The sequence below is a fragment of the Salmo salar genome, chromosome ssa01, assembly GCF_905237065.1.
Source record: "Salmo salar chromosome ssa01, Ssal_v3.1, whole genome shotgun sequence".
NCBI classification, from domain to species: domain Eukaryota; kingdom Metazoa; phylum Chordata; class Actinopteri; order Salmoniformes; family Salmonidae; genus Salmo; species Salmo salar.
The window spans coordinates 100,214,413-100,286,501 of NC_059442.1; the positions used below are offsets into that span (position 1 = coordinate 100,214,413).

General features: G+C 43.5%; 1 protein-coding gene across 1 annotated transcript; it reads left to right on the plus strand.

The window, feature by feature from the left end:
- The first annotated feature begins 6,147 nt into the window (after positions 1-6,147).
- Positions 6,148-58,964, plus strand: LOC106611138 (protein phosphatase 1 regulatory subunit 21). Its single transcript, XM_045724875.1, has 21 exons — positions 6,148-6,619; positions 7,582-7,650; positions 9,890-10,036; positions 10,324-10,428; positions 10,654-10,818; positions 10,917-10,975; positions 11,934-12,028; positions 13,805-13,857; positions 14,005-14,154; positions 14,606-14,796; positions 14,892-15,028; positions 22,136-22,228; positions 23,585-23,712; positions 37,003-37,155; positions 37,412-37,504; positions 37,682-37,954; positions 41,594-41,629; positions 41,927-42,043; positions 43,397-43,495; positions 43,868-43,996; positions 56,881-58,964. The coding sequence occupies exons 1-21, from the start codon at positions 6,566-6,568 to the stop codon at positions 56,911-56,913; spliced, it is 2,379 nt and encodes a 792-aa protein (XP_045580831.1). The 5' UTR covers positions 6,148-6,565; the 3' UTR covers positions 56,914-58,964.
- The last annotated feature ends 13,125 nt before the right edge of the window (positions 58,965-72,089 follow it).

Consider the following 72,089-nt stretch of genomic DNA (forward strand, 5'->3'; position numbering starts at 1 on the left):
GTGTTGTGCGGGATTATTTTAGCGTCAGGTTGTGTTTTTGTAGTTGGATGTGCTGGCGATTTACTACTGTAATATTGTATGCATGCTGTGCACCTGTTTTGGGCACTTGGCATTTTTTCCACGCCGTTTGTGTTGGCGTCGATCGTGTTGTGTTTTTATTTAAATAAACACAAAGTTCCGTACCTCTGCTCTATGCGCCTGACTCCTACCACCACTCCTAGCAACCGTCTGACAATGATCAGTTGTGTGATGTTTTGGTATAAATCCAATTTAGCTTTTACTCAAGACATTGTGCTTATTAAGGAAGTTTAGAACTCTTACATTGTTAATACTACAGAAAACCTTCCCCAGGTTACTGTTCACACAAATGTCTCTGTAATTGTTAGGGTCAAATTTGTCTCCGTTCTTAAAGATTGGGGTTATGAGTCCTTGATTCCAGATGTCAGGGAAATAACCTACACTCAGGATCAAATTAAACTGTTTTAATACAGCCAATTGAAATTTTGCACTAGTGAGTTTAAGCATCTCATTTAGGATACCATCAGGTCCGCATGCTTTTTAAATTTGAGAGCCTGAAGTTTCTTATAGAGCTCCTGGTCAGTAATTGGGGAGTCCAATGGATTTTGATTGTCCTTTATAGCTTTTTCTAATCCATTCAACTTCTCATGAATTTGGCGTTGTTCTGTGTTTGTGTCAATTTGAACGGTGTTGTAGAGTGTTTTAAAATGGGTTGTCCATATGTCACCATTTTGTATTGCTAATTCCTCTTGTTTAGATTTTTTTTGTTTTTTTTCCAATTTTGCCAGAAGTTGTTTGTGTTTATGGACTCCTCAATTAGTGTCAGCTGCTTGCTGTTGTACTGTGCTTTTTTGGTTCTGAGTGTACGTTTATAGAATTTTAAAGTCTCACAGTAATGAAAGCGTAATTCACCATTATTTGGGTCTCTGTGCTTTTGGTTGGATAGTGTTCTAAGTTTTTTCCTTCGAATTTTACAATCTGCATCAAACCAGTTGTCATCTGTTTTTTTTTTAATCAATTTCAATTGTGCTTCTTTTGCCGTTTGCCTGAATATATAGTTGATGTTTTGTACTGCTAGATTGATGCCTTCTTTACTGTGAGTGAATGTGGTATCCAGAAAGTTATCTAAGAGTGTTTGGATATTTTGGTTCCAGGTTGCTTTCTGGTATTCTTCTGTGCTGTTTTGGGCCCATCTGTATGAATTTCTGATGTTGTACAGCTTACTGGGCTGTGAATGTGTGGTTGTTTCCATGTCTGTTCTTTTGAGGAACTACGTAATTTGGCTGTGATCAGACAGAGGTGTTAGTGACTTGACAGTGAATGAGCTGAGAGAGAAAGGGTCAATGTCTGTGATCATATAGTCTACTGTACTGTGAGTACATTTCCCTGGGCCTGGAAATGGCACGTCTCTTCCTCAAGGGTGGGGAAGATCTCCTCTGAGTAATATGGGGATTCTGAGGGGGGGATATATATTGCGCAAAGGAACACATATTTTTCTGTCAGTACAAGTTCTTTTTTCAGTTTTAACCAAATGTGATATTTGCCCATTTTGAGGGGATATATTAGATGTTGTACTTCGGATTTGTACCAAATGATCAGTCCTCCAGAGTCTCTGCCTCTATTGACAGAGCTGTGTTTCTGTGATGGCACAGTTACCTCTCTGTAGCCTGTGGGACAGTGAGTGACAATGGCAGCCTTACACCATGTCTCCTGCAGAATGATGACATCAACATCTTTAAGATTTTTGTTGAACTCCAGTGCTAAACTCTTCAGTCCAAAGGTTGATGAGTTTAGTCCCTGAATGTTCCACATGCTAACTGATAGGGATTTCATGTTGCAAAAAGAAAGAATAGCAGTCAGAAACACAGTAACTATTAACTAATAAGTTGTTAAGAGTGAGATAAACAGGATAACAGCTAAAAAAAATTCTGTTATATATATAAAAATATTCCTATTCATTGAACAAGTAAATTCTAGTACAGTGTGTGTGTGTGTGTGTGTGTGTGTGTGTGTGTGTGTGTGTGTGTGTGTGTGTGTGTGTGTGTGTGTGTGTGTGTGTGTGTGTGTGTGTGTGTGTTGTGTGTGTGTGTGTGTGTGTGTGTGTATGCGTCCGTGTGTGTTTAGTGCAGTTTAGTGCAGATGTATTGGAGGAGCTGTTTAATCTCACTTAATCCTACAGGGTTCTCCTGTCCTCTGACAACCTCTGCGTGCGTAGCTGCGCTGGTCCTGCTGTTGTCATGCTGCCCTGTGGAGTGGAGGAGGGCCAGTTCTGGGCCATGGGGCTTCCTATTTGGTCTGGTAGAGGTGGTGATCTGGTGCGGGGTAGTAGGCTGGGCCCGGTCCGGTCTGGATAAGCCAATGGAAGTGGTGATGCTCTGGTGGTGGGTGGGGCCTGTGGGGTGCACTGGGTCTGGTGTGGCGTTGAAGGGGCCTGGGGCTCCTTGGTGGTGCAGTGATCTGGTAGGGGTCTCTGGGTGGTCCTCTGTCCAGTGCGGCATGGGGTGTTTGTCTACCAAGTGCCACGTCCTTTAGAGACTTGGCAAACATCCCTACTGTCTGCTTCCTCAGGTGGGAGTGGTCGTGCAGATGCTCTGGGGTGATTGTTGGGTGGTGAGCAACGTGTACGTTCGGGAGTAGGCCACGCCCTCTGGTGATGTCAGCATTGACTTTCTGAATGGTACGGGGACGAAAGTCTTTGTGGGGCAGCAGAGTGGAGATGGTGATGTGGGAGTTGGGGAACCGCTCAGAGGCCCTCTCTGCTACTCTGTTGACCAGGCTGCCTACTCTCTCCTGCTCCTCTCGCAGGTTGTTGGTGCCGGTGTGAATGATGATGTGGCCTGGTGTGCCAAAGTCAGGCTGGGACAGGATGTGGAGTGCATCCTGTGTTTTTGGGCACCATATTTTGCACACCTTGTGTTTGGGGAAGAGTTTATCTTCTTGGATGAATTTCCCATTTGAGTCAATGAGGATGGCCACCTCAGTGGGTTTTACCAGATTAGTGCGTTTACGGTCTGGGGCTGGAGTACACAGGGCCTGTGTACATGGAGGGGTGTGTGGGGGTGTGTCAGGGGGGCCAGAGCGCTTCTCTCTGTAGTAGGTGTCTCCATGTGAGCCTCCTTGTTGACTGGGGGTGTGGGTAAAATGTTGTCGTATGGGGGGGGATTGTGGGTAAAGGTGGGTCAGTGGGGTTGTTAGGGGTGGTGAGGGGCTGCAGCTTCTCTCTGGGAGTCTCTACAGTCTGTTCTCTGTGCTGTAGCACCCTCTTGATGACAGACAACTCCTTACCTCCTCAAGAGCTGTGGTAAGGCTCTCTCTCAGCTCCTGGACAGTTCTTCAGCTGGGTCCTGCCCTGGTTGATCTGGTCCTGTAGAAGCTCTGTGTCTGGGCTGGTGGTGGTGTAGCTGGGGGGCTGCTCCTTCAGCTCAGTAACCCATACCTCTAACACAGCCAGCCTGTCTCTCAACAGGCTGATGGTAGTGTGGTCTTGGCTCTGGTGGTTGTAGGCAGGCAGGGGGGAGGATAGCCCTGCTGTTGGAGTGCCTGAGGTGAGGGGAGAGGTCGGGGTGCTGTCCTTTTCTTTTTTTGCTTTCTGCTATCTTCGTTAGGGTGGGGAAGTCCTGCACAAAAGAGCTGAGTGCAGCCTCACTGCCCTGGACCATGATAGTGCCATTCTGGTACATGTTTACCGTCAGAAACCTGTTTTCCTGGTCCTTATCGCTGTCCTCAAAAATGTGGATTTGCCTTCCCTTGCAGATGCCTTTCTTTGTGGTATAGCTGAAATGCCTGGTTACAGCTGTATGCCAGGCAGTAGTGTGGTCTGTGTAAAATAACAGGTTTGTAACAATCCTGTTTTGTGAGCAGTCGGCAAACAAAGTTTCTGGGTTCTCCCTCAGAATTCTGTGTTTAAAATTGATTCTTCCCTTCTCTGATTTGATTTCTGCTGGGTATTCAAAAAAAGCAGGGAAAGTCTCTCAGCATCTGCTGCTGCTGTTGCTGCTAGCGCTGCCTCAGTGGCCATGTTGCTATGGTTACCACCAGTAAACAGTTAGAGCTAGACAGTAAACTAGCTGACATATTTGAATTTGAATTCTCTCTCTGTCCATTCACTCTCTCTTTCTCTCGCTCTGTCCCCCCTCTCTCTCTCTCAGTCCATTCTGTCTCTCTCTCTCTCTGTCCATTCTGTCTCTCTCTCTCTCTGTCCATTCTCTCTCTCTCTCTGACCATTCTCTCTCTCTCACTTTCTGTCCATTCACTCTCTCTGTCCATTTTCTCTCTCTGCCCATTCTCTCTCTCTCTCTCTCTCTCTGCCCATTCTCTCTCTCCCTTTGTCCATGTTCTCTGTCTCTGCATATTCTCTCTCTCTCTCTCTCTCTTTATCACCCTTTTTGAATACATCAACATCAACATGGAAGACAGCAATAAAAGCACCTTTCATTGTTTATGATCTAAGTTTGTGTGTGTGTGCGTGTTTCTATGTGAGTGTGTGTGTTAATGTGTATGTGAGTGTGTGTGCTTGCGCACACCCCCAGGTGATGAAGGTAGTCAACAACGCATTCAACACATTCACCAACACATTCACCCCTCAACACGGAGCCCCTCAAGGGTGTGTGGTTAGTCCCCTCCTGTACTCCCTGTTCACCCACTACTGGGTGGCTGTGCACGACTCAAACACTATCATTAAGTTTGTCGATGACACGATGGTGGTAGGCCTGATTACCGACGACGATGGGGCAGATTATAGGGAGGCGGTCAGAGTCAACAACAGCCTCTTCCTCAACATTAGCAAGACAAAAGAGCTCATCGTGGACTACAGGAAACGGAGGACCGAGCATGCCCCATTCATATCAACGGGGCTGTAGTGGAGTGGGTTGAGAGCTTCAAGATCCTCAGTGTCCACATCCCCTATCAGGGTCCACAGACATCGTCACAGTTGTGAAGCAGGCATGACAATGCCTCTTCCCGCTCAGGAAGATGAAAAGATTTGGCATGGGCCCTCAGATCCTCAAAAAGTTCTACAGATGCAACATTAAGAGCATCTTGACTGGCTGTATCACCGCTTGGTATGGCAACTGCTTGGCATCCGACCACAAGGCACTTCAGAGGGTAATCTGTTCAATCCAGTACATCACTGGGGCCGAGCTCCCTGCCATCCAGCACCTCTATACCAGGCGTCAGAGAAAGGCCCTAAAAACTGTCAAAGACTCAAGCCATCCAAGTCATAAACTGTTCTCTCTGCTACCGCACAGAGGTCCCTGAACAGCTTCTACCAGTAAGCCATAAAACTGCTAAATAGTTTGTTAAATTATTAAATAGTGTGTGTGTGTGAGAGACACAGAGAGAGAGAGAGAGAGAGAGAGAGAGAGCGAGAGAGAGAAATCCCTTTGAATTGAATTGGGAGGGAGAGAGATATATAGAGAGAGAGAGGGTGTGCGTGTCTGCTGCAAGCATGGGCCTCTCCTCATCTCCCCACTGACTGACTCAATTCAGTTCACTAGAAATCAGATTTAAACTGATTTAGGCTCCCATCCCCCTCTTCTATACTGCACAGCTCCTAGCAACCATGCCAAGCCAACAGTTACCAAGCAACCAGACAGAGCTGGAGCCACTGGCTCTACAGTGGTGTGTGTGTGTGTGTGTGTGAGAGAGAGAGAGAGAGAGAGAGAGAGAGAGAGAGAGAGAAGAGAGAGAGAGAGAGTGTGTGAGTGTTTGTGTCTGTGTGTGTGTGTGTGTGTGTGTGTGTGTGTGTGTGTGTGTGTGTGTGTGTGTGTGTGTGTGTGTGTGTGTGTGTGTGTGTGTGTGTGTGTGTGTGTGTGTGTGTGTTTGTGTGTGTGTGCGAGAGAGCGGGCGATAGAGGATAATTAAAATCTATCAATAAATGGGATTAGATTTTTTTTAAAACACTGCAGGGATTTCAAGGGACAAAGCCTGTCTCCAAAAGAGAAAGCATGGGACAACAGAACTTTCCACCTGCACACATAAAAATATACCTAGTTTTAAAAACGTGATTAATTTAACAAATCACACAGTGGTATGAAAGGTCATCGCTGACGTCAAAAGGGTCTTGTAGGTGTAGCTATCCTTCCAACCGCTAGAGGTGGTTGTTACCCAATGAATTTCCCCAAAAATGTTTGAACTTTGAACTTGGGAGGAGTCGCTAGTCACGGCGGTGTTTTACAGGTTTGCTGATGGGCGAAGAATTTGGACTGCATTTCAGGGAGGGCGAAGGCTGTCAGTCGTCATGGCCACTTCGAGAGCCTATTTTAGTGAGAGAGCCAATGCTAGTTCGTGAATGAACCTGCAAGAGGGGCTTTTCTGAGTTGTTTTGCTCGCGAGGTGACTAACGTTAGCTAGCTTAATAACATCCGGCTTTACATCTCAATAAGATGATTAACGTTAGGTAGCTAGCCACCCTTACCTACACTATACTGTTTTTCAGTCATCAACTATCATTTAACGTTAGACAAATATCGTTATTCATCTAGCTACTATACGTACTGTATTGGTTTTCTCTCTAGCGTTAGCTAGCGCTGTCTATTTTTCCAAAGCAATGGCTGCAGACCTGCAAGCAAAATACACCAAATTGGCCCAGGAGTATTCTAAGGTAAGTGGCTTCTTGTTGATCTATCTTTAGCCAAAGTTCTTGGCTATTTAATCTGATTGCTGAATCATTCCTGCTAACTAACGTTACCTAACATTGGTTTGGTTCAATATGTAACGTTAATGGATTGCAAGGAATGTAGCTAACGTTTGGTAGCTCTACTTATTGACAGACAGGAAATGAAGCCTGAACAGAAGCCACCCTATACGATTGGTTCTCAATCTTTTTCGGTTAGGGTACCACCAACTGCCCAGAAGTAACGTTACCCCCTTGTGCATTTTACCAGTGAGTCTTTTCTAGTATCCCCTGTGGATAGGCCAAGTACCCAAAGGGATCCTAGTACCCCTGGTTGTGAACCACTACTCTAAACAACACAATGTTATGCTTGGCTATGTTACACGGCCTGAGTAAAACATGGCCAGCCATGTAATTGAAACCCCCTGTCATGTTCCCTAACCATAGAAAATGGATTGGTAGCCATGTCAATAGTACCCATCCTAAAACCCTTTGTAGACATTATTACAATAAATGTCTTTTAACTAGTGACTAGATTTGGTTAATATAAAAACCATCCTCGTGACCACACTTTGTCAGCTGACAGGCAGTGGAGGGAATGCATGGTGTTTCCTGTCTGGCTGTTGTAAAATGACATACCCCCCTTCCTGTGGCCCATATCCGGTTATTTGGAAGAAGCGCTGACATTGTATGTTCCCATATATGTGGTGTGTAGTTGCCCAATAAGTAGCAACATTTATTCACCCAACCTTAGGAAATGTATGTGGAGTTCTATTGTTAAATAATCAAATATGGATGAAATCTCACATAAAATCCATAAAATAGCTATGTTGCTTTGCTTAGAAGCTGAAGGGCTGTGCTGTCAAATTGGCCATGTTGGTCTTTAGAGCTTTTGTACATTTGTGTGTTGCAGTAGACCTACATGTGTGTCTGTACTCATGTCTCCATAGCTCCGGGCCCAGAACCAAGTCTTGAAGAAGGGCGTGGTAGACGAGCAGGCTAGCTCCACCTCTCTGAAGGTACACAACCATTCAGAGCCCACTGGAATAGTTTTGCTCATCTCTCCCTTTCCCCTCAGAAATCCTGGTTGAAGGATTTCTGAGGGGGAAATAAGGTGGAATGGGACCCTCCAACCAGGATTTGATTAACAACAAAAAAACAGGGAATTTTGATGACTTGAAAGTCCTTGTATGCATTCAGTAGGGCTGTGGCACTCATGTTGTCAGCCAGTTATTGTCATGCAAATGTATGCCGGTCTCACGCAAATTAGCATTGCCAGACCTCCATCATACAAGCTGCTGATGCGCCTTTTTGAACATCTACATTTTAAAAAGTATAATAAATCCATTTAATATAAATCCATTATTTTAGTCAGATCTAAAGAAATATTATGATAGGAAGAAAATATATTTTCAAAGAACCAAATGAGTTGGCCTACTGTATGTTCTCTGGCTATGTGCCATGTCATAGGCTGTAGGCTTGTTCATGTTGTAGAAAAGATATGTTTAAAAGTCTCATGCCATTATTTTATATTATAGGATTTTATTGTAAGAATAATATATACTGAACAAAAATATAAACGCAACATGTAAAGTGTTGGTCCCATTTTTCATAGGCAAATTTGGTGCATAAATTGGTTTATATCCCTGTTAGTGAGCATTTCTCCTTTGCCAAAATAATCCATCCACCTGACAGGTGTGGCATATCAAGAAGCTTTTTAAACAACATGATCATTACATTGGTGCATCTGTGCTGGGCACAATAAAAGCACATTCTAAAATGTGCAGTGTTATCACACAACACAATGACACAGATGACTCAAGTTTTGAATGAGTGTGCAATTGGCATGCTGACTGCAGCAATTTCCAACAGAGCTGTTGCCAGAGAATTGAATGGGTAGGCTACTTCGGTTTTATAGGGGAGCAGCTGAGAAATACATGTAGTAGCAGCTGGGATCCTCTTTTTAGTGGCAACCATCAACACTCTGCTTTCACACAGGACTGCATATAGAAATGTCTGGGCTGTTAAGGATACTTCACACAGGACTGCATATAGAAATGTCTGGGCTGATAAGGACACTTATTTCACTCTATGCATCCACCACTGTTTGAGGAGCATGCAGGCTCTCGCTGTGCGACAGGTGATATTCCGCCCAAACTCTGTATGCCATGGGCTCTTCAACCATGTTCCTGTATTTACCCAATGCTTGATTTGGGAAACCAAGTGAAATCTGTTTGGGATCATCGATAGTAACATGTTTTCACAATGAAACATATTTAAACTGTTGACAACCCCTATCTCTGCATGCTTGAGAAAGGAATGAAGGAGAACCACACACAGTGGGGAGATATTCTTTGTCCAAAGGTAATGTCTCAGCCTATTAATTATGAAAATATAGAAATGCCCTATTACTAGGCTATTCAAAAGGTAACCAGTCCATCCAGTATGAATAATAATGCAGTCCACACTCAAAGGTGATTACTAGAGTAAGTTTAATTTGAGTAGGGGCTAGACCAATCATGTACCAAAGACACCTTAAATCTAAAAATAAATAAAAATGTTCTGCTGTGTGTAATATGCGGTAGGCATATGCTTTGAATTAAATGCTTTGAATTAATCATCACCTTTAAAATTGCTGTCCATTGTGTTGTTTGGCTCTGAAACATTTACAACGAGCATGGAATTTATTTTGGGTAACAGACATATAGAACAAAATGTACAATGTGGACCCAGAGGATATGACTTGAAAGTATTAACTCAAATGCTTGTTTCCAAAGTGGTCCTTGATGGTAAAAACAACTTTCACTATGTTTTCCACTCAGTTTCAATCTGTGGAACTTCTTTCTTCAAATTGATCACAGTGAAGTTAACATGTAGCCTAACGGTGTGTTTTAAAAGCATAATACTGTTTTGATGATGTTTTTGAGGAGATTTTACTTGTTCTCAACTGACCTACCTGGTTAAATAAAGGTGGGGGAAAAAATGTGTCAGTGGTTAGAGGAACGATAGAGCCCTGAGTACCAGGTCATTAACGACCTGATGGTAGTTAGCAAGTTGGGTACTACTAATGCATGATACTACTATTGCATAGAGGAGATTACCGCGACTCAACGGTCACGTGGAATATGACTGCGGTCATGACGCATGATTGCCAGTGTGGCGATAATACGGTCACTGCAACAGCCCTAGCGTTCAGTCAATGTCATTGTATGTGTTGAGCCCTCACTGAGCGTCTGCTTCTCCACCCATATACTACAGGAGCAGGTGAAGCAGCGAGAGCAGAGCCTGAGGAAGGTGGAGCAGGAGATGGATAGTCTAACCTTCAGGAACCAGCAGTTGGCTAAGAGGGTAGAGCTGCTGCAGGAGGAACTGGCTGCCAGCGAAGCCAAGGGCAAGAAGAGCAAGGTAGAGACAGACACTGGTCCTCTTGCTCCATTGTTAAGGCATGGTGTTTGCAGCGGCAGGATAGTGGGTTTGATTCCTGGGATCATCCATACGTAAAACGTATGCACACATGACTGTAAGTTGCTTTGGATAAAGGCGCCTGCTAAAATGGCATATATTAGACAAGGAATAGGGTACACCCCACAATCAGACATGTCATTTGGGATGCAAAGTTTATTTGTCGATCAGTGATTCTCATCAGTTCGACTGCAATGTAGTGAATCTCAAAGGCACTTTCTCTCCACCAGAACAAAGGGGACTCCCCCTCCCAGCAGGGCTTGCAGCAGACCCAGAGTGTGTTTGATGAAGACCTGCAGAAGAAGATCCAGGAGAACGAGAGGCTTCACATCCAGGTCTGTCTCTTGAGACATGGGAGTGTATGCTTGTATGGACAAGTGTATACCAAGAGACTACTGGTTTGAATATGTGTACATCATTATGTATTTGACGAGTTGATTTTGTGTTCTGTTCATGTCTATGGATGATGTTTTTATGATTCTTCTTATGATTCTTCTAAGGTAATGCCCAAATAAATATTTTATCCTTGGATGGTCAATGAAGTTATTTTCTGTTCTAAGTTCTATGAGGCTGATGAGCAGCACAGGCAGCAGGAGTCTCAGCTAAAGGTCCGGTTGGAGGAGCTGGAGAGAGACCATGAACAGCACCAGGCCACAGTGGACGGACTCACCTCCAAATACATGGACACTATCGAGAGGCTGCAGAGTGCCAAGGCCAGACTAGAGGTGAAATGGAGGGAGAATAATTGAAGGAGGATGAGAAGGGCTAAACTCATGAATTTGTTATTGATGTACATCATGATGCCATTTGCTGTGTCCTACAGGTGAAATCTCAGACTCTGGAGAGGGAAACTAATGAGTGCAGAGTTCAGACAGAGGAATGGTAAAACCCTTATATTTCTATAGTAGAGGACTTAAAATGAAGCAATAATGAGGGTTAGAATAATGCATATGTGGGTTGTTGTGAATGGGGTCGCATTTAGTATGGTCACTGAGCGGTCGTTGACTATTTCTCCTTCCCTCTCCTCTCCCCCTCCTCTCCCCTCCCTCCATCCTCTTCTCTCTCAATTCAATGTCAATTTAAGGGCTTTATTGGCATGGAAACATATCTTAACATTGCCAAAGCAAGTGAAGTAGATAATATACAAAAGTTAAAGAAACAATAAAAATTAACAGTAAACATTACAATCACAGAAGTTCCAAAAGAATAAAGACGTTACAAATGTCATGTGTATATATACAGTGTTGTAATGATGTGCAAATAGTAAAAAAGGGAAAATAAATAAACAAATATGGGTTGTATTTACAATGCTGTTTGTTCTTCACTGATTGCCCTTTTCTTGTGGCAACGGGTCACAAATATTGCTGCTGTGATGGCACACTGTGGTATTTCACCCAGTAGATATGGGAGTATATCAAAATTGGGATTGTTTTCAAATTCTTTGTGGATCTGTGTAATCTGAGGGAAATATGTGTCTCTAATATGGTCATACATTTGGCAGGAGGTTAGGAAGTGCAGCTCAGTTTCCACCTCATTTTGTGGGCAGTGTGCACATTTGTGGGCAGTGTGCACATCTTCTCTTGAGAGCCAGGTCTGCCTACGGTGGCCTTTCAATAGCAAGACTATGCTCACTGAGTCTGTACATAGTCAAAGCTTTCCTTAAGGTTGGGTCAGTCACAGTGGTCAGGTATTCTGCCACTGTACTCTCTGTTTAGGGCCAAATAGCATTCCAGTTTGCTCAGTTTTTTTTTGTTATTTCTTTTCAATGTGTCAAGTAATTATCTTTCTGTTTTCTCATAATTTGGTTGGGTCTAATTGTGTTGCTGTCCTCTCTCTCTAGTCAACAGCAGTTGAGGAAGTGTCAGTCAGAGCTCAACATACAGGTGAAACAGAGCAGTTGTCTCATCCAGGAGAAAGTGCCCTTCAATGACACCAGTGAGTACTAGGTCACTATGCAACATTTCACTGACTCCTGATCATGTTCATTAGGAACCAAGTGGAAGACAACAGGCTGAAACAGTGAGGGACTACCTGGATGGGTCCAATAAGAACTGCTCATTTGTTGTTTTCTGTTGCGGTGTGTGCTCTAATGAACACAACCTTGTTGAAACATCACTGATTGTGAATTATTTGAGAGCACATGTACGTGTATATACTACTAATGTTAGTGAATTACATATCTTGTTGAATAATGCCATATTACACTTAAAGACATGCTCCGAAATGTTGGCGACTAAGTATTTTTTTTTAAACCTCCCGCTTTGAGCTGGATTTGTCAATGTGTAGTTCATACATGCGTAATCTATACTGAACAAAAAATATAGACGCAACAATTTCAACAGTTTGCTGCGTTAGAGTTCACATAAGGAACTCAGTCCTTTGAAATAAATTAGTTAGGCCCTAATCTATGGCATTCACATGACTGGGTGGGGGCTCAGCCATGGGTGGGCCTGGTAGGACATAGGCCCATCCACTTGGGAGCCAGGCCTACCCACTGGGGAGTATGGCACAGCCAATTAGAATGGGTTTTTCCCCACAAAAGGGTTTTATTACAGACAGAAATACTCCTCAGTTTCATCAGCTGTCTGGGTGGATGGTCTCAGATGATCCCGCTGGTGAAGAAGCCGGATGTGGAGGTTTTGGGCTGGCGTGGTTACACGTGTTCTGCAGTTGTGAGGCCGGTTGGACGTAGTGCCAAATTCTCTAAAACGACCGTGGAGCTGGCTTATGGTAGAGAATTGAACATTAAATTCTCTGGCAACAGCTCTGATGGACATTCCTGCTGTCAGCATGCCAATTGCACGCTTCCTCAAGACATCTGGTGTTTATATGACAAAACTGCACATTTTACAGTGTTGTCCCCAGCACAAGGTGCGCCTGTGTAACAATCATGCTGTTTAATCAGCTTCTTGATATGCTACACCTGTCAGGTGGATGGATTATCTTGGCAAAGGTGAAATGCTCTCAAACAGAGAATTTGAGAGAAATAAGCTTTCTGTGCGTATGGACAATTTCTGGAATCTTTTATTTAAGCTCATGAAACATGGGACCAACACTTTACATGTTGCGTTTATATTTTTGTTCAGTATCTGAGCAGAATTACTGTCTAACCTCAGTTAACCTTTAAATCCCTAGTTTGAAAGCGACTGTTAACTGGAAGATGTGCAGCGTCATTTTCACTACATTTTCCCCACGTGGACTAGCCCCCTAGCAATTCGATTTCTAGCCGATGAGCTTCAGCCCCTCGCCATTTTGAGTGACAACTAGCAAGATGCACACACAGCAGAGAGAGAGCAATGACGTGGTGCAAATCTGTTCATGTGACGAAGTACACCATTTTCTGGGACCATTTTTGGCTCGTGAGCGCTACTTCCAGAACTAAAAAGTATCCAAAAGTACTGGAGAATCTCTTTAACATCTATCTCACTGATGCTGTAGGAAGAGGCACACTGAAGCACTGCCTAATGCGTCATGCTATGACACAGAGGCTATGTTCAAGTCCAACGCTAGAGCCCTGTTCTCCTCTCTGCTCAGTGTCCTGGTTAGATGGAAGATGGCTTACTTAGTCCTTATAAAAATGCTATATGAAGTACAGTGCTATGACATGCCATCATTCGGTGCATTAAACTGCTGTAAGTCAGAAAGTAAATCATTTCAACTTTTTTGTCACCCTGAAATCTCTCCTTTAAATTTCCCTCCCTTTTTCTCCAGAATTCAGTGACTTCAACAGCCTCAATGTTCCACCACACAACAGAAGACACCAGGTGAGAGGAAGCCCTATAGTAATATCCAGTATTATTCAATTCTGTCCTTGCATTTTATAGAACAGTTGGTGCTCGAACCTCCATTGTCAGCGTGAATATGTGGTCCAGAGTTTTGGTAGTAATCTCTCTCTATGTCCTCTCCTCCAGTTGAAGGCCCGAGACGTGGCTGGTCAGGCCCTAGGCTTCGTCCAGGAACTAGTGGCGGCTCTGTTAAACTTCCACTCCTACACAGAGCAGAGGGTGCACATCTACCCCCTGGATTCCTCTATCGAACCCATCTCACCACTCAACCAGAAGGTGAGGACACACACAATATCTCCGCCCCGACATCCTTTAAAGGGACCAACAGCAGTTAGTACATACATTTTTGGATATACCTATTGGTTCTTGCTTAGTTCAACTGTCGTACCCCATCAGAACCCAGAGTATAAGCTTGTTTACTCAAATGTTTGTAAACAAACACTACATAGCCTCAGAACATGATTAAAACTATAACGTTGATATCATGGATGACCAGTCCTTGCATCTGTAGCTCTGTCTATGAATTTGAGTTGTTACCTTTCTCCAGACCCTCCCTCAGCTTTTTACCCAATTAGGGGCGGGGAGAAAGCTTTGTTTATACTGCTGATTTGCTGCTTTAAACATATTACATGTTAAAATGTTTAGTCCTTTAGCAGATGTTCTTATCCAAAATGACTTACAATATGTGCTTTTGTCTGAAGTAGGTAAGATGTTCTCTTCTCCCCAGTTCTCCCAGTATCTACATGAGAATGCAGCCTATGTGCGCCCCCTGGAGGAAGGACTAGTGCAACTACACCAGAGCATCACAGAGGACACAGTAACAGTACTGGAGACTGTGGGGAAACTGAAGGACTTTGCTGATCATTTCACATCCTACACCCACTATCTGCAGAAGATTCTACCATACCAGCTCAAAAGGTCAGTACTCATTACATTGTGTGTGTGTGTGTGTATTTACATCTAACGGAGTGGGTGGGTATTTTCCTCCTCATCCTCCTCTATTCTCCCCCCAGTCTGGAGGAAGAGTGCAGGGCTTCTTTGTGTACCTCCTCTCTCATCTCTAAGAACCAGGAGCTGCAGAGTGGCATGAAGAGAATCACGTCAGTGTTCGACAAACTACACAGCTACATCATCCTACTGACCTTACCTAGTGAGTTGTATCATTCTACTGGCCTTACATAGTGAATTATACCATCCCATTGGCCTTACCTAGGGAGTTACAGTGTCTTCAGAAAGGATTCACACCCCTTGATTTATTCCACATTTTGTTGTGTTACAGGCTGAATTTAAAATGGATTACATTTAGATTTCTTGTCACTGGCCTACACACACTACCCCGTAATGTCAAAGTGGAATTATGTTTTTAAACAGTTTTATAAATTAATTAAAAATGAAAAGCTGAAATGTGAGTCAATAAGTATTCAAGCTAGAGTTCGACCGATTATGATTTTTCAACAACGATACCGATTTCGACTATTGGAAGACCCCCCCAAAAAATGTAACCATTTTTTAAATATATATTTGTAATAATGACAATTACAACAATGCTGAATGAACTTATTTTACCTTAATATAATACATCAATAAAATCAATTTAGTCTCATAAATAATGAAACATGTTCAATTTGATTTAAATAATGCAAAACAAAGTGTTGGAGAAGAAAGTAAAAGTGCAATATGTGCCATGTAAAAAAAGCTCATGTTTAAGTTCCTTGCTCAGAACATATGAAAGCTGCTGGTTCTTTTTAACATGAGTCTTCAATATTCCCAGGTAAGAAGTTTTAGGTTGTAGTTAATATAGGACTATTTCTCTCTATACGATTTGTATTTCATATACCTTTGACTATTGGATGTTCTTATAGGTACTTTAGTATTGCCAGCCTAATCTCGGGAGTTGATTGGCTTGAAGTAATAAACAGCTCAATGTTTGAAGCACAGCGAAGAGCTGCTGGCAAATGCACGAAAGTGCTGTTTGAATGAATGCTTACGAGCCTGCTGCTGCCTACCACCGCTCAGTCAGACTGCTCTATCAAATCATAGACTTAATTATAATATAATAACACACAGAAATACAAGCCTCAGGTCATTAATATGGTCAAATTCGGAAACTATCATTTCGAAAACAAAACATTTATTATTTCAGTGAAATACGGAACCGTTCTGTATTTTATCTAACGGGTGGCATCCCTAAGTCTAAATATTGCTGTTACGTTGCACAACCTTCAATGTTATGTCATAATTATGTACACTTCTGGCAAATTTAATTACCGTCTTTGTTAGGAAGAAATGGTCTTCACACAGTTCGCAACGAGCCAGGCGGCCCAAACTGCTGCATATACCCTGACTCTGTTTGCAAGAGAAGTGACACAATTTCCCTAGTTAAAATAAATTCATGTTAGCAGGCAATATTAACTAAATATGAAGGTTTAAAAATATATACTTGTGTATTGATTTTATAGAAAGGCATTGATGTTTATGGTTAGGTACACATTGGTGCAACGACAGCGATTTTTTTCGCGAATGCGCTTGTTAAATCACCCGTTTGGCGAAGTAGGCTATGATTCAATGACAAATTAACAGGCACCGCATCGATTATATGCAACGCAGGACAAGCTAGATAAACTAGATATATCATCAACCATGTGTAGTTAACTAGTGATTATGTTAAGATTGATAGTTTTTTATAAGATACGTTTAATGCTAGCTAGCACCTTACCTTGGCTCCATGCTGCACTCGCATAACAGGTAGTCAGCCTGCCACGCAGTCTCCTCGTGGAGTGCAATGTAATCAGCCATAATCAGTGTCCAAAAATGCCGATTACTGATTGTTATGAAAACTTCAAATCGGCCCAAATGAATTGGTCGACCTCTAATTCAAGCCCTTTGTTATGGCAAGTCTAAATAAGTTACGGAGTAAACGTTTACTTAACAAATCACTTAATATGTTGCATGGACTCCCTCTGTGTGCAATAGTAATTCAAAAAATCATGTTAAAAACTATTATCTCATCTCTGTATCCCACACATACAATTATTTGTAAGGTCCCTCAGTCGAGCAGTGAATTTGTAACACAGATTCAACCACAAAGACTAGGTAGGTTCTCCAATGCCTCGCAAAGAAGGGCACCTATTGGTAGATGGGTTAAAAAAAATAAAGAGCAGACATTGAATATCCCTTTGATAATGATGAAGTTATTAATTACACTTTAGATGGAGTATCAGTACACCCAGTCACTACAAGGATACAGGCATCCTTCATAACTCAGCTCACAACACCATTATCCCAGAAGCCCTAGACCCACTCCAATTTGCATACCGCACCAACAGATCCACAGATGATGCAATCTCTTGCACTACACTCCACACTGCCCTTTCACACCTGGACAAAAGGAACACCTACGTGAGAATGCTTTTCATTGACTACAGCTCAGCGTTCAACACCATAGTGCCCTCAAAGCTCATCAATAAGCTAAGGACCCTGGGACTAAACACCTCCCTCTCCAACTGGATACAGGACTTCCTGACGGGCCACCCCCAGGTGGTAAAGGGAGGTAACAACACAGCCGCCACGCTGATCCTCAACACGGGCCCCTCAGTGGTGCGTTCTCAGTCATCTTCCTGTACTCCCTGTTCACTCATGACTGCAAGGCCAGGCACGACTCCAACACCATCATTAAGTTTCTGATGACACAACAGTGGTAGGCCTGCTCACTGACAACGATGAGACAGCCTATAGGGAGGTCAGAGAACTGGTCATGTGGTGCCTGGACAACAACCTCTCCCTCAACGTGATCAAGACAAAGGAGATGATCGTGGACTACAGGAAAAGAAGGACCGATCATGCCCCCATTCTCATCGACGGGGCTGTAGTGGAGCAGGTTAAGAGCTTCAAGTTCCTTGGTGTCCACATCACCAACAAACTAACATGATCCAAGCACACCAAGACAGTCGTGAAGAGGGCACGACAAAACCTATTCCCCCTCAGGAGACTGAAAAGAATTGGCTTGGGTCCGGAGATCCTCAAAAGGTTCTACAGCTGCAACATCGAGAGCATCCTGACTGGTTGCATCACTGCCTGGAATGGCAACTGCTCGGCTTCCGACCGCAAGGCACTACAGAGGGTAGTGAGTACGGCTCAGTACATCACCGGGGCCAAGCTTCCAGCCATGCAGGACCTCTATACCAGGGGGTGTCACAGGAAGACCCTAAAAATGGTCAGCATCCAGCCACCCTAATCATAGACTGTTCTCTCTGCTTCCGCATGGCAAGCGGTAAACAGCTTCTACCCCCAAGCCATAAGACTCCTGAACATCTAATCAAATGGCAACCAGGTCTATTTGCATAGCCCCCCCCCCCCACCCTCTTCTACGCTGCTGCTTCTCTCTGTTATTACCTATGCATAGTCACTTTAATAACTCTACGTACATATTACCTCAGTTACTTCGACTCCGGTGCCCCCTGCACATTGACTCTGTACCGGTACCCCCATGTATATAGCCCCGCTATTGTTATGTACTGCTGCTCTTTAATTATTTGTTATTCTTATTGCTTACTTTTTTTGTATTTTCTTAACTGCATTGTTGGTTAAGGGCTTGTAAGTAAGCGTTTCACTAAAGGTCTACACCTGTTGTATTTGGCGCACATGACATAACACTTGATTTGATTAAATTAATTGTTTTCCTCAGTCTACAAACAATGCCCCATAATGACAAAGTGAAAACAGGTTTTCAGACATTTTTGCAAATGTATTAATAAAAGCTGAAATACCTTGTTTACGAAAGTATTCAGACCCTTTGCTATGAGACTTGAAATTGAGCTCAGGTGCATCATGTTTCCATTGATCATCCTTGAAATGTTTCTATAACTTGATTGTAGTCTACCTGTGGTAAATTCAATTGATTGGACATGATTTAGAAAGGCACACACCTGTCTATAGAAGGTCCCACAGTTGACAGTGCATATTGTTGGGTTCGGTTCCTTGTTCCTTGTCAATCATTGGCTTATTGGTGAAATCAGCAGTCAGACAATATCTTTAAGTAAATAAATCAAACCTTTTATTAATGCAATTGCAGACAGAAGTTGACAACGGTAACACAGCACCTATGTTTCAAAGTAAGTTTTGCAAAATAAAACAGGTCAAAGTTGCTTTAATATGCTTGCAGTCAACCCCTAGTTATGTAACTGCCTATGTCAACACCTTCTACTCATGAGACCAAGCCGATGCATATACAGTTATACAAACTTGCAGGAGAAAACAGTCCAAGCCCTGACTTGTCTCATCTATTAACTCCCCTGTATCTATGTATCTCTTAGCCTTGAGGTGCTTTCTCACAGACACCCTGTTTTGACTGCAATGGCTCACACATCTGCTCAGACCGTTTCTTATAAGAGGCAGAGACTAGAAAATTAACTGTGGAACAGTATTAAACCTTATAATGCATATATTGCTAATCTGTGGTCCAGGACCCTGTAAATGTAGTGGGGGAGGGTCTTATAGCACTTCCCTTTCTATTAATACAACATAAGCATAATCATTTATTACAATATAGCAATCATTTGGTGCAGCCCCTATCATGACCCAAAGGTGACCCCCATCAATATCAGAGCAAAAACCAAGCCATGGGGTTGAAGGAATTGTCCATAGTGCTCCGAGACGACAGGATTGTGTTGAAGATACAAACATTTCTGCATCATTGAAGGACCCCAAGAACACAGTGGCTTCCATCATTCATAAATGGAAGAAGTTTGGAACCACCAAGACTCTTCCTAGAGCTGGCTGCCCGGCTAAACTGAGCAATCGGGGGAGAAGGACCTGTCACTCTGACAGAGCTCTAGAGTTCCTCTGTGGAAATGGGAGTACCTTCCATAAGGACAACCATCTCTGCAGTACTCCACCAATCAGGCCTTAATGGTAGTGGCCAGACGGAAGCCACTCCTGAGTAAAAGGTACATGACAACCTGCTTGGAGTTTGCCAAAAGACACCTAAACTCTCTCAGACCATGAGAAACAAGATTCTCTGGTTTGATGAAACCAATATTGAACTCTTTGGCCTGAATGCCAAGCGTCACGGCTGCAGGAAACCTGGCACCATCCCTACGGTGAAGCATGGTGGCAGCATCATGCTGTGTAATGTTTTTCAGCAGCAGGGACTGGGAGACTAGTCAGGATCAAGGGAAAGATTAACAGAGCAAAGTACAGAGATCCTTGATGAAAACCTGCTCCAGAGGGCTCAGGACCCCAGACTGGGTGAAGGTCCACCTTTCAACAGAACAACGACGCTAAGCACACAGCCAAGACAACACAGCAGTGGCTTCGGGACAAGTCTCTGAATGTCCTTGAGTGGCCCAGTCTGCCCGGACTTGAACCCGATCGAACATCTCTGGAGTGACCTGAAAATAGCTGGCCGCAACGCTCCCCATCCAACCTGACATCTTGAGAGGTTCTGCAGAGAAGAATGTGAGAAACACCCCAAATACAGGTGTGCCAAGCTTGTAGTGTCATTCTCAAGAAGACTCGAGGCTGTAATCGCTGCCAAAGGTGCTTCAACAAAGTACTGAGTAAGGGGTCTGAATGTAAATGTGATTATATATTTACAGTTGAAGTCGGAAGTTTACATACACTTAGGTTGGAGTCATTAACTTGTTTTTCAACCACTCCACAAATTTCTTGTTAACAAACTATAGTTTTGGCAAGTCGATTAGGACATCTACTTTGTGCATGACACAAGTAATTTTTCCAACAATTGTTTACAGACAGATTGTCACTTATAATTCACTGTATCCCACTGTATCCAGTGGGTCAGAAGTTTACATACACTAAGTTGACTGTGCCTTTTAAACAGCTTGGAAATTTCCCAAAAATGATGTAATGGCTTTAGAAGCTTCTGATAGGCTAATTGACATTTGAGTCAATTGGAGGTGTACCTGTGGCTGTATTTCAAGACCTACCTTCAAGCTCAGTGCCTCTTTGCTTGACATCATGGGGAAATCAAAATAAATCAGCCAAGACCTCAGGAAAAAGCCTAAAAATGGCTTAAGGACAGCAAAGTCAAGGTATTGGAGTGGCCATCACAAAGCCCTGACCTCAATCCTATAGAACATTTGTGGGCAGATCTGAAAAAACGTGTGCGAGCAAGGAGGCCTACAAACCTGACTCGGTTACATCAGCTCTGTCAGGAGGAATGGGCCAAAATTCAGCCAACTTATTGTGGGAAGCTTGTGGAAGGCTACCCAAAACGTTTGACCCAAGTTAAACAATTTAAAGGCAATGCTACCAAATACTAATTGAGTGTATGTAAACTTCTGACTCACTGGGAATGTGATGAAAGAAATAAAAGCTGAAATAAATCATTCTCTCTACTATTATTCTGACATTTCACATTCTGAAAATAAAGTGGTGATCCTAACTGACCTAAGACGGGGAATATTTACTAGGATTAAATGTCAGGAATTGTGAAACTGAGTTTAAATGTATTTGGCTAAGGTGTATGTAAACTTCCGACTTCAAATGTGAGTATTTGCAAAAATGTTTAAACCTGTTTTTGCTTTGCCATTATGGGGTGTTGTGTGTAGATTGATGAGGGGAAAAAACAATGTAATCCATTTTAGAATAAGGCTGTAACGCAACAAGGTGGACAAAGTGAATTTCCGAATGCACTGTATATCATCTTACTGGCCTTAAGAAGTGAGTAGGGTTGAACTGGAGGAAAATAATTTGCTGTGTCTTGTATACGATCTTGAATAATGTATTTGTAATGTATAGCCTTGATAACTAACCTGTTTGACAAACTGAGTAGCTACTGTCTGTAGGACGAGAAGGGGAAGATCCTTTCCTATTGAGTGATGGGGGACTAAAGGAGAGAGAGGATTCAGAAGGGTTGGGGTAAGGCAGCAGACTCATTTCAGTTTCCCTCTGACAAAGTAATGGTCTAGAGGAAGCTGGGCTGAGTTGGGGTAATTTCCTCTAGACCCTACTGGGTCTGATATTACAGTTTCAGGTTGGAAGTTGGGTATAGACGGTAGTTATTTTTATTTTATTTAACTAGGCAAGTCAGTTAAGAATTTGCTCTTATTTACAATGACGGCCAAACCCGGACGACGCTGGGTCAATTGTGCGCTGCCTTATGATACTCCCAATCACGGTCAGATGTACTACGTCCTGGATTCGAACCAGGTACTATAGTGACGCCTCTTGCACTGAGATGCAGTGGCTTAGACCGTTGCGCTACTCAGGAGTAATGTTTCAAATTGTTTTCCAGGTGTTCGACACGACGCCATGCCCCAGAGCAGTTCCTCTGCTGTCTTCACACAGCTGGCTGCCTGTCTACACAGTCTTCACGATGCCGTCAAAGGTGAATTATAACTTTTTTTTTACTATAAAATATGACTTCTAATTGGTGTTTTTGTAGACTAATGTTCAAGCCACTCCTTCCAAATCAAAGTTTATTGGTTGCGTACACAGTTAAGCAGATGTTATAATGGGTGCACCGAGATAGATAGCTATCTATCTTCAGAAATGTTCGATTGAGTTCAAGTCCGGTGTCTGGCTGGGTCCCTCAAGGACATTCAGAGACGTTTCCCAAAACCACTCCTACATTGTCTTGGCAGTGTGCTTAGGCTCGTTGTCCTGTTGGAAGGTGAACCTTCACCCCAGTCTGAGGTCCTGAGCCCTCTGGAGCACATTTTTGTCAAGGATCTCTCTGTACTTTGCTCTGTTCATCTTTGCCTCTATCCTGACTAGTCTCCCAGTCTCTGCTGATGCTGCTACTACCATGCTTCACCGTAGGGATGGTGCCAGGTTTTCTGCAGCCGTAACGCTTGGCATTCAGGGCAAATAGTTCAATCTTGGTTTCATCAAACCAGAGAATCTTATTTCTCATGGTCAGAGTCTTTAGGTGCCTTTTGGCAAACTCCAAGTGGGCCATCATGTGCCTTTTACTGATGAGTGGCTTCAATCTGGCCACTCTACCATAAAGGCCAGTTTGGTGGAGTGCTGCAGAGATGGTTGTCCTTCTGGAAGGTTCCCCCATCTCCGCAGAGGAACTCTGGGTTCTTGGTCATCTCCTTGACCAAGGCCCTTCTCCCCCGATTGCTCAGTTTGGCCAGACAGCCAGCTCCAGGAAGAGTCTTGGTAGTTCCAAACTTCTTCCATTTAAAAATGGGAGACAGTCAGTTCTTGGGGTCCTTCAATGCTGCAGAAATGTCTTGGTACCCTTCCCCAGATCTGTGCCTTGACACAATCCTGTCTCGGAGCTCAATTCCTTCGACCTCATGCCTTGGTTTTTGCACTGACATGCACTGTCAACTGTGGGACATTACGTAGACAGGTGTGTGCCTTTCCAAATCATGTCCAATCAATTGACTTTACCACAGGTGGACTCCAATCAAGTTATAGAAACATCTCAAGGATGATCAATAAAAACAGGATGCATCTGAGCTCAATTTCGAGTCTTATAGCAAAGGGTCTGAATACTTATGTATATAAGGTATTCTGTTTTATTAATTTTAATACATTTGCAAACATTAATAATAACCTGTTTTCGCATTGTCATTATGTGGTATTGTGTGTAGATTGCTGAGAATTGTATATTTATTTATTTTTAAATCCATTTTAGAATAAGGCTGTAACTCAAGGGGTCTGAATACTTTCCGAAGGCGCTGTGTGTTTAAGCTAAGTCTCTGGCTCTCTCTCTCTCTCCTCTATATAGAGATGTCTAAGCACTACAGCCAGAAGGCCGGTCTGGAACAGCAGTTGCCTACAGTCACTCAGAAGCTCTGCACCACTAATGAGTGTCTGCTGGCTTCCCTGGGCATGCTCACCAACAGCACCGACAAGGTAGGACCATGTACCACTATTCAGTTAGACCAGCGAGATGCTGGGTGTGCCCACCAACAGCACTGGCAAGTTAATACTTAGCAGATAGACAATGTTATCCAAACCAACTAACAGCACTGACAATAAGTGTCTGCTGGCATCACTGATCATCACTAGTTATCATAACCATGAAGTCATAAACCCTCCCTATTTCTAAAATGTGATTTTAAACCTAACCATAACCACACTGCTAACCTTATGCCTAACCTTAAAGCAATACTTCAGGATTTTGGCAATGAAGCCCTTTATCTTCTCCAGAGTCAGATGAACTCATGGATACCATTTCCATATCTCTGCGTGCATGATTTTGCCTGTGCTTAGCTCCGTTCTATTTATTTTTTTATCTTGAAAAACTCCCCAGTCCTTAACAATTACAAGCTTACCCATAACATGGTGCAGCCACCACTATGCTTGAAAATGTGGATTATGGTACTTGGTAATGTGTTATTGGATTTGCCCCAAACATACAACACTTGGTATTTAGGACAAAAAGTGAATTGCTTTGCCACATTTTAGGCAGTATTATTTTAGTGCCTTTGCAAACAAGATACTACTTCTGGAATATTTATATTATGTACAGGCTTCCTTTTTCACCAGCTCTATTAGGTTAGTATTGTGGTATAACTACAATGTGGATCCATCCTCAGTTTTCTCCTATCACAGCCATTGAACTCTGTTACTGTTTTAAAGTCATCATTGCCCTCATGGTGAAATCCCTGAGCGGTTTCCTTCCTCTCTGGCAACTGAGTTAGGAAGGACGCCTGTATCTTTGCAGTGACTGGGTGTATTGATACACCATCCAAAGTGTTATTATTAACTGTATGTACAGTGCTTTCGGAAAGTATTCTGACCCCTTGACTTTTTCCACATTTTGTTGTGTTGCAGCCTGAATTAAAAATGGATACAATTTAGATTTGTTTTACTGACCTACACACTACACCCCATAATGCCAAAGTGGAATTATGTTTTTAAACGTTACAAATAAATAAAAAATAAAAAGCTGGAATGTCTTGAGTCAATGAGTATTCAGACCCTTTGCTGTGAATCTTGAAATTGAGCTAAGCTGCATCCTGTTTCCATTGATCATCCTTGAGATGTTTCCACAACTTGATTGTAGTCCACCTGTGGTAAATTCAATTGATTGGACATGATTTGGAAAGGCACACACCTGTCTATATAAGGTCCCACAGTTGACAGTGCATGTCAGAGCAAAAACCAAGCCATGAGGTTGAAGGAATTGTCTGTTGAGCTCCGGGGCAGGATTGTGTCAAGGCACAGATCTGGGAAGGGTTCCAAAAAATGTCTGCAGCATTGAAGGTCCCCAAGAACACAGTGGCCTCCATCATTCTTAAATGGATTACGTTTGGAACCACCAAGACTCTTCCTAGAGCTGTCCTCCAGGCCAAACTGAGCAATTGGGGGAGAAGGGCCTTGGTTAGGGAGGTGACCAAGAACCCAATGGTCACTGACAGCTCTGGAATTCCTCTGTGGAGATGGCGGAACCTTTCAAAAGGACAACCATCTCTGCAGCACTCCACCAATCAGGCATTTATGGTAGTGGTCAAATGGAAGCCACTCCTCAGTAAAAGGCCCATGATAGCCCGTTTGGAGTTTGACAAAAAGCACCTAAAGGACTTTCAAACCATGAGAAACAAGATTCTCTGGTCTGAGGAAACCAAGACTGAACTCTTTGTCCTGAATGCCAAGCGTCAGGTCTGGAGGAAACCTGGCACCATCCCTACGGTGAAGTATGGTGGTGGCAGCATCATTCTGTGGGAATGTTTTTCAGCGGCAGGGAATGGGAGACTAGTCAGGATCAAGGGAAAGATGTACCGAGCAAATAACGGAGATCCTTGATGAAAACCTGCTCCAGAGGGCTCAGGACCCCAGACTGGGGAGAAGGTTAAAGAACATGGTAAAGAACAGCTAGCCGCTCGAGAGCACCCTTATCTGCCGATTTGTATAAATTACACCTCCGTAATCGAGCATGGGTAGGAGTGTCCCATCTGAATCAGGGTTAGTTTGGCAGCTGGGATGAAAGAGGAGCGATTTGCGATAGAGGAAACCAAGTCAAGATTTAACTTTAGCCTGCAGCTTTGATATGTGCTGAGAGGACAGCGCACCGTCTAGCCATTCTCTCAAGTACTTGTATGAGGTGACTACCTCAAGCTCTAAACCCTCAGAGGTAGTAATAACACCTGTGGGAGAGGGGTATTTTTCTTACCAAACCACGACCTTCATTTTGGAGGTGTTCAGAACAAGGTTAAGGGCAGAGAAAGCTTGTTGGACACTAAGAAAGCTTTGTTGTAGAGCATTTAACACAAAATCCGGGGAGGGGCCAACTGAGTATAAGACTCATCTGCTTATAAATGGATGAGAGAACTTCCTACTGCCTGAGCTATGTTGTTGATGTCAATTGAGAAGAGCATGGGGCCTAGGATCGAGTCTTGGGGTACCCCCATGGTGACAGGCAGTGGCTGAGACAGCAGATGTGACTTTATACATTGCACTCTTTGAGAGAGGCAGAGGCAGTTTTCAAACCAGCCCAAAGACACTTCAGAGACACCAATACTCCTTAGCTGGCCCACAAGAATGGAATGGTCAACTGTATCAAAAGCTTTGGCCAAGTCAATAAAAATAGCAGCACAACATTGCTTAGAATCAAGGGCAATGGTGACATAATTGAGTAGCTTTGAGGTTGCAAAGGATCAGCTTGATCTCCCCGTTTTTAAATAAAGGATGCACCGTGGCTGCCTTACAAGCAATGGGAACCTCCCCAGAGAAGAGACATGTTACAAAGGTCAGAGATGGGGGGGCTGCAACCTTAAAGAAGAAAGGATCTAAACCCCCTGACACAGATGTCAATGTTTTTTTTGGGTTCAAGTTTAAAGGAGCTCCTTTAGCACCTCAGACTCAGTGACTGCCTGCAGGGAGAGACTTTGTAGTGGTAAAAGAGGGAGGAGCATCGGGGCTAGTCGCATTAGATGAGGAAATGTTAGATGGGCAAGGAGGCATGGCTGAGTCAAAGTAATCCTGACTTAATGAAGTGGTGATGAAAGAGCACAGTCATGTGCTCCTTGTCAGTAATAACCACATCAACATTAAGGGACATGGGCAGCTGTGAGAAGGTTTTTTTTTGTCCAGGTCTTTAACTGTTTTCCAGAACTTCTTGGGGTTAGACCCACAGAGAGCGAACTTCTCCTTAAAGTAACTAACTTTGGCCTTTCGGATAGCCTGAGTGCACTAATTTCTCATTTGGCTGAACAAGAGTGAGTCAGCCAGAGTATGCATGTTTTTACTTATTTTCTTTATGGGGGCATGTTTGTTAACAATACCACTGAAAGTATGTATGTATGTGTATGTATGTATAAGCGTCTTCGACAGAGCGGATGAAGCTGATTCTATTCCAATTTACAGAGGCCAGTTTATGAAGGGCTTGCTCATTTAAAGTTTTTTAGCAAGCGTCTGACATATCAGCACCGGTCGTTTCACTGAGCAGCCATTACGAACGCAGGCTGGTTAACAGTGATCACCAAGGTCATTACAGAAAACACCATACTAATACCCATCAGAATTATTTAAGGATAACATCAAGGAGAGTAGCCTTTTCTGGGTGTTTGTAGTCATATTGCATCGTTTCCAAGATGGCGTAGTAGTCGGACGTCTGTTTTGTCCAGTGTATATATCGTTTTCTTCGTATACATTTTTCATCTCAATTTCCATCTACGGACTGAACATACTCTCTTGCAACCCACCTCAGCCAATGTGGTACTGATCTGCTGTTTTATATACTTTAGAACCGGAACCCCCATCAGAAGCTAACTAGCTAGTAGTCAGTTAGCCACTGCTAGCGGTCATCACGTTAACTCGGACATCAGCCAGCCTCAGCCCGGTCAATTCCTGCCAGTCTGCACAGCGAGATATCAACCCAGAGTATATCGGACTGCTTTTTCTCTAACACATCTCCGCATTCCTACCGCAAGCACTGAACCTTTTACACCAGATCATCACAGCTAGCTAGCTACTATCTGAGTGGCTACTCCTGGCTAACGTCTCTGTCCCGAAGCAAGCACCAGTTAGCCTGGAGCTAGCCTCAAGCTAGGCCCATCTCCCAGCTAGCCAAAGAGGTCCACCGGCCCAATTCTTGGGCTGCAATACCTCTTTTGCCAATTGGCCTGGACCCTTTGCTGTTGACCAGGAGCCCCGCCAATCCATCACAACTGGTCTGCCGCCGTAAATGTCCGAGAGGATTGCAACAGGCTGTTCCGTTGCGACGTCCCCCTGAGGCCCACCTGCTAGCCCCGGCCTGCTAGCTGTCTGAATCGCCGTGTCTCCAGCTCGCCTAGCTACTCACTAGACCCTATGATCACTCGGCTACACATGCCTCTCCCTAATGTCAATATGCCTCGTCTATTGCTGTTTTGGTTAGTGATTGTCTTATTTCACTGTAGAGCCTCCAGCCCTGCTCAATATGCCTTAGCTAGCCCTTTTGTTCCACCCCCCCATACATGCAGTGACCTCAACTGGCTTAAATGGCACCTCTATAAACAAAACCTCTCATCGTCACTCAATGCCTAGGTTTACCTCCACTGTACTCACATCCTACCATACCCATGTCTGTACATTATGCCTTGGATCTATTCTTCCGCGCCCAGAAATCTGCTCCTTTTAGTCTCTGTCCCGAACACACTCGACGACCAGTTCTTATAGCCTTTAGTCGTACCCTTATCCTACTCCTCCTCTGTTCCTCTGGTGATGTCGAGGTTAACCCAGGCCCTGTAGCCCCCAGAATCACTCCCATTTCCCAGGCACTCTCATTTGTTTACTTCTGTAACCGGAAAAGCCTTGGTTTCGTGCTTGTTAACATTAGAAGCCTCCTCCCTAAGTTTGTTTTATTCACTGCTTTAGCACACTCCGCCAACCCGGATGTCCTAGCCGTGTCTGAATCCTGGCTAAGGAAGGCCACCAAAAATCCAGAAATTTCCATCCCTAACTATAACATTTTCCGACAAGATAGAACTGCCAAAGGGGGTGGAGTTGCAATCTACTGCAGAGTTCTGTCATACTATCCAGGTCTGTGCCCAAACAATGCGAGCTTCTACTTTTAAAAATCCACCTTTCCAGAAACAAGTCTCAAACCATTGCCACTTGTTATAGACCCCCTTCAGCCCCCAGCTGTGCCCTGGACACCATATGTGAAATGATCGCCTCGCCCCCCCCATCTTCAGAGTACTTGCTGTAAGGTGACCTAAACTGGGACATGCTGAACACCCCGGCCGTCCTACAATCTAAGCAAGGAACCCTAAATCCATAACCATGGGCACCCTCTTAGATATCATCCTGACCAACTTGCCCTCTAAATACACCTCTGCTGTCTTCAACCAGGATCTCAGCGATCACTGCCTAATTGCCTGCGTGCGTAAATGGTCCGCGGTTGAACGACCACCCCTCATCACTGTCAAACGCTCCCTAAAACACTTCAGTGAGCAGGCCTTTCTAATCGACCTGGCCGGTGTATCCTAGAAGGATATTGACATCATCCCTTCAATAGAGGACGCCTGTTTTTTCTTCAAAAGTGCTTTCCTCACCATCTTAAATAAGCATGCCTCACTCAAAAAATGTAGAACTAAGAACAGATATAGCCCTTGGTTCACCCCAGACTTGACTGCCCTTGACCAGCACAAAAACATCCTGTGGCTTTCTGCATTTGCATCGAATAGCCCCCGCAATACGTGGTCAGTTAGGAAAGCTAAGGCTCGCTTTTTCAAACAGAAATTTGCTTCCTGTAGCACGAATTCCAAAATGTTTTGGGGCACTAAAGTCCATGGAGAATAAGAGCACCCCCTCCCAGCTGCTCACTGCACTGAAGTTAAGAAACATTGTCAGCACTGATAAAACTACAATAATCGATAGTTTCAATAAGCATTTTTCTACCGCTGGCCATGCTTCCCACCTGGATACCAAGATTGGATTGGAAAGCTGCCGTGGTCATCCCCCTCTTCAAAGGGGGATACACTCTTGACCCAAACGGCTATAGACCTATATCCATCCTGCCCTGCCTTTATAAAATCTTCGAAAGCCGAGTCAACAAACAGATAACCGACCATTTTGAATCACACCTTCTCCATTATGCAATGTGGTTTCCGAGCTGGTCATGGGTGCACCGCAGCCACGCTCAAGGTCCTAAACGTTATCATAACCGCCATTGATAAAAGACAGTACTGTGCAGCCGCCTTCATCGACCTGGCCAAGGCTTTTGACTCTGTCAATCACCACATTCTTATTGGCAGACTCAATAGCCTTGGCTTCTCAAATGACTGCCTCACCTGGTTCACCAACTACTTCTCAGATAGAGTTCAGTGTGTCAAGTCGAAGGGCCTGTTGTCCGGACCTCTGGCAGCCTCTATGGGGGTGCCACAGGGTTTAATTCTTGGGCCGACTCTTTTCTCTGTATATATCAATAATGTCGCTCTTGCTGCTGGTGATTCTCTGATCCACCTCTACGCAGATGACACCATTCTGTATACATCTGGCCCTTCTTTGGACACTGTACTAACAAACCTCCAAACGAGCTTCAACGCCATACAACACTCATTCCATGGCCTCCAACTGCTTTTAAATGCTAGTAAAACTAAGTGCATGCTCTTCAACCGATCGCTGCCCGCACCCTCCTGCCCGACTAGCATCACTACTGGTTCTGACCTAGAATATGTGGACAACTACAAATACCTACAGTGGGGGGAAAAAGTATTTGATCCCCTGCTGATTTTGTATGTTTGCCGACTGACAAAGAAAGGATCAGTCTATCATTTTAATGGTAGGTATATTTGAACTGTGAGAGACAGAATAACAACAACAAAAAATCCAGAAAAACGCATGTCAAAAATGTTATAAATTGATTTGCATTTTAATGAGGGAAATAAGTATTTGACCCCCTCTCAATCAGAAAGATTTCTAGCTCCCAGGTGTCTTTTTATAGAGGTAATGAGCTGAGATTAGGAGCACACTCTTAACCTCTCTGGGCTAGGTGGGACGCTTGTGTCCCACCTACTCAACAGCCAGTGTAATCCCGTGGCGCGATATTCAAATACCTCAAAAATGCAAAAACTTCAATTTTTCAAACATATGACTATTTTACACCATTTTCAAGACTAGACTCTCGTTAATCTAACCACACTGTCCGATTTCAAAAAGGCTTTACAACGAAAGCAAAACATTAGATTATGTCAGCAGAGTACCCAGCCAGAAATAATCAGACACCCATTTTTCAAGCTAGCATATAATGTCACATAAACCAAAACCACAGCTAAATGCAGCACTAACCTTTGATCTTCATCAGATGACAACCCTAGGACATTATGTTATACAATACATGCATGTTTTGTTCAATCAAGTTCATATTTATATCAAAAACCAGCTTTTTACATTAGCATGTGACTAGCATTCCCACCGAACACTGCCGGTGAATTTACTAAATTACTCACGATAAACATTCACAAAAAACATAACAAATATTTAAAGAATTATAGATACAGAACTCCTCTATGCACTCGCTATGTCCGATTTTAAAATAGCTTTTCGGTAAAAGCACATTTTGCAATATTCTCAGTAGATAGCCCGGCATCACAGGGCTAGCTATTTAGACACCCAGCAAGTTTAGCACTCACCAAAGTCAGATTTACTATAAGAAAAATGTTGTTACCTTTGCTGTTCTTCGTCAGAATGCACTCCCAGGACTTCTACTTCAATAACAAATGTTGGTTTGGTCCCAAATAATCCATTGTTATATCCAAATAGCGGCGTTTTGTTTGTGCGTTCAAGACACTATCCGAATGGTAAAGAAGGGTGACGAGCACGGCGCATTTCGTGACCAAAAAATTCTAAATATTCCATTAACGTACTTCGAAGCATGTCAACCGCTGTTTAAAATCAATTTTTATGCAATTTTTCTCGTAAAAAAGCGATAATATTCCGACCGGGAGTGGTGGTTTTCGTTCAAAGAGAGGGAAAATAAAAACATCTCGTGCCCTCGTGCACGAGCCCCAGTCTAATGGTCCTCTGATCGGCCACTATCCAAACGCGCTAATGTGTTTCAGCCTGGGGCTGCCTCGATATCATTCAGCTTTTTCCCGGGTTCTGAGAGCCTATGGGAGCCGTAGGAAGTGTCACGTTACAGCAAAGATCCTCAGTCTTCAATAAAAAGAGCCAAGATGAACAACAACTTGTCAGACAGGCCACTTCCTGTTCAGAATCTTCTCAGGTTTTTGCCTGCCATATGAGTTCTGTTATACTCAGACACCATTCAAACAGTTTTAGAAACTTTAGGGTGTTTTCTATCCAAAGCCAATAATTATATGCATATTCTAGTTACTGGGCAGGAGTAGTAACCAGATTAAATCGGGTACGTTTTTTTATCCGGCCGTGTAAATACTGCCCCCTATCCCCAACAGGTTAAAGGGAGTGCTCCTAATCGCAGCTTGTTACCTGTAAAAAAAAAAAACCTGTCCAAAGAAGCAATCAATCAATCAGATTCCAAACTCTCCACCATGGCCAAGACCAAAGAGCTCTCCAAGGATGTCAGGGACAAGATTGTAGACCTACACAAGCCTGGAATGGGCTACAAGACCATCGCCAAGCAGCTTGGTGAGAAGGTGACAACATTTGGTGCGATTATTCGCAAATGGAAGAAACACAAAAGAACTGTCAATCTCCCTCGGCCTGGGGCTCCATGCAAAATCTCACCTCGTAGAGTTGCAATGATCATGAGAACGGTGAGGAATCAGCCCAGAACTACACGGGAGGATCTTGTCAATGATCTCAAGGCAGCTGGGACCATAGTCACCAAGAAAACAATTGGTAACACACTACGCCGTGAAGGACTGAAATCCTGCAGCGCCAGCAAGATCCCCCTGCTCAAGAAAGCACATATACATGCCCGTCTGAAGTTTGCCAATGAACATCTGAATGATTCAGAGGACAACTGGGTGAAAGTGTTGTGGTCAGATGAGACCAAAATGAAGCTCTTTGACATCAACTTGCCGTATTTGGAGGAGGAGAAATGCTGCCTATGTCCCCTAGAACACCATCTCCACCATTAAACATGGAGATGGAAACATTATGCTTTGGGGGTGTTTTTAAGGGGACAGGACAACTTCACCGCATCAAATGGACTATGGACGGGGCCATGTACCGTCAAATCTTGGGTGTAAACATCCTTCCCTCAGCCAGGGCATTGAAAATGGGTCGTGGATGGGTATTCCAGCATGACAATGACCCAAAACACACGGCCAAGGCAACAGTGGAGTGGCTCAAGAAGAAGCACATTAAGGTCCTGGAGTGGCCTAGCCAGTCTCCAGACCTTAATCCCATAGAAAATCTGTGGAGGGAGCTGAAGGTTCGAGTTGCCAAACGTCAGCCTCGAAACCTTAATGACTTGGAGAAGATCTGCAAAGAGGAGTGGGACAAAATCCCTCCTGAGATGTGTGCAAACCTGGTGGCCAACTACAAGAAACGTCTGACCTCTGTGATTGCCAACAAGGGTTTTGCCACAAGTCAGAATTGGGGCGCGCAACAGTAGATGTGCATGCACACCCTGGCCCATTTCCAGATATCAGCAGTAATCCAATCAAGGCACGTCAGAGGACAGGGATTTTAATGTGTATCAGATGGCAACAAGATCATATTGCACAGCAATTCCATCAGGTAACATGAATACAAAGCCGGTGAGAGGTGGTTATAAAAGGATGGGAGGCCAAGAGTCTGTGTAACCAATATTGAGTCAGAGTCCCGAGTGTGGGAACAAACAGTTTGTCCCACGGTCGGGTAAACAAGCAAGTTCATAGTCAACAAAGGACGCAGGAGTCCTGAGGCAAATAGCATAAAGCACAAGAAAAAAGATATAACTTATGGCTAGCCATTGTACGTTTAAAGAGTCACTTGCCTGAACAAGATAACGTGAGAGAGTAGCTCTCTGGGTCCAGTAGGCTATACAAGTATGAGATAAATAAATAGTAGGCCTATACTAGTTAATTAAAGCGTTTCTGTGTAAGCTCACATAATTAGCTTCACAAGTTAATTAGCCTACCTAAAATTCCAATCAGTACTAAGTCTGCAGTGTAAGTGCGTGTGTGCTGGAGGAGCGCTAAAGCTTGGGAGAGAGGGGGGAGTGTGGCGGGGTCCCTGTACCAGACGGGGAGACAGGGCAGATGTTGATCAGATCGCCAGGTGGAATCCAAGCAGCAGTACAGCAGGCAACAGGAGTAGTGTCACACCCACTTGGGAGAAGCTTTTATTTATGAAGGCAGATTTCTTGTAGAAAATCCCAGCTGGCTAGCTACTGTAGCTAGCAAGTCTCTGTCCACGTCCCCGTCCCCCATGCGCTAAAGGAGGTTTCTGTTTCCTGCTGGTCGTTAGTTTGCCAGATTTAATCCATATTACCTCAACTACCTCGTACCCTGGCACATTGACTCCGTACCGGTACTCCTTGTGTATGTAGCCTCGTTATTATTTTGTGTTACTATTTCCTTTTTGCCAATAAAAATAATTATGAAGTGTGTGTGCAAAAATCGAGCACACAGCCATAGAATCTCCATAGACAAACATTGGCAGTAGAATGGCCTTACTGAAGACCTCTGTGACTTTCAACGTGGCACCGTCATAGGATGCAACCTTTCCAACAAGTCAGTTTGTAAAACGTCTGCCTTGCTAGAGCTGCCCCAGTCAACTGTAAGCTCATAGAACAGGACTGTCGAGTGCTGAAGCGCGTAGTGCGTAAAAATCGTCTGTCCTCGGTTTCAACAATCACTACCACGTTCCAAACTGCCTCTGGAGTCAATGTCAGTACAAGAACTGTTTGTTCGGAGCTTCATGAAATAGGTTTTCATGGTCGGGCAGCATCACACAAGCCTAAGATCACCATGCACAATTCCAAGCGTTGGCTAGAGTGGTGAAAAGCTCACCGCCATTGGACTCTGGAGCAGTGGAAATGCCTTTTCTGGAGTGATTAATCACGCTTCACCATCTGGCAGTCTGACAGACGAATCTGGGTTTGGCGGATGCCCGGAGAACGCTACCTGCCCGAATGTATAGAGCCAACTGTAAAGTTCGCTGGAGGAGGAATAATGGTCGGGGACTGTTTTTCATGGTTCGGGCTAGGCCCCTTAGTTATAGTGATTTGGAAATCTTAACGCTACAGCATACAATGACATTCAATACGATTCTGTGCTTCCAACTTTGGACAAAGTTTTATATATTTTTTTGTTGTTGATATGATCAGTAGAGTTTTAGTATCTGGCTCATTAACTGTGCTAATTGGTCGTTTACAATACATGACCACTAAGATGCAGAGCTCAGCTGGGGCAGATGGGAAATGTTCACAGATCCGCACCATATCAGTGTTCACAGTTGTGTTCCCCAGATAAAGGTTGGAGGCTGGGGGCTTTGAAACAGACAGAACTGTGAGTGTATATACTTTAGCAGCATGTGTATGAGCCCTGCAGGAATTGCACACACGACCTTACCAACTGATCCACACAGTCCTTGGCGCGTTAGGCTAACCAACTGATCCACACAGTCCTTGGCGCATTAGGCTAACCAACTGATCCACACAGTCCTAGGAGCGTTAGGCTAACCAACTGATCCACACAGTCCTAGGAGCGTTAGGCTAACCAACTGATCCACACAGTCCTAGGAGCATTAGGCTAACCAACTCATCCACACAGTCCTAGGAGCGTTCGGCTAACCAACTCATCCACACAGTCCTAGGAGCGTTCGGCTAACCAACTGATCCACACAGTCCTAGGAGCGTTCGGCTAACCAACTGATCCACACAGTCCTAGGAGCGTTCGGCTAACCAACTGATCCACACAGTCCTAGGAGCGTTCGGCTAACCAACTGATCCACACAGTCCTAGGAGCGTTAGGCTAACCAACTGATCCACACAGTCCTAGGAGCGTTCGGCTAACCAACTGATCCACACAGTCCTTGGAGCGTAGGGCTAGTAGTTAGTGGTGTATAATGTCAGAATGTGTGTTGATGTTTAGTAACGAGAGACCATCTCGCCAGGCCTCTAGGCTAGAGGTTTATGATCAGTTGTGAGGACACTAATGGACACATGCGCGCGTGGGCCACACACACACACACACACACACACACACACACACACACACACACACACACACACACACGGTCAGGGCACTTGTAGAGCTGTGGTCATCCTTCACCTGATCTAGCTGTCTGTGTGGAGGCTATCATCACCAGAGCATTTTATAGATTTATTTTCTAGGGTCTAAAGTAAAAGTATTGTCCTGTCAGCTTGACAGGTCACTACTCCAGGAGAGGTTTAGAGTGTGTAGGCAGGTGTTCAACAAAGATGCACGCTGCTCACTCAGAGGACTGTTTATTTTGAACTTAACAAAAGTTATAGATTTGGTTAATGCCTTTTACAACTACTTTAATGTATTTTACAAGTTGCCGGAGGGTATGTATAAGAGGTAGATATGCAAGCTGTTCTTTTTTGGTATTATAGTTTTAATAGTGAAGAGGGCTGTTTTTAGTCTACAGTTGCCTGGCTGGTGAATGCACCAGACACAGTCCGTGTTTGAGGTATGAGTGATGGAATGCTCAGGGCTGATTGATGAGTTACTGTATTCCAGTGTTCCAGAGTTTTATAAGAAGAATGTTTACCATGAGGTGATCAAAGACTGGCTCAATTCATCTTTCTCAAGGACCCTCCCCTCGGACCTTCTTCTCCAATATATTTTGAAAAGGAGGAGATAAGATGGGTGGAGTCAAGGAAAGATTGAGAAAGAAACCGGGTCAACAGTGGTTGGAGTGTGTGAGATCTCTGTACTCTGTCAACCCTTCCTTGACTTCACCCACTGATCTCCTTAAAGGAACAGTGACGTTCTGTAGGATAAGTGTGTATAGGAAAGTTTGAGTTGGTGTTATGGGGTTGTTTGTGTGCAGGGAAGTTAGTTTGTCATGAATCAGAGTTTCTAAACTTCTTTCACATTTTAAATTCACTTTTTCTTCACCATATTCTGGAGTATATAAACTTGATAGATTATTGATATTCAAATAGCAGTCTGGACTGCAAAATATAGACCTAGAAGACTATGTATATGGCTCACCAATACTGTCTTAACACATGAAGGCTTATACATGCTTACAACAAATTATAAAGCGTTAGTGCCTATACCTGTATGCTGTAAAGTCTTTCCGTAATATGAATGCTGTACCTTTTTACTACAGATTGCAACGTTCTTCAGCAACAACCTGGATTTCTTTACATCTTCGACAGGCTACGGTCCAAGAGGGGGGTCGGGGGCCCTCAACCCCCTGCAGGCAGAGAGCATGCTGGGTAACAAGAAGAAGGCTTCTGACTACATGCACGCCATCAGAAAGGTCAGTTGTGTTGTCTGGCTTCGCTGGCCACGTCACAGACTTGGGTTCAAATACTATTCCAAAATAACTTACTTATGCTGTGTTTGATTAAGCGTGCCTGGTGAAATAGGATATGGGAACCAATAGAATAATCCCGAAAGTATAAAGCCCACTCATCTGACACTCCAGGCAGGCTAAAGCAAACAGTTTAACATCCACTTAACTGTTGTGGTTCAGTATAACAGTGTGTATTTGACTGTCATGTCTGTGTATCCAGCCCAGAGCTGAGTCTGTTCCATACAGAGAGGCCCTGTTGAACCGCCGTGTTCTAACCAGCTCTACAGAGAGCAGACAGGGACTCACACAACAGGTATTGATTGTATTTCCATGTTCCTTCTTTCTACTCTCCAGTTTGTAATGACACAGGCCCTAAGTCTGCCTCTTTATTCTCAAGGTAACCCATTTGGTTACTGACTAGATAAGTGTTATAGAGAAGTATATGTCCTCTTACCCCTCTCCCTCCTCCCCTTGACCCTTACCCCCCCAGGTGGTGGCGAGCCAGGAGAAGATCGCTCGTCTGGAGCAGGAGAAGGAGCACTGGCTGCTGGAGACCCAGCTGGGCAGGGTGAGGCTGGAGAAGGAGAGCCAACGCATCCAGGACTTGGAGACACAGCTCTCTTCTGCCCTGGGAGGAGGAGGAGGAGGCAGCCCAGCCTCAGCCCTCTCCCTGGGTCTGGGCAGCCCAGCCCTCACCAGCCTGGATGATGGAGAGCTGGAGGAGAGAGGAGTAGGGAAGGACGCTATGATAAGCACCAGTCTGGTAGTTACGATCTTCACTTGTTTTTAATTTTTCTTTTATTTTGAGTTGCATGAATCCATCAACAGGGATTTCATAAAAACTGATAACTTTGCGGAGTTCTGCATCCTTATTTTTCTTCAATAGTGTTTTTATTAGGCTTCATCCTCATGTTTCACTACTTGGCAGTTGTCTGCTGAGACTGGCATGATGTGAGATGAAATCTAGGGAGATCATTCCTCCCTTTCCAACCCTCCCCTTTCCCACCAAATGAGTCAGACATGTCATCGCGGGAGCAGCCATAAAATAGGTTTTAGTGTTTTGGCTTCAGTGAGTTGTAGGGTTGCACATTTTGGGGAATATTCAGAGGTGGGAATTAACAGGAATGTATGGAAATAAATATTAATACCATTTAAATGTAGATGTTTTTTGCATTGGATATATTTACCATATCGTATGGAGACAGAAACATAAACCTTTTACCTTATCATAAGTAGACATAATTGCAAATGATTAAATCATTCCAATAGAAATAAAAAAAAAACGATTTAGTTACGACTTGAACTTCCATGTCTTCTCCCTGGACGACCTCAATGTCCACCTCTTGAACATCAGACTCTGAGGCCTCATCTTCACTGTCACTTTCCAACCTTGTTGAGGATGACTCGTTGTCAGGCTCAAAAAGCCTCAAATTTGCCCGGATGGCCACCAATTTTCAACCCTTGTATTGGTCAGCCTGTTGTGTGTGTGTGTGTGTGTGTGTGTGTGTGTTCCCAAACAAGGACCGGTGTGCTTTGAGGTGGCTGATGTTGGTGGGATTTGGAGGATGATGGAGGCAACAGGGGAAAGAGCCTCAGATCCACAAAGTCCCTTCCACCAGGTGGCTGATGAGATATGTTGGCACGACTGCCATATTGCATCTCCATCCCAAAGCCCTTACTTGGAAGTGTACTTCGCCAGACTGCCAAGAACCGTGCCCTCATCCAGGCCAAGGTGGCGAGACACGGTAGTGATGAAACCATAGGCCTTGTTGTTCTCTGCACCAGACAGGATACTCTTGCCAGCATACTTGGGGTCCAACATGTATGCTGCGACGTGTATGGGCTTCAGGCAGAAATCTTCACGCTTTTTGATGTATTTCAGAACTGCAGTTTCCTCTGCTTGGAGCAACAGTGAAGTGGGCAGGGCAGTACGGATTTCTTCTCTTACATCTGCAAGCAGAGTCTGAACATCAGACAGGATGGCATTGTCTCCCTCAGTCCGTGCAATGGCAACTGCTATAGGTTTCAGGCTGCTTACCACGCTCTCCCAAAATACATCATCCAGGAGGATCCTCTTGATTGGGCTGTCCATATCGGCAGACTGTGATATGGCCATTTCTTAGAGAGACTCCTTGCCCTCCAGGAGACTGTCAAGCATGATGACACCACCACCCCAACGGGTGCTGCTGGACAGCATCAATGTGGTGCTCTTATTCTCACTTTGCTTGGTGAGGTAGATTGCTGCTATATCTTGATGACCCTACACATACCTAACCATTTCCTTGGCTCTCTTGTAGAGTGTATCCATTGTTTTAAGTTCCATGATGTCCTTGAGGAGCAGATTAAATGCATGAGCAGCACAGCCAATGGGTGTGATGTGAGGGCATGACTCTTCCACTTTAGACCAAGCAGTCTTCATGTTTGCAACATTGTCTGTCACCAGTGCAAATACCTTCTGTGGTCCAAGGTCATTGATGACCGCCTTCAGCTCATCTGCAATATAAAGACCGGTGTGTCTGTTGTCCCTTGTGTCTGTGTTCTTGTAGAATACTGGTTGAGGGGTGGAGATGTAGTTAATTATTCCACGAACATTCGACCACCCATCAGAGATGATTGCAACACAGTCTGCTTTCTCTATGATTTGCTTGACCTTCACTTGAACTTTCTGTTGAACTCTGCATCCAGCAAATGAGTAGATAAAACATGTCTGGTTGGAGGGGTGTATGCTGGGTGAAGAACATTCAGAAATCTCTTCCAATACACATTGCCTGTGAGCATCAGAGGTGAATCAGTTGCATACACAGCTCGAGCAAGACATTCATCAGCATTTCTCTGACTACGTTCCTCCATTGAGTCAAAAATACTTCTGATTCCAGGAGGACCATGAGCTGTTGCTATCGATAAGGTGTCTGATTCATCATTTTCACCTCAAATAGAAGTAGAGGGACTTTTGTCAGAGGTTGCTTGTTGTGAGCGCTGAGGGAACTTTATGCACTTGGCCAGATTCTGCATCTTTGTTGCGTTCTTCACATATGATTTGGCACAGTATTTGCAAATGTACACAGCTTTTCCTTCTACATTAGCTGCAGTGAAATGTCTCCACACATTAGATAGTGCCCGTGGCATTTTCCTGTAAAGAATAGAAAAAGAACCAAATACAATTCTATGTACAGATAAATAGTTAAGCAGTTAGATTAAACAACTCCTTTTGTAAGATAAATGTTTTAATATGAAACATGTATGGAAACCGGTGAATTAACATGCCTCAGTTAGCAGGCTCAAGCAAGCTAAAACCCACATGGTAGCAAACACTAACTAGCAGAAACTGTTAACAAGTTAGAAATGATTTAAACACACTTTGCTCTAGGCTTCTATTTACTAGTTACCAAAAAATCATGTATGTCATAGAAAATATATTCACTCCACCCAGTATTGTAATCAAAACTTACAAGAAAGTATGTAGTCCTTGGCTCAGACAGTGTAGTAGTGTGGGCTCTATAGAATATCATTAGTGTGCAAGATCTTGAGAATCAGCTGTACATGTGATGGAAGAATGCACTGTGCATGCAGAGGGATAGTTTAACCAAAATATGCCACAAAACCTGCCACAAAACCTACAATTGCCTTATGTGTATCCCACAAAAAAAAGGTTCACTGTTAGCTTATAACTTTTTTAATGAATTTAAGCTACATCCCCGGGCTTAACTTGTCATGGAACATTTCTGGAAAGTTTCCGACCCTTTGCAATTCCAATGAGTTGTATTATCTGGCTCTGTCCCAATCATCTCTCCTTTCCCCCAGGTATGCACTTGTTCACAATCCTTCACTGATTTGAAAATAACTGAAGGTATAAGAAATGTTGGAAACTCCTTCTAGCCCATGCTTTCACCAATACAATGTTTTTAGATTTTTGGGAAGTAGTGAACTAGTGTACAATTTAAGGAAAAAATAGATATTATTGGGACGCGTCCCAGATCTATTTTTGTTGTCCTATGGTGGTTCTCATTGTTTGGCATAACAACGACCATAGGAAGATCTGGCACCAGGCTAACACCCACTCACTCAGGACACGGTTTGTGCGGTTAGTCACTGGACACTGTTGTCATGTCATTAACAACCAGCTACACTCTTCATTCACAGGCTTTTATAGATGTTATTCCTTTCCAATCCAGTTTCGTCAGTGAATATTAGGGGCCTGTAGTGTTTTATAGGATTTCAGTGGGAGGCTAATGGTTTTTATTGGCCTGGGCCCTGATCTGTTTGTACTGTATCGCCAACAATGACCGTAGAAGTTGGCAAAACAGCACAAACAGATCTGGGACCAGTCTTACATTTTATAGCTTTCTCATAGGGAGTTTGTTACTAACTAATGCGTTTCTGTGTTTTGCATCTCTCGCATTAGGTTGGCATGTTGACCACAACTCCTACCAATGAGGAAGTAAGTTTGTCTTGTTTTTCTTGACCCAACTATTCTTCTTTAAAGTCTGTTCCTTTTCCCCTCTTTCACTGGACTAGTTTCATTGCTTTCCTGAAAAGATGGACGAATGAACTCATTAATGAATAGACTGTCATACTTTGGAAAATTACTCTGACTGCTTGAATGAATGATTGAATAAATGCTTGAATGAGTACTATGTAGTAACATGCTAATACAGCCTTGATATACTAGTGTAATTACACCACAGTTAGAGCCACTTGATGTAAAGTTGTCGTTGGTCTGTCTCTGTGTGTACAGGTGGGAGACGAGGAGTCCAGAGAACAGCTGATTAAGACTCACTACATGGCCAGAGTAGGAGAACTCACCACACAGCTACAGGTCTCTGACAGCAAGGCTGTTAACTTCCACGCTGAGGTGAGACATGACACACACACACGCAAGCACATACTTTTTAAGGATTTGTAGCTCTTATTTTGTCGGTGGATACTGGGGAGATATGTGGGGAACAAAGTTACACATAGTCAAGCTCCATTGAGATGCTGATCTACAGAAGACTAGCTTACTAGTTGGACCAGTCACTCAAACATTTCCCCTCACGTCTTCCTTACTTTAATACATAAATACTTTGACTCCAAGTATCGTTTTGTTAAAATAAAAATAGGCTGTGTAGCTGTGCCAAAACTATGGTATTTTTCATCCTATAACTTATCTATTTTTTTAAATAGTGAGCCAAAATGATTTCAGCTCATTTATTTCCATGACTGATCAAAACTCATTTTCTCATGGCTCTCTCTGTCCCTCTGCAGCAGACATATGGTGAGCAGTATGTTTGGAACATTGAATCGCAATAAAAATCACAGTATCGAATCTCAAAACATATAGAATCGTGAGAATCTCAAAACATATAGAATCGTGAGAATCTCAAAACATATAGAATCGTGAGAATCTCAAAACATATAGAATCGTGAGAATCTCAAAACATATAGAATCGTGAGAATCTCAAAACATATAGAATCGTGAGAATCTCAAAACATATAGAATCGTGAGAATCTCAATACATATAGAATCGTGAGAATCTCAATACATATAGAATCGTGAGAATCTCAATACATATAGAATCGTGAGAATCTCAATACATATAGAATCGACGCCTAAGTATAGTGATATCTTATTGTGAGGTCCCTGGTTATTCCCAGCCCTACATGATATACACTGAGTGTACAAAACATTAATAACACTTGCTCTTTCCATGACAGACTGACCAGGTGAAAGCTATGATCCCTTATTGATGTCACTTGTTAAATCCACTTCAATCATTGTCGATGAAGGGGAGGAGACAGGTTAAAGAAGGATTGTTAGGCCTTGAGACAATTGAGACATGGATTGTGTTTGTGTGCCATTCAGATGGTGAATGGGTAAGACAATGGATTTAAGTGCCTTTGAACAGGGTAGGTGGCAGGCACACTGGTTTGTGTCAAGAACTGCAACGCTGCTGGATTTTTCACGCTCAACAGTTTCCTGTGTGTATCAAGAATGGTCCACCACCCAAAGGACAGAGTGTCTGACAGATAGGGAACTGGCTTAGGAAGTGTTTCTAACAAAGTGTATTTAATGTAGCAGTCATTCCAGTTCAAACCCAGACATCATGTATGCCTAGATCTAGTTTTAGTGAAGACATCCCATTTAGTGACTTCATTAGTTGAAGGACGTGGTCATCTGTGGATATCTGTTTATTGTCAGTATCTCCTGTGTTGTAACCCCCCCCAGTGTCGAGCCCTGGCCAAGCGTCTGGCCATTGCAGAGAAGTCACGGGAGACACTGACTGAGGAGGTCAAATTGGCTAATCAGAACATCACACGTCTGCAGGTAAACAACATCTGTTGTATAATTTCCAGACTGAAAGAAAGCAGCTTATCCCATATCCATCCATTCAGATAGAATACAATCAGCTTTATTACATTGGTAGTTGTGTTGCATATTTGTCCTGAACTTGGTCCTCAATTTTTTTCGCTGGTTTTTTGTAAGATTTCCCATTTATTCAATGAAATGCAATTTAGCAGACGCTTTTATCCAAAGTGACTTTTAATCATGCGTTCATACATTTTTAAGTATCGGTGGCCCGGGAATTGAACCCTGGCATTGCAAGAGCCATGCTCCAACTGAGACATGGCAAATTAACTTGAACCTTGAACAATCATACTGGCTCTAACTAACCACAACCTGCTCCTTGTCTTTCAGGATGAGCTTGCCACGACCAAAAGGAGTTACAAGGAACAACTTAGTATGATGAGCGACCACCTGTGTAGCATGAACGAGACTCTCAGCAAACAGAGAGAGGAGATTGACATACTCAAACTGGGCAGCAAGGTACAGAGTCCCCTCACACCACTCCCTCATTGAGACAAACCTGGATAAATTAAGGTTAAATGAAAATATGCCACTCACTGGTCTAGACAGACAGAGAAGCAGTACTAGGTGAGGTTATGCTGACATGCTGTGTAGACATATCCCAGTAACAAACTACTATCCAGTGTGAGGGGAACAGGGAGGCTGGGGGTACAGAAGGGTCTGAGGGGAACATGGAGTCGGGGGGTATAGAAGGGTCTGAGGGGAACAGGAAGGTGGGGGATGGGGGGTATAGAAGGGTCTGAGGGGAACAGGGAGGCGGGGGGTATAGAAGGGTCTGAGGGGAACAGGGAGGCGGGGGGTATAGAAGGGTCTGAGGGGAACAGAGGGGCGGGGGGTATAGAAGGGTCTGAGGGGAATGGAGGCGGGGGATGGGGGGTATAGAAGGGTCTGATGGGAATGGAGTCGGGGAGTATAGAAGGGTCTGAGGGGAACAGGAAGGTGGGGGATAGGGGGTATAGAAGGGTCTGAGGGGAACAGGGAGGCGGGGGGTATAGAAGGGTCTGAGGGGAACAGGGAGGTGGGGGATAGGGGGGTATAACAGGGTCTGAGGGGAACAGGGAGGCGGGGGGTATAGAAGGGTCTGAGGGGAACGGGGAGGTGGAGGATAGGGGGTATAGCAGGGTCTGAGGGGAACGGGGAGGTGGAGGATAGGGGGTATAGCAGGGTCTGAGGGGAACGGGGAGGTGGAGGATAGGGGGTATAGCAGGGTCTGAGGGGAACAGGGAGGTGGAGGATAAGGGGTATAGCAGGGTCTGAGCGGAAAACAGGTAGGGGGAGGATAGGGGGTATAGCAGGGTCTGAGCGGAAAACAGGTAGGTGGAGGATAGGGGGTATAGCAGGGTCTGAGGGGAACAGGGAGGTGGAGGATAGGGGGTATAGCAGGGTCTGAGGGGAACGGGGAGGTGGAGGATAGGGGGTATAGCAGGGTCTGAGGGGAACTGGGGGGTGGAGGTACAGCAAACACGCCTTCTGTCCTGAAACTGCCCAACACACTCATCTGTGTTTTAACAGAAGTGTATCTTTAAGGGGTACTCCGGTATTTTTGCAAAGAGGCCCTAATCTACTACCCCAGAGTGAGATTAACTCGTGGACACCATTTTTATGTCTCTGTATGCAGTTTGAAGGAAGTTGCTAACTAGCGCTAGCGCAGTTGCTAACAATGGAAGTCTATGGGCATCTGCTAGCATGCTAGTGTGGGAATGGTTATTCCCACACTAGCATGCTTGTAGATACCCATAAATCCACTTCAATTAGTGTAGATGAAAGTTGGAGACAGGTGAAAGGATTTTAAGGCTTGACATGGATTGTGTATGTGTGCCATTCAGACAGTGAATGGGCAAGACAAAAGATAAAGTGCCTTTGAACACGTTATGGTAGTAGGTGTTTGGCGCACCGGTTTGAGTGTTTCAGCAACTACAACACTACTGGGTTTTTCACGCTCCACAGTTTCCTGTGTGTATCAAGAATGGTCCGCCAACCAAAGGACATCCAGCCAACTTGACACAACTGTGGGAAGTATTGGCGTCAACATGGGCCAGCATCCCTGTGGAACACTTTCGACACCTTGTAGTCCATGCCCTGATGAATTGAGGCTGTTCTGCGGGCAAAATAAAATAGCTTCAAGTGTTTTGTCCAAATACTGGGGAATTCAACTAATAAAAGAATAGACAATCTGACCAGAGAGGTCCAGGACCTGAAGAACAGTTTGCAGTTCTCCCAGGGTCAGCTCAATGAGTTGAAACAGGAGAATGGCAAGATTACAGCAATCTGTAAGTCAGTGAGATAGGACATCAGTTCTCTGTGTGAATACATGATTACAATGAGGGACAATCAAGGTGGAACAACAATTTCAGAATCTCCACATGAGACCTGGACGGAGTGATGATTTCTGATAAATTGAAGACCACAGGAAGATTGAGGTGGAGAACTGCCCACAGGACTGGAAAATCCACCACCGGCCCAGGTGACAGGCCCATGCCGATAGTTATCAAGTTCCTGAGGTTCAGGACAATGTAGTTGGTCTGGAAAGAGCCAAGAATTTGAGAGGTATGTATATCTTCCTCAATGACTACCATCCTGAAGTTGTGCGACAGAAGAGGAAAGAACTTATACACAGCCATGAACATTGGCAGAGAGTGTGGGGACATTGCTTACATCTGCCATGACAGGCTCATTGTCCACCCTCCCTCCCAGAAGCCAGAAAGGGGTGAGAGAGCCAAGCCTATGGGTTCTTTGCTTCAACCCCGCAGCACACACACACACCAATTGATTAACCTCTCTCGGGTATGTGGGACGAAATCGTCCCACCTAGTCAACAACCAGTGGAATCGAGTGGCACAATATTCAAAAACCTTAAAAATGCTATAACTTTAATTTCTCAAACATATGACTATTTTACACCATTTTAAAGACAAGACTCTCGTTAATCTAACCACATTGTCCGATTTCAAAAAGGCTTTACAACGAAAGCAAAACATTAGATTATGTCAGGAGAGTACCCAGCCAGAAATAATCACACACCCATTTTTCAAGCTAGCATGTAATGTCACAAAAACCAAAACCACAGCTAAATGCAGCACTAACCTTTGATCTTCATCAGATGACACTCCTAGGACATTGTTATACAATACATGCATGTTTTGTTCAATCAAGTTCATATTTATATAAAAAAACAGCGTTTTACATTAGCATGTGACGTTCAGAACTAGCTAACATACCGAAAACTTCCGGTGAATTTACTAAATTACTCAAGATAAACGTTCACAAAAAACACAATTATTTTAAGAATTATAGATACAGAACTCCTTTATGCAATCACGTGATAGCTCGCCATCACGGGCTAGCTAATTTGACACCCACCAAGTTTGGCGTTCACTAAACTCAGAATTACTATAAGAAAAATTGGATTACCTTTGCTGTTCTTCGTCAGAATGCACTCCCAGGACTTCTACTTCAACCACAAATGTTGTTTTGGTTCAAAATAATCCATAGTTATGTTCAAATATCCTCTGTTTTGTCCGTGCGTTCAGGTCCCTATCCGAACGGTGACACGCGGACGCGTGTCGTGACAAAAAAAAATTCGAAATATTCCATTACATTACTTCGAAACATGTCAAACGCTGTTTAAAATCAATTTTTATGCGATTTTTCTCGTAAAATAGCGATAATATTCCGACCGGGAGACGTTTTCGTTCAAAGACTGAAAGAAGAAAACGGTGTTTACACGTGCACGCTCGCTCCCGTGTCATTGTTCTCAGATCGACCACTTTCCAAATGCGCTACTGTTTTTCAGCCAGGGACTGCAGAGTCATCATTCCCCGTTCTGGCGCCTTCTGAGAGCCTATGGGAGCCTTAGAAAATGTCACGTTACAGCAGAGATCCTCTGTTTTCGATAAAGAGGCTATAGAAGGCCAAGAAATGGTCAGAGAGGGCACTTCCTGTATAGAATCTTCTCAGGTTTTGGCCTGCCCATATGAGTTCTGTTATACTCACAGATACCATTCAAACAGTTTTAGAAACTTTAGGGTGTTTTCTATCCAAATCAAACAATTATATGCATATTCTAGTTTCTGGGCAGGAGTAATAACCAGATTAAATTGGGTAAGTTTTTTATCCGGACATGAAAATACTGCCCCCTACCCAAGAGAGGTTAATGGACTGCTGAATGAATATATTTTCTCTTGCTTTGTTTGCTCTTTTCAGTATTATGTCTATCTCTGATAAGCTACCCAGGAAAGAAACATCATATAACATTCATATATTAGCCATTTCTGAGACTCACTTAGATAATTTATTTGATTATACAGCAGTAGCAATACAAGGATATAAATCTATAGAATAGGCAGGAATGCCTGTGTGAGAGGTTTTGAAGTATACAGTTGAAGTTGGAAGTTTACACTTAGGTTGGAGTGATTTAAAACTTGTTTTTCAACCAATCCACACATTTCTTGTTAACAAACTATAGTTTTGGCAAGTCAGTTAGGACATCTACTTCGTGCTTGACACAAGTAATTTTTCCAACAATTGTCTACAGACAGATTATTTCACGTATCACAATTCCAGTGGGTCAGAAGTTTACATACACTAAGTTGACTGTGCCTTTAACCTCTTACATCTAGACGTTCCGCTAGCGGAACACCTGCTCCAATATCTAATGATAGGCATGGCGCGAATTACAAATTCCTCAAAAATACAAAAACTTCAATTTTTCAAACATATGACTATTTCACAGCATTTTAAAGACAAGACTCTCCTTTATCTAACCACACTGTCCGATTTCAAAAAGGCTTTACAGCGAAAGCAAAACATTAGATTATGTCAGCAGAGTACCAAGCCAGAAATAATCAGACACCCATTTTTCAAGCTAGCATATAATGTCACAAAAACCCAGAAGACAGCTAAATGCAGCACTAACCTTTGATGATCTTCATCAGATGACACACCTAGGACATTATGTTATACAATACATGCATGTTTTGTTCAATCAAGTTCATATTTATATAAAAAAACTGCTTTTTACATTAGCATGTGACGTTCAGAACTAGCATACCCCCCGCAAACTTCCGGGGAATTTGCTAACAATTTACTAAATTACTCACGATAAACGTTCACAAAAAGCATAACAATTATTTTAAGAATTATAGATACAGAACTCCTCTATGCACTCGATATGTCCGATTTTTAAAATAGCTTTTTGGTGAAAGCACATTTTGCAATATTCTAAGTACATAGCTAGCCCGTGATGGCTGGGCTATTTAGACACCCGGCAAGTTTAGCCTTCACCAAAATCAGATTTACTATTATAAAAGTTTGATTACCTTTTGTTGTCTTCGTCAGAATGCACTCCCAGGACTGCTACTTCAATAACAAATGTTGGTTTGGTCCAAAATAATCCATCGTTATATCCGAATAGCGGCGTTTTGTTCGTGCGTCCCAGACACTATCCTAAAATCAGGGTCGTGCGCATTGCGCAATTCGTGACAAATATTTTCTAAATATTCCATTACCGTACTTCGAAGCATGTCAACCACTGTTTAAAATCAATTTTTATGCAATTTATCTCGTAAAAAAGCGATAATATTCCGACCGGGAATCTCTTTTTCGGCAAACGGAGGAAAAATCACAAAGACGGGGGCGGCCAGGGCACGCGCCTAAGCCCACAGTCCCTTGATCGGCCACTTGAGAAAGGCGATAATGTGTTTCAGCCTGGGGCTGAAATGACGACATTCAGGTTTTTCCCGGGCTCTGAGCGCCCATGGAAGACGTAGGAAGTGTCACGTTAGAGCAGAGATCCTTTGTAAAAGATAGAGATGGCAAAGAAGTTCAAGAAATGGTCAGACAGGCCACTTCCTGTAAAGGAATCTCTCAGGTTTTGACCTGCCATTTGAGTTCTGTTATACTCACAGACACCATTCAAACAGTTTTAGAAACTTTAGGGTGTTTTCTATCCATATATAAAAAGTATATGCATATTCTAGTTACTGGGTAGGATTAGTAACCAGATTAAATCGGGTACGTTTTTTATCCAGCCGTGAAAATACTGCCCCCTAGCCATAACAGGTTAAACAGCTTGGAAAATTCCAGAAAATGGCATGGCTTTAGAAGCTTCTGATAGGCTAATTGACATTTGAGTCAATTGGAGGTGTACCTGTTGATGTATTTCAAGCCTACCTTCCATCTCAGGGCCTCTTTGCTTGACATCATGGGAAAATCAAAAGAAATCAGCCAAGACCTCTGGAAGTCTGGTTCATCCTTGGGAGCAATTTCCAAACACCTGAAGGTACCACGTTCATCTGTACAAGCAATAGTACGCAAGTATAAACACCATGGGACCACGCAGCCGCCATACCGCTCAGGCAGGAGACGCGTTCTGTTTCCTAGAAATGAACGTACTTTGGTGTGAAAAGTGCAAATCAATCCCAAAACAACAGCAAAGAACCTTGTGAAGATGCTGGAGGAAACAGGTACAAAAGTATATCTATCCACAGTAAAATGAGTCCTATATCGACATAACCTGAAAGGCTGCTCAGCAAGGAAGAACCCACTGCTCCAAAACTGCCATAAAAAAGCCAGACTACGGTTTGCAACTGCACATGGGGACAAAGATCATACATTTTGGAGAAATGTCCTCTGGTCTGATGAAACAAATATTTTGGCCATAATGACCATCGTTATGTTTGGAGGAAAAGGGGGAGGAGGCTTGCAAGCTGAAGAACACCATCCCAACCGTGAAGCACGGGGGTGGCAGCATGTCGTGGAGGTGCTTTGCTGCAGGAGGGACTGGTGCACTTCACAAAATAGATGGCATTATGAGGAAGCAAAATTGTAGATATATTGAAGCAACACCTCAAGACATCAGTCAGGAAGTTAAAGCTTGGTCGCAAATGGCTCTTCCAAATGGACAATGACCCCAAGCATACTTCCAAAGTTGTGGCAAAATGGCTTAAGGCTAATAAAGTCAAGATATTGGAATGGCCGTCACAAAGCTCTGACATCAATCCCATAGAAAATTTGTGGGCAGAACTAAAAAAGTGTGTGCGAGCAAGGAGGCCTACAAACCTGATTCAGTTACACCAGCTCTGTCAGGAGGAATGGGCCAAAATTCACCCACCTTATTGTGGGAAGCTTGTGGAAGGCTACCCGAAACGTTTGACCTAAATTAAACAATTTAAAGGCAATGCTACCAAATACTAATTGAGCGTATGTAAACTTCTGACCCACTGCGAATGTGATGAAAGAAATAGAAGCTGAAATAAATCACTCTAATCCTGACATTTCACATTCTTAAATGTTTTTATTTATTTTTATTTCACCTTTATTTAACCAGGTAGGCAAGTTGAGAACAAGTTCTCATTTACAATTGCGACCTGGCCAAGATAAATCAAAGCAGTTCGACACATACAACAACACAGAGTAACACATGGAGTAAAACAAACATTCAGTCAATAATACAGTAGAAAAATAAGTCTGTATACAATGTGAGCAAATGAGGTGAGATGAGGGAGGTAAAGGCAAAAAAGGCCATGGTGGCAAAGTAAATACAATATAGCAAGTAAAACACTGGAATGGTAGATTTGTAGTGGAAGAAAGTGCAAAGTAGAAATAGAAATAATGGGGTGCAAAGGAGCAAAATCAATAAATAAATACAGTAGGGGAAGAGGTAGTTGTATGGGCTAAATTATAGATGGGCTCTGTACAGGTGCAGTGATCTGTGAGCTGCTCTGACAGCTGGTGCTTAAAGCTAGTGAGGGAGATAAGTGTTTCCAGTTTCAGAGATATTTGTAGTTTGTTCCAGTCATCGGCAACAGAGAACTGGAAGGAGAGACGGCCAAAGGAGGAATTGGCTTGGGGGGTGACCAGAGAGGTATACCTGCTGGAGCGCGTGCTACAGGTGGGTGCTGCTATGGTGACCAGTGAGCGGAGATAAGGGGGGACTTTACCTAGCAGGGTCTTGTAGATGACCTGGAGCCAATGGGTTTTGCGACGAGTATGAAGCGAAGGCCAGCCAACGAGAGCGTACAGGTTGCAATGGTGGGTAGTTTATGGGGCTTTGGTGACAAAACAGATGGCACTGTGATAGACTGCATCCAGTTTGAGTAGGGTATTGGAGGCTATTTTGTAAATGACATCGCCGAAGTCTAGGATCGGTAGGATGGTCAGTTTTACGAGGGTATGTTTGGCAGCATGAGTGAAGGATGCTTTGTTGCGAAATAGGAAGCCAATTCTAGATTTAACTTTGGATTGGAGATGTTTAATGTGAGTCTGGAAGGAGAGCTTACAGTCTAACCAGACACCTAGGTATTTGTAGTTGTCCACATATTCTAAGTCAGAACCGTCCAGAGTAGTGATGCTGGACGGGCGAGCAGGTGCGGGCAGTGATCGATTGAATAGCATGCATTTAGTTTTACTTGCGTTTAAGAGCAGTTGAAGGCCACGGAAGGAGAGTTGTATGGCATTGAAGCTCGTCTGGAGGGTTGTTAACACAGTGTCCAAAGAAGGGCCAGAAGTATACAGAATGGTGTCGTCTGCATAGAGGTGGATCAGAGACTCACCAGCAGCAAGAGCGACGTCATTGATGTATTCAGAGAAAAGAGTTGGCCCAAGAATTGAACCCTGTGGCACCCCCATAGACTACCAGAGGCCCGGACAACAGGCCATCCGATTTGACACATTGAACTCTATCAGAAAAGTAGTTGGTGAACCAGGCAAGGCAATCATTTCAGAAACCAAGTCTATTGAGTCTGCCGATGAGGATGTGGTGATTGACAGAGTCGAAAGCCTTGGCCAGGTTGTCGTGGACGAATCAGAATTAGTTGGGTAACATAGATAATTAAGATGTTTTATTAGTATAATATGCTTATTTGAGGTACTTGTCATTAGAAAGTGTCCATTGGACTCTGGTGTCTTTTCAGTTGCACGTCTACCTTAGCTGGGGCTCAGACACTTGTATGTCCTCTCTTAGATCTCACACTTATCCTGTGATAATATATGGCCTAGAGGCTCACTCCCTCCAGTGAGCCTGTCCAGGAGTGGGGTCAAGAGGGGGTTTGCTTGAGATGGGAGTATCTAGAGTTGACAATTGATATATGCCATTGGATGAAATAGTTCTGTTCAATACCGTACCAGGGAGGGACAGTTCTAAGGAGACCAGATACTGGGCTATACCATTAATCCTGTTGACATAGCAGTTACTGTCTGATGTGTTTTATTGATATCTGTCATACAAAACTTAACCTTTGTGAACTGTTACTAAGTATCTGTGGTTTGTCAATGTACGTTGAAGGGGCTGTATCGTTAAAAGATCCCTGTAGCCATTCTGTAATCACCTCATTAAATGATTCATTCGAGAGAGTGCATTATTGGGGGTCAAGAACTTTTGCAAAAGTATCTTAATTAAGTATTAAAGATGTCGTTTTAACTCGGACTGGTGTGTTTGTAACTCCTCATTTGGTAATGCAGAAATTAGCCACCACAAGGTCAATGAATGTGGCAGCGCAGTATTGTTTCTTATCGATGGCGGTTACGATATTGTTTAGGACCTTGAGCGTGGCTGAGGTGCACCCATGACCAGCTCTGAAACCAGATTGCATAGCGGAGAAGGTGCGGTGGGATTCGAAATGGTCGGTAATCTGTTTGTTGACTTGGCTTTCGAAGACCTTAGAAAGGCAGGGTAGGATAAATATAGGTCTGTAGCAGTTTGGGTCAAGAGTGTCTCTCCTTTGAAGAGTGGGATGACAGCAGCTGCTTTCCAATCTTTTGGAATCTCAGACGACACGAAATGGAAGTTGAACAGGCTAGTAATAGGGGTTGCAACAATTACGGCAGATCATTTTAGAAAGAAAGGGTCCAGATTGTCTAGCCCGGCTGATTTGTAGGGGTCCAGATTTTGCAGCTCTTTCAGAACATCAGCTGACTGGATTTGGGAGAAGGAGAAATGGGCAAGGCTTGGGCGAGTAGCTGTGGGGGGTGCAGTGCTGTTGACCGCGGTAGGGGTAGCTAGGTGGAAATAAAGTGGTGATCCTAACTGACCTAAAACAGGGAATTTGTACTAGGATTAAATGTCAGAAATTGTGAAACATTTTAACTCAGTTTATTTGGCTAAGGTGTATGTAAACTTCCGACTGCAACTGTATATTCAGAGCCATATCCCTGTAATGCTTAGAGAAGATCTTATTATGTCAAGTGTTTTTGAAGTGTTGTGTTTGCAGGTTCACCTGGCACATCTAAAGCCTTTTCTTGTATGTGATGTAAACAGAGGTCTACTTTCTTGGGGACCTGAATATTGACTGGTTTTCATCTAGTTGTCCGCTCAAGAGGAAGCTTCTCACTGTAAATAGTGCCTGTAATCTGGTTCAAATGATTAATCAATGTACCAGGGTGTTTACAAACACCTCCGGAACAAGATCATCCACATGTATTGATCACATTTTTACTAGTACTGAAGAACTTTGTTCTAAAGCTGTATCCTTACCCATTGGATGCAGTGATCACAATATTGTGGCTATATCCAGGAAAGCCAAAGTTCCAAAAGCTGGGCCTAAATTACTGTATAAGAGATCATACAAAAGATTTTGCTGTGACTTTTATGTGGATGATGTTACATATATTTGTTGGTCGGATGTGATTAATAAGGAGCATCCAGACGCTGCACTTGATGAATTTATGAAATTGCTTCTTCAAATTATTGATTAAACATTCACCTGTTAGAAACTGACTAAGAGCTGTTCATGCTCCATGGATTGATGAGGAATTGAGAAACTGTATGGTTGAAAGAGAGAGGGCAAAAGGAGTGGCTAATACATCTGGCTGTACATCTGACTGGCTGACCTACTGCAAATTGAGAAATTCTGAGACTAAACTCAACAACAAAAGAAACTGTATTATGAAGCCAATATCAATGATATAAAGAATGATGGAAAATAAACTTTAGAGCACTTTAAATGAAATTATGGGCAGAAAGACATTCAACTCCATCTTTCATCAAATCAGATGGCTTATCACAAAACCATTTGATGTTGCCATTATTTTGACTACTTCATTATCAAAGTAGGCAAACTTAAGCTGGAAATGCCAACAACGAACAGTGAGCCATCGTATTCATTTATAATAAGAAAAAAATAATGAAAGAAAAGCATTGCAACTTTGAATTTTGTAAAGTTAGTGTGGGAGAGGTGGAAAAATGGTTATCGATCAATAATGACAAACCTCCTGGGCTTTGACAGCTTAGATGGAAAGCTACTTAGGATGGAAGCTGACTCTATAGCCACTGCTATCTGTCATATCTTTAATCTGACCCTAAAGTAATTCCACTACCCAAGTGGTAGCGGAATGTGGTAAAGTGGAGTGGTAAAGCAGCCTTTACTGGTCCTAACAGCAGACCTATCAGCTTGCTGCCAGCTCCTAGCAAACTGTTGGAGAAAATTGTCTTTGACCAAATACAATGCTATTTCTCTGTAAACAAATTAACAACAGACTTTCGGCATGCTTATAGAGAAGGTCACTCAACATGTACCGCACTGACACAAATGACTGATTGGTTGAAAGAAAATGATAATAAGAATATTTTGGGAGCTGTACTGTTAGATTTCCATGCAGCTTTTAATATTATTGACCATAACCTGTTGTTGAAAAACATATCTGTTATGGCTTTTCAACCTCTGCCATATTGTGGATTCAGAGCTATCTAATAGAACTCAGGCTTTTCTTTAATGGAAGCTTCTCTAATGTCAAACATGTAAAGTGTGATGTTCCGCAGGGCATCTCTCTAGGCCCTTTACTCATTTAAAAAAATATATTTTTGCCACTGGCATTAAACAAAGCATTTGTGTATGCTTATGAAACCATATACGCATCAGCAACCACAGCTAATGAAGTCACTTTTAAAAAAAACTTTTTATCCCTCTTTCTCCCCAATTTCATGATATCCAATTGGTAGTTAGTCTTGTCTAATCGCTGCAACTTCCGTATGGACTCGGGAGAGGCGAAGGTCGAGAGCCATGCGTCCTCCGAAACATGACCCTGCCAAGCTGGACTGCTTCTTGACACTGCTCGCTTAACCCGGCAGCACCAATGTGTTGGAGGAAACACCGTACAACTGCCGACCATGTCAGCGTGCATGCGCCCGGGCCGCCACAGGAGTCGCTAGAGCACGATGGGACAAGGACATCCCAACCCGTACAACGCTGGGCCAATTGTGCAGCGCAACGTGTCTCCCGGTCACGGCCGGCTGCAACACATCCCGGGATCGAACCCGGATCTGTAGTGATGCCTCAAGCACCGCGATGCAGTGCCTTAGACCGCTGCACCACTCAGGAGTGGAAACCCCTAACAAAGAGTTGCAGTCTGTTTTGGAATGGGTGGCCAGTAATAAACTGCTCCTGAACATCTCAAACTAACAGCATTGTATTTGGTACATATCATTCCCTATATTCTAGACCTCAGCTGAATCCGGTAATGAATGGTGTGGCTGTTGAACAAGTTGAGGAGACTAAATTAATTGACGTTACCTTAGATTGTGAACGGTCATGGTCAAAACAGATTCAATGGATGTAAAGATGGGGAGATGTCTGTCTGTAATAAAGAGAAGCTCTGCTTTTTTGACACCACACTCCAAAAAGCAAGTTCTGCAGGCTCTAGTTTTGTCTAATCTTGTTTGTCCAGTCGTGTGGTCCAGTGCTGCAAGGAAAGACCTAGTTAAGCTGCAGCTGGCCCAGAACAGAGGTGCAGAGGTGCACATCTTGCTCTTCATTGTAATCAGAGGGCTTATATAAATACTATGCATGCCAGTCTCTCTTGGCTAAGAGTTGAGGAGAGACTGAGTGCATCACTTATTTTTATAAGAAATATTAATATGTTAAATCCCAAATTGTTTGCATTATCTTCTTACACACAGCTCTGACACACATACTTATGCCACCAAGGGGTCTTTTCACAGTCCCCAAATCCAGAACAAATTCAAGAAAGTTTAGAGTATTGTGCATTCGGAAAGTATTCAGACCCCTTGACTTTTTCCACATTTTGATACGTTACAGCTTTATTCTAAAATTGATTAAATTGTTTTTTCCCTTCAATCTACACACACAACCGCATAATGAGAAAGGAATCTTTGCGAATTTATTAAAAATATGTAAATGTGATATTCTATTTACGTAAGTATTCAGACCCTTTACTTGTTTTTTTGTTGAAGTGCCTTTGTTTTCTGTGGACCCCAGGAAGAGTAGCTGCTGCTTCAGCAAAAGCTAATGGTGATCCTAATAAAATACCAACTCAATAGTAGGAAGGTGTTCCTAATGTTTTGTACATTGTGTATAACTTAACACCATTCTTCCTCTTGCCTTTTCCAGGGAAACTCCAAACTCCTAAAGAAGGGTCGGTAGGAAACGAGTCCATTGGGGAAACTGGCTCCATTTTGGATCAGCAGCGCACCCTTAACTGAGAGAAGGGCTGGACTATGGAACCACCCACCCACTACAGCCCTGCCAGCTCCACACCACCATACCGCCCCAAGATGGAGGAGCCTGTTAGACTTCTCCATCAGAGGGAGGCTATTGGGGGTGGGGGGGTGTGTCTCTGATACCACTCTGCTTAAAGGAATTGTGTTTCTGATTGACACAGATAAGGACTTTACGTGTCAAGTGCTTCCCAGTGTGTGGCGGAAGCTACTGCTTGACCCTTTGCACTTTGGTTTGTGGGAGGAAATGGAAAAATGTAAAGGAAAGATTATATATTTTTCCTCCCCCCACCAACTAGTCAGGTCATGGATGCTGACTACAGTCAGGGAATGAAGACCACCTGGTCCTGATGGTTAGTGTGTGTCTCTTCTCTCTGTGCTAAACGTGGAAATGACGGAGATTTGAAATATTCATTAATCAAATTGCTCTTAAGTGGGAGGAGGATATCGTGTGAGCAAGTGAAGTGTTTAAATTGTGTGCCTGACTGGCTGTCTGGGTTGTTTTCTTTGTCTAATAGTGGGACTGTAGACTGTCATGCCAGGCTTTGAGAGGGACTGCTAATTATTATAACTTCATTTTATATTTGGACTATTTTTAGAGTCAATTAAAGATTATTTGTGCAAATGTTGTGATTTGTGAGGGACTATGTTCATTTATATTTACCACATTTTACTTGAAGGGCTGCCCCAGATGAAATTAATCAATGAGTGACATATTAATTAGACACACTAGCCTTGGATGCCCAGGCTTCGCTCATTAGCGGAGGCCTAAGACCAAGTCTAGACACACTTGCATACATTCCCTTAAAGCTGGAATCCTTGATGGTGAATCAGCCACGTCTGTTTGCGATATTACAACAAAGTTAGATTTTTTTGTTTGTTTGTTTTTACAACTCTCCTCACCTCCGCTTTGTTAACAAAACAATAACTGCCGTGGGGCGGGCAGTAGCGCTGTTACCCCTACTGCGAATTCCATCTTTATCTAGATGTCCTATCTGTCCTCGAACGGATGGAAGAATCTGACAGAATGACAATGACATGGAATAAATCTGACCCGATTAGCCAATCAATTCTGACATGACAGACCTGTTCCACATGTTACATTTCTATTTGAACTAAATGATCTGTGATGTTGCACAAGGTAGAGTTCATAAAATGGTGTCTGTCTGTGATGTTTCTCTAGTAGTTGTAACACCAAAGTCTGTATGGATGTGCACTGAGGAGAACTGTGCTTGTGTCCCAAATGACACCCTATTCCCTACGTAGTGCACTACTTTCAACCATTGCCTTACGGGTCCTGGTCCAATGTAATGCACTATATAGGGAATAATGCGGGGACATAGCATGTCGCACCACAGTCTTCAAACCCATGTATCATGTATGGAGAAAAGGGTTAATGTGAATATAATACATTATTGTACCGTGTACTTTTTAACAGAAATATACACAAAAAAGGCATTCGTTTAAGGTTTCCCATAACTATTTTCCATGATGACCCAATGAAATTAGTAGTCGATGATCAATGGAAAAGAGCAGAAACGCATCAAACTAATCAATCACTCACCTGCATTTAGTACTTGATTATTGGGTCCCAGAGAACTGAAAATATTTGCCTATTGGAAGGCAATACACACACAAAGGTCTGCTCTTTTGAACCTCCAGTAGAACTATCATGGTTTGTGTACCCATTACAATTGTATTTTCGGCGTGTTGGCAAAGCTGAAGTAGGATACCCCTTGTCTGACAGTGTAGGGACTTCTCTAACAGTTCACAATTAACAGCAGGGTTGTGTTCATTAGGGCACACCATAGCTAAACGTTTAACAATAGAAAATGAAAGTCCAGTTAGTACATTGCTGTTTCACCCAGTTTTTGAACATTTTCTTCCATTTTGTACCTCCTGAAAACAACCCTTGACTTGTATTGCTTGTGTGTTCTAGTGACATTTATAGTGTGGCCAATAAAATGAATAATCTTATCCTGTGCATTGTTTAGACTGATTTTGAATCGGATTGGACTAGTGTCTGACCAGTGTTGACCAGTGTCTGCCCGGTACTAACCATTCCATTTCAGAATTCCAGAGGTTTGCCAACATGCCCTATTCTACTGAAATCTGTATCTTCACAATGTAATCTGACAGTCCAACAGAATGTACAGTTGAAGTCGGAAGTTTACATACACTTAGGTTGGAGTCATTAAAACTCGGTTTTTCAACCACTCCACAAATTTCTTGTTAAACTATAGTTATGGCAAGTCGATTAGGACATCTACTTTGTGCATGACAAGTAATTTTTCCAACAATTGTTGACAGACAGATTATTTCACTTATAATTCACTATCACAATTCAAGTGGGTCAGAAGTTTACATACACTAAGTTGACTGTGCCTTTAAATAGCTTGGAAAATTCCAGAAAATGATATCATGGCTTTAGAAGCTTCTGATAGGCCAATTGACATCATTTGAGTCAATTGGAGGTGTACCTGTTGATGTATACTGCTCAAAAAAATAAAGGGAACACTTAAACAACACATCCTAGATCTGAATGAAAGAAATAATCTTATTAAATACTTTTTTCTTTACATAGTTGAATGTGCTGACAACAAAATCACACAAAAATAATCAATGGAAATTCAATTTATCAACCCATGGAGGTCTGGATTTGGAGTCACACTCAAAATTAAAGTGGAAAACCACACTACAGGCTGATCCAACTTTGATGTAATGTCCTTAAAACCCAGGGCCAACCGCACCAGCATATGGTCTCACAAGGAGTCTGAGGATCTCATCTCGGTACCTAATGGCAGTCAGGCTACCTCTGGCGAGCACATGGAGGGCTGTGCGGCCCCCCAAAGAAATGCCACCCCACACCATGACTGACCTACCGCCAAACCGGTCATGCTGGAGGATGTTGCAGGCAGCAGAACGTTCTCCACGGCGTCTCCAGACTCTGTCACGTCTGTCACGTGCTCAGTGTGAACCTGCTTTCATCTGTGAAGAGCACAGGGCGCCAGTGGCGAATTTGCCAATCTTGGTGTTCTCTGGCAAATGCCAAACGTCCTGCACGGTGTTGGGCTGTAAGCACAACCCCCACCTGTGGACGTCGGGCCCTCATACCACCCTCATGGAGTCTGTTTCTGACCGTTTGAGCAGACACATACACATTTGTGGCCTGCTGGAGGTCATTTTGCAGGGCTCTGGCAGTGCTTCTCCTGCTCCTCCTTGCACAAAGGCGGAGGTAGCGGTCCTGCTGCTGGGTTGTTGCCCTCCTACGGCCTCCTCCACATCTCCTGATGTACTGGCCTGTCTCCTGGTAGCGCCTCCATGCTCTGGACACTACGCTGACAGACACAGCAAACCTTCTTGCCACAGCTCGCATTGATGTGCCATCCTGGATGAGCTGCACTACCTGAGCCACTTGTGTGGGTTGTAGACTCCGTCTCATGCTACCACTAGAGTGAAAGCACCGCCAGCATTCAAAAGTGACCAGAACATCAGCCAGGAAGCATAGGAACTGAGAAGTGGTCTGTGGTCCCCATCTGCAGAACCACTCCTTTATTGGGGGTGTCTTGCTAATTGCCTATAATTTCCACCTGTTTTCTATTCCATTTGCACAACAGCATGTGAAATGTATTGTCAATCAGTGTTGCTTCCTAAGTGGACAGTTTGATTTCACAGAAGTGTGATTGACTTGGAGTTACATTGTGTTGTTTAAGTGTTCCCTTTATTTTTTTGAGCAGTATATATATATATATATATATATATATATATATATATATATATTGTGGCAAAGAAGGGGGTCGAGTGATAAATGGCAGATATGTGAGGGCAGAACTAATAAACGGGCTCTGCCCGATCACTAAAATGGCCACCCCAATCAGAACTACAGATCACAAAATGGCCGACTGCCAAAACTACAATTCCCAGAAGCAAGGGGAACCCTCATAAGGTGGAGCCGACCCACAGATAAAAGGTCAAGAAAAACCAGGAAGAGAGAGAGAGGGAAGGATCTATGAACCATAGAGAAAGAGACAATCTACATTGGCTGGATTTACCGTGTACGAGCTGGACTGTTTTGGACTTACCTGTTGGCGTTTAGACCTGGACCTACCGAGAACCAGATTTGTGTACCGAACCCTGCTGTCCTTGACCTTACCTGCGGCCTGGGTGGACCAGGACAGCGAAACAAACACACAGGTACTGTCATGTTCGAAAGAACTTTCATTCTGGGCTGACTTTGGTGACAGTTTCCCACTTAATTTGTGACAAACGCTCCTAACTTTGAAGACGTTTGCCACAATATATATATATTGTTGTCAACAAGTAACGTGTGTGTGTGTGTGTGTGTGTGTGTGTGTGTGAATAACCTCTCTTAATGAAAGGAAGAATGGATTAAGATCACACCCCTGCTTTCCGCTTGGAGCGCTCTGGTGCCCTCACCTTGAGGGCATCTGAAGAGGCTGCCAGGGTTGCAAGGACCATCCAGGAGGAAGAGTGTACAGGTGTAGTCCGGGTGCTGAAGCCACGACACGTGAAGGCGAAGAAAAGGCTTGTGTGGTAGCCAGAGAGGGTGACCCGGATGATAGCCGACTGGTGGACAGTGAGAGTGCCATCCAGTTCGTCAAATACCGTGTTCAAACCTTTGACTGATACTCTTTTCCTTAAATAGTTGTAATTTCTTAAAAAATGACAAACATGAAATCAGTCAATCACAATAAAAAAAATTCAAATGTCCTAACCATCTGGACAGGTATACTATCCTGTTTCCTGAGGTCCAGAGGGCAGTGGAGGAACGCAGGGTACGGGATGGGACCTTGCCCCCCCGACCTGACCAGGAGGACTCGCGCCTTGTTGGCTTTGGGAACCACAAGTCCCTTACCTACAAAGAGCTTTATGAGGCCAAAGACAAGGAGAGGAAGAGGTATAGTGACCTTACATTCTAACGACCATTGTAAAGATCTCTTTAAGCCATTTTTTGGCCTGTTTGGGACTTGTTTTTTTCCCTTTATCTCAATACAGCTACATGGCCTGGTTCAGGAAATGCCAAGTAAAGCAGGGGACCTCAATGTGCCACTTCAAGGTCTATGTCCAGCGCAGGGACACAGCCATAGAAAAAGCCTTCCTCATCTTTTTGTGGAATGATATGTTTACTGTAGCTTGTTTTGTCTTGCAACCATTCAAACCTGTATTTCAGTCTGCATCACTTTGCTTGGCCTATACGTTGCTTGTAGATCTCTACCCACTATATATCTGTCGTTTGTAGCTTTTAAATGTAGATTGTGTTTAACCTAGATTCCTAACCTCTACCAACACTGATCAAAACTAAACCAAAATGCAATGGATGTCAACAGGCTGTTAACCTGTTAGGGCTAGGGGGCAGTATTGACACGGCCGGATAAAAAACGTACCCGATTTATTCTGGTTACTACTCCTGCCCAGTAACTAGAATATGCATATAATTATTGGCTTTGGATAGAAAACACCCTAAAGTTTCTAAAACTGTTTGAATGGTGTCTGTGAGTATAACAACTCAAATGGCAGGCCAAAACCTGAGAAGATTCCATGCAGGAAGTGGCCTGTCTGAGAAGTTGTGTTTCATCTTGGCTCTTTTTATTGAAGACTGAGGATCTTTGCTCTAACGTGACACTTCCTACGGCTCCCATAGGCTCTCAGAGCCTGGGAAAAAGCTGAACGATATCGAGGCAGCCTCTGGCTGAAACACATTATCGCTTTTGGCAAGTGGCCGATCAGAGTACTATGGGCTTAGGCGCGTGCCCGAGTCGACCGAATGCTTTATTTTCTTTCGTCTGTTTACCTAAACGCAGATTCCCGGTCGGAATATTATCGCTTTTTATGAGAAAAATGGCATAAAAATTGATTTTAAACAGCGGTTGACATGCTTCGAAGTACGGTAATGGAATATTTAGAATTTTTTGTCACGAATTGAGCCATGCTCGTCACCCTTATTTACCCTTTCGGATAGTGTCTTGAACGCACGAACAAAACGCCGCTGTTTGGATATAACTATGGATTATTTTGAACCAAACCAACATTTGTTATTGAAGTAGAAGTCCTGGGAGTGCATTCTGACGAAGACAGCAAAGGTAATAACATTTTTCTTATAGTAAATCTGACTTTGGTGAGTGCTAAATTTGCTGGGTGTCTAAATAGCTAGCCCTGTGATGCCGGGCTATCTACTGAGAATATTGCAAAATGTGCTTTCACCGAAAAGCTATTTTAAAATCGGACATATCGAGTGCATAGAGGAGTTCTGTATCTATAATTCTTAAAATAATTGTTATCCTCTCTGGGCTAGGCGGGACGAATTCGTCCCACCTACGTAACAGCCACTTTAAGCCTGTGCCGCGATTTTCAAAACCTTAAAAATCCTATTACTTCAATTTCTCAAACATATGACTATTTTACAGCTATTTAAAGACAAGACTCTCGTTAATCTAACCACACAGTCCGATTTCAAAAAGGCTTTACAACGAAAGCAAAACATTAGATTGTCAGCAGAGTACCAAGCCAGAAATAATCAGACACCCATTTTTCAAGCCAGCATATAATGTCACCAAAACCCAGAAGACAGCTAAATGCAGCACTCACCTTTGATGATCTTCATCAGATGACAACCCTAGGACATTATGTTATACAATACATGCATGTTTTGTTCAATCAAGTTCATATTTATATAAAAAACCAGCTTTTTACATTAGCATGTGACGTTCAGAACTAGCATACCCCCCGCAAACTTCGGGGAATTCGCTAACATTTTACTAAATTACTCACGATAAACGTTCACAAAAAGCATAACAATTATTTTAAGAATTATAGATACAGACCTCTATGCACTCGATATGTCCGATTTTAAAATAGCTTTTTGGTGAAAGCACATTTTGCAATATTCTAAGTACATAGCCCAGGCATCACGGGCTAGCTATTTAGACACCCGGCAAGTTTAGCACTCACCATAATCATATTTACTATTATAAAAGTTTGATTACCTTTTGTTGTCTTCGTCAGAATGCACTCCCAGGACTGCTACTTCAATAACAAATGTTGGTTTGGTCCAAAATAATCCATCGTTATATCCGAATAGCGGCGTTTTGTTCGTGCGTTCCAGACACTATCCGAAATGGTAAAGAAGGGTCGTGCGCATGGCGCAATTCGTGACAAAAAAATTCTAAATATTCCATTACCGTACTTCGAAGCATGTCAACCGCTGTTTAAAATCAATTTTTACGCCATTTTTCTCGTAGAAAAGCGATAATATTCCGACAGGGAATCTCCTTTTCGGCAAACAGAGGAAAAAATCACAAAGGCGGGGGCGGTCGGGACACGCGCATAAGCCCAGCGTCCCTTGATCGGCCACTTGAGAAAGGCGATAATGTGTTTCAGCCTGGGGCTGGGATGACGACATTCTGTTTTTTCCCGGGCTCTGAGCGCCTATGGAAGACGTGGGAAGTGTCACGTTAGAGCAGAGATCCTTAGTAAAAGATAGAGATGGAAAAGAAGTTCAAGAAATGGTCAGACAGGCCACTTCCTGTAAAGGAATCTCTCAGGTTTTGACCTGCCATTTGAGTTCTGTTATACTCACAGACACCATTCAAACAGTTTTAGAAACTTTAGGGTGTTTTCTATCCATATGTAATAAGTATATGCATATTCTAGTTACTGGGTAGGAGTGGTAACCAGATTAAATCGGGTATGTTTTTTATCCAGCCGTGTCAATACTGCCCCCTAGCCCTAACAGGTTATGCTTTTTGTGAACGTTTATCGTGAGTAATTTAGTAAATTCACCGGCAGTGTTCGGTGGGAATGCTAGTCACATGCTAATGTAAAAAGCAGTTTTTTGATATAAATATGAACTTGATTGAACAAAACATGCATGTATTGTATAACATAATGTCCTAGGGTTGTCATCTGATGAAGATCATCAAAGGTTAGTGCTACATTTAGCTGTGGTTTGGGTTTATGTGACATTATATGCTAGCTTGAAAAATGGGTGTCTGATTATTTCTGGCTGGGTACTATGCTGACATAATCTAATGTTTTGCTTTCGTCGTAAAGCCTTTTTGAAATTGGACAGTGTGGTTAGATTAAGGAGAGTCTTGTCTTTAAAATGGTGTAAAATAGTGATATGTTTGAAAAATTTTAGTTTTTGCATTTTTGAGGTTTTTGAATAACGCGCCACGGGATTACACTGGCTGTTACGTAGGTGGGACGATTTGGTGCCACCTACCCTAGAGAGGTTAACATGTTTTGAAGCTCTATTGTAATTTAATTATTTCATTTATGTCTCTGAAATATTTTGTGAGACTAACTCCTGTGCTCCTGTAGCAGTTCCAACTGCTGCCACCCCCCCCCCCTGCTGTGCTAGCTCCTACTGCCCCTCCTCAGCTCCGGTCAACCTCCCAGGCAACAGCTGGACCAGTACAGCCTGCTGCTGACGCTCAGGTAAACGTCTCATCTCAACTATGACTTGGCTATTTCATTTCTCTTTTGGTTGTGTGGGGATGGAAAAGCAATGTATTGATTCTCTGCTCTGTAGCAGGTGCTTCTCCCTGAGGGATGGAAGCAGACCCTCCCAAAGGAGCAGCAAGAGTGGGTCAGTCGGGCCATTTTCACAAGGGACAAGTAGCTCAAATGTGTCCTGAAAAGCCAGCTTGAGCTGTGGTACTCCCTTCCTCTGCCTCCTAACATCAGCCATCAGCCTCCAGCTTCTCCCACCGCCTACTTCCTCCAGCCGTTCTGCCTCTGGATGTCCTACCACCTTTTAAGTTTGTGTGCACCCAGCCACAGTGCAAGCATCTAAAGCTCACAGGCTGTGGGGTGTACAAGATGGTCTGGAGGGTGCTTGACGTGGATGGCTGGTATTATATGGGGACAGAATACCTGGAGTGCCGCATCTGTAAGAGGAAGCTAGCAGGATGGTTGCTGGATGTCTTGAACCAGCTTGGACGCAAGTCATCGCGCTAAGTTCCCAGACATCTTGACTTACAGGTTAGTAATTCACACCCCTGAAAATCAAAGCTCTTGTTCACTTTGAGGAAAAGCAAAAAAAAGTATCATAGTGAGAGAAAGAGGTGGTCAGTAGGTTCTTGTCAACACTGAGGTTTTGATGTTTCAAAGCCCCATTGAAATGTTAATTAGCTCTTTGATCTGAATGTCTGACCTTTGATCTTTTATCAGGAACTGTCCAAACAAAGAAAAGTGTTTCAAAGTCACCCTTTCCCCAAGCCCCTCCTTCCCTTATCAGTGTTTCTGGAACCCCACCACTTTGTAGTCCCAGGTGCCGCACCACTGAGGGTAACACCTCCTCCCTTTTTGGATGTGCCCTCAGCACAATGGCTGCTGACTGTCCATGGCTACGACGTTCTGTTCCAGCTAGAAGACTTCAAGGCCAGAGTCACCTCCACCTTTGGGTCCATCCTGAAGATGGAGTCAACCAAGAAGATGATTTAAGATGTTTTGACCAGAAATAATACTAGTTAGAGACAATCAAATGAATAATAAATTATTATGACTTATTTTATAATGACTTAATAAATGTATTGTAGTCAAACACAGTCATGTCAGTGACTGTAAGGACACTAAGTTTCACAACTTAGTGTCCACTCACTGACATGACTGTGTTTGTTTGACAGCCCTCAGGTGACCAAGAAACTAGGGGGGGAAGCACAAGGGACAGCACCGTGGGCCACAAACGTGGGCAATGAGTACGGCTAGTTGCTCATTAAGGTCCTCACTGACAGCGAAGGAGAAGACCTGCTCAACATGGCAGCTGGCCTCCAGCAGCACTACAGTAACGCTGGAGTGGCACCTCCTAAGCTGCTCTATTCGACCGGGACTGCTGCGCCCTGATGGGGAAGATTGCAGCCATGATCAGCCAGTGGGATGAGCTCATCGTCCAGCTGGATGTGTGACACCTCATCTGTCGTTTTGCTCGGGGAGTGACCACATAGAGCCATCCTCTGTATGCTCTCTTTTTGCAGCGGCTCTCCTCCTGCATATTGGTGTGGTGTGCAGATGATGTGGAGCGCCTGCGGGAGGCCAAGCGAGGGGAACTCAAGGAGAGCCACATCATGGGGCTCAGCGATGCACAGGTGATGAAGAGGATCAGCCCGAAGGAGATGGCTCGGCACTGTCGTCGCCACACGCGTGGGGCGGAGGAGACCGAGCGTCTCATCGGGGAGCAGACACCATGGGCATCCTGCTTCTGGACTGTGTGGTGGCTAATTTCTGTATTACCAAATGAGGAGAAACAAACTTCTCACACCAGTCAGAGTTATACTTAAACTACATCTTTAATAATAAGAGCTTTGCATTAGCACTGACTTTCAATGATGCTGTCACGTCCTGACCAGTAAAAGAGGTTGTTTGTTATTGTAGTTTGGTCAGGGCGTGGCAGGGGGTGTTTGTTTAGAGTGTTTTGGGGTTTGTTGGGCTATGTTCTTATTTAAGAGGGGTGTTTGTTTTATGTGTTTCGGTGTTTGTGGTTAATGTTCTATGTTAGATATATTTCTATGTTCGTTCTAGTCTTTCTATTTCTATGTGTAGTTTATTGGGTTGACCTTCAATTGGAGGCAGCTGTTCCTCGTTGCCTCTAATTGAAGGTCCTATTTAGTAGGGGTGTTTTTTCATGGGTTTTTGTGGGTAGTTGTTCTTTGCATAGCCTAGTAGCCTTACAGGACTGTTTGGTCGTTCTTTTTGTATACGTGTTTATTTTTGTTTTCCTTCTTCAATAAAAAAAGATGAGTATACATATTCCCTCTGCGTTTTGGTCCAATCCCTACAACACCCGTGACAGAACTACCCACCACCAACGGACCAAGCAGCGGAGGAAGGAGCAGCAGCAGAGCTTTAAGGAGTTTTGGACTTGGGCGCAGATACTAGCGGGAGAAGAACCATGGAGGAAGGCCAGAGAGGAAAGAGAACGCTATGTTGGGACACGGCTAGCAAGGAAGCCTGAGAGTCACCCCCAATAAAAAAAAAATTGTGGGGGGGGGGCACACGGGTAGTTTGGCTGGGCCAAGGGTGAGCCCTAAGCCAACTCCCTGTGTTTATTATGGGGAGTGTGTGGAGTGGAGAGCGCCGGTGTATGCGGAAGTGCGCACAGTCTGGTGCGAGCGATCCCAGCACCTCGCAAGTGCCGTGCTAGAGCGGGCATCCAGCCTGGAAGGAGGATGCCTGCGCAGCACATCTGGCCACCAGTGCGCCTCCTAGGCCCAGGCTATCCTACGCCTGCTCTACGCACGGCAGCCATCAGGCCTCTGCACAGCCCATTTCGCCCTGTGCCAGCACTCCGCTCATGCAGGGCTACTATTACCATCCAGCCAGGACGGGTTGTGCAGGAGGTGCGCTCCAGACCTCCACTGCCTACTCATGGCCCGGTGTATCCAGTTCCTGCTCCTCGCACTAGCCCTGAGGTGCGTGTCTCTAGTCTGGCGCCTCCAAAGCCAGCACCAGGCCTCCAGTGCATCAGCCCAGTCTAGTACGTCCTGTTCCCGCTCCTCGCACTAGCCTTGGGGTGCGTGTCTCCAGTCTGGTACCTCTAGTACCAGCCCCACGCACCAGGCCTCCAGTGCATCAGCCCAGTCCAGCTCGTCCTGCTCCTGCTCCTCGCACTAGCCCTGTGGTGCGTGTGTCCCTAGTCTGGCGCCTCCTAAGCCAGCCCCACGCATCAGGCCTTCAGTGCGCAGGCCCCGTCCAGAGTGTCCGGCGACAGTGCCCCGTCCAGAGTGTCCGGCGACAGTGCCCCGTCCAGAGTGTCCGGCGACAGTGCCCCGTCCAGAGTGTCCGGCGACAGTGCCCCGTCCAGAGCGTCCGGCGACAGTGCCCCGTCTAGAGATGGCCCACAGTTCGGAGCCTGCAGAGACGGCCCACAGTCCAAGGTCTCCAGCGACGCGCATCAGCCCGAGGTCTTCAGCGATGCGCCTTAGTCCAGAGACTTCGGGAAGGGTAAAATATAATAAGCATTTAGCGGGGGTGGACAGGTTAGGTTGGGGAGTAAGGCCGGAGCCTGAGCCACCTCCGTAGTAGGAGGTTGGGGAGGGGGGGTGTAGCACAATGGCCACCCTCCCTTCCCTACCTTTAGTTAGGATTATTTTTTGTTTTGGGGTTGGTTTTTTTGTTTATTTTTTGTGTGAGGTGCTTCCGGGGTCTGCAACTTTGGGGGGGGGGGTACTGTCACGTCCTGACCAGTAAAATAGGTTGTTTGTTATTGTAGTTTGGTCAGGGCGTGGCAGAGGGTGTTTGTTTAGAGTTTCGGGGTTTGTTGGGCTATGTTCTTATTTAAGAGGGGTGTTTGTTTTATGTGTTTCGGGGTTTGTGGTTAATGTTCTATGTTAGTATATTTCTATGTTCGTTCTAGTCTTTCTATTTCTATGTGTAGTTTATTGGGTTGACCTTCAATTGGAGGCAGCTGTTCCTCGTTGCCTCTAATTGAAGGTCCTATTTAGTAGGGATGTTTTTTCATGGGTTTTTGTGGGTAGTTGTTCTTTGTATAGCCTAGTAGCCTTACAGGACTGTTTGGTTGTTTTTGTATACGTGTTTATTTTTGTTTTTCTTCTTCAATAAAAAAGATGAGTATACATATTCCCACTGCGTTTTGGTCCAATCCCTACGACACCCGTGACAGATGCGCCATTTCTAATGAACCATTGAAAGTGACAACACAAAAGTACAAAGACCTTTTATAGCCAAGATGCACCGCTCTCAACCTATATGACGAACAACAGATGCATAGAATGGTCACAAGGTTAAGATTTGTATGAAAGGTATCTACTTCATTGTAAATACCAGTGTCTGGTCCCGCTACTCCAAACTGGAACCGTCTCTTCCTGGTACGGTATAGAACAGAACCATTAGCTCATGTTCTCTGGAATGCTCTTTAGGTTTTATCACCCAAAGACATCGTAAATCTCCTCTGTCAGTGTTCTCATAGAGGCCCATCCTCAGTAAAACACACACACAATAGCTATCAGAATACTCCATTCTGTTGAATAAAAGAACCATTAAAATACAATACAAGCATTATAACATAATCTTGCAATTTCCACGACATCTCCCCCATTTTGAGAATCTTCTCATCGTAAAAGAAAATTACAAGATTTAAGAACATTCATTCACATAGAAAATACATATATTCTACATAAACCAAAAATCACAAAACAATAACTCATTGCATGGAGTTCCTGCACATGACCAGCTTCCACAGCACTGATTCAGCATCATTCAAACCCCCAACACATTTTCTGAACACTCTCGCAATTTGTCTGGGAAGGTTACGATACACAGTCACCTGCACGAACCCATGAAGAAAAACAAAAAATTCATACAGTTTATGAGATTCAAAGCTATAATTTCCATAGACAGTGAAAAGCACATATTTAATGCATAATGCAGTGCATGCAACAATGGAGTTTAATAAAATAATCTTTAGTAATCTATCGCACTCCAATGGATCAGCAGAGTATGTTGGAAATAACTATTTCCATCCCAGAAACTAAAATTAGCATATCTTGTTGGACCAATCCAGGTAGTGACTAATTATCCAACCAAAATGTAGAATGACATTGCTCAGTGATTCAAATTGGTCCTGTCACTCAAAGTAAAAAACTCAATTTAACACACATCGACATTGGCAGAATGTACATTTATATTAACATCCAGTATAATTATCCCATAATTCTACTATTAACTTTTTTATCACGATTATAATACAGATCAGTATCTCAATGCATTCTTAATCTAAATTACTATAATTTTACGTGGTGTCGATCTCTACAATCAACCTGATACCCCAAAAGTCTAAAACCATTTTTTGGGCACAGTTGACCAACCCCCTCCTCCAGGGACTGATTCTTCTGGCGTTCTTTTCGTTCTTCTTCAGATAGCTTTACAGTTCAAAGTGAATGGCCCATTATCATGTCCCAATTTCAATGTTTCACCTTAGACGCCCATTATGTCTTGTCCATTCGTCAACCAGTATACCAGCAACATAAGAGAAGTTTAGAACAGATCTCTCTCCATGCTCACTCCACGTGGACTCCTCTCACACTCCTGAGAGAAACATGAGAGAAAAGCAGTTGATAGCTTAGATTGGATACTGTACACCGATTTCTGTCTCGGCTCCTTTCTCTCGGTAGAAGTGGTGCAGACAGGGCCATATTCAACGCCTTTGTCTTCTTCTTCAGCCAGTTAGAGGGGGTTTTGAGGTACATGCACTGTTCGGTCCAATTATCTCTTCCATGCATTAAGATACCGTCTGATATCACTTTTCATGATAACCTCGAAAGAACAGATCAGAACAACAGTTTAGTTCAGTTCATTAACTACATGATAAATTATTACTTTTACCAATTATTCTTAATACAAATGTCTAAACATATTTCAAAGAGAATAACAACACATTCTATTGAAACTATTCTTTCAAATTGGCTTATACTTCCCATCACAATTTCAACTTCATCGCAGAGCCAAAAGATCAGGAAGTTAGACCTATAACCTATTGGGAATAGAACAGAACAAACAACACAAAAATACCCTCCTTCACATATTACTCAAGGTGTGTAAACTTCAATCCAAAACCTCAAAGGACTGAATCCAAAACCTCAAAGGACTGTATCCTCCCCCATTTTTACACAGTATTCAACATGAGAGTAATGTATAAAAAAAAAACACTACTACTGGTCAAAAGATAAAACACAATTTCAAATAACATACACAAATTAAAATCCCTACTCTGAAAACCTCCACAAAGAAAAATGATTGTACCCATATGGTCATAGGAAAATAGACTTAAAGCAGCCTACCCTTAGTTAAAGGCAATGCCCTCTCCTTCACATTGGTCTAAATTACAAATATGTCTAAGAACTATAAACTCCATCATAATTATCAATTTCATGAATTACCTTGAAATCAGTATAACAAATTACCTTAAATTCATTATGCAAATGGCTTTCCAATGAGGCTGATCAGACCACAAAGGAAAGCCCTGACAAAGGTCAAAAGTCATACCACCCCTTCAAAGAGGTGTTTCTTACTATATTAGTAAACAAATTAAAGAAAACCGTCAAACATTTCCTACATGTTGTATCC

What these genes read in the sequence shown, in the direction of transcription:
- LOC106611138 (XM_045724875.1), top strand. Translation starts at nt 6,566, where the DNA reads ATGGCTGCAGACCTGCAAGCAAAATACACCAAATTGGCCCAGGAGTAT. An exon ending in CTACCATACCAGCTCAAAAG is followed by an intron (nt 14,797 to 14,891) that starts GTCAGTACTCAT and finishes TTCTCCCCCCAG; the next exon opens with TCTGGAGGAAGAGTGCAGGG. An exon ending in CTATGATAAGCACCAGTCTG is followed by an intron (nt 37,955 to 41,593) that starts GTAGTTACGATC and finishes CTCTCGCATTAG; the next exon opens with GTTGGCATGTTGACCACAAC.